The 55,029-nt window shown below is 38.6% G+C and overlaps 3 protein-coding genes across 6 annotated transcripts; all 3 read right to left on the bottom strand.

The window, feature by feature from the left end:
- Positions 1–10,797: 10,797 nt before the first annotated feature.
- tlr8a (toll-like receptor 8a) lies at positions 10,798–15,215 on the bottom strand. The gene is made up of 2 exons (XM_030124157.1): positions 15,115–15,215; positions 10,798–14,282 (listed from the first exon to the last, which is right to left on the bottom strand). The coding sequence occupies exons 1-2, from the start codon at positions 15,115–15,117 to the stop codon at positions 11,196–11,198; spliced, it is 3,090 nt and encodes a 1,029-aa protein (XP_029980017.1). The 5' UTR covers positions 15,118–15,215; the 3' UTR covers positions 10,798–11,195.
- A 288-nt stretch (positions 15,216–15,503) lies between these two features.
- On the bottom strand, positions 15,504–19,915 carry LOC115411887 (toll-like receptor 7). Its single transcript, XM_030124156.1, has 2 exons — positions 18,996–19,915; positions 15,504–18,675 (listed from the first exon to the last, which is right to left on the bottom strand). The coding sequence occupies exons 1-2, from the start codon at positions 19,008–19,010 to the stop codon at positions 15,529–15,531; spliced, it is 3,162 nt and encodes a 1,053-aa protein (XP_029980016.1). The 5' UTR covers positions 19,011–19,915; the 3' UTR covers positions 15,504–15,528.
- A 127-nt stretch (positions 19,916–20,042) lies between these two features.
- On the bottom strand, positions 20,043–50,203 carry LOC115411886 (FERM and PDZ domain-containing protein 4-like). 4 transcript variants are annotated; one of them, XM_030124152.1, is made up of 17 exons: positions 50,105–50,203; positions 35,182–35,298; positions 31,005–31,165; positions 30,663–30,765; positions 29,959–30,004; positions 28,945–29,049; positions 28,418–28,525; positions 27,965–28,096; positions 27,575–27,694; positions 27,227–27,363; positions 26,777–26,903; positions 26,445–26,534; positions 26,179–26,361; positions 25,880–26,012; positions 24,829–25,806; positions 22,775–23,977; positions 20,043–21,786 (listed from the first exon to the last, which is right to left on the bottom strand). In XM_030124152.1, exons 1-17 carry the CDS (start codon positions 50,167–50,169, stop codon positions 20,564–20,566), a joined length of 5,031 nt encoding a protein of 1,676 aa, XP_029980012.1. In that variant the 5' UTR covers positions 50,170–50,203; the 3' UTR covers positions 20,043–20,563. The 4 variants fall into 4 exon arrangements, with proteins under 4 accessions (XP_029980012.1, XP_029980013.1, XP_029980014.1 ...); XM_030124153.1 differs by lacking the exon at positions 50,105–50,203 and adding an exon at positions 46,893–47,150; XM_030124154.1 differs by lacking the exon at positions 50,105–50,203 and adding an exon at positions 43,016–43,497.
- Positions 50,204–55,029: the final 4,826 nt, after the last annotated feature.

The raw sequence follows: 55,029 nt of genomic DNA, 5'->3' as shown, positions 1-55,029 counted from the left end.
AATTGTCCACTTCTAGATAAGTCTAATAGAAATCTCTGTGAGTGGAATTTTACCAAAAGGCCAGAGATAATTCCTGTTTTGTCTCTTTTCCGTCACCAGAGGTCCTCGTCTGACTGCATATCTTTTGGGTTAAGCGCTGAAAGCTACTCAAAAACCTGAATGCAAGATTATAATCTTTTGGAAAGACAGGTGATTATGAATTGGTTAGTTGCCTTTTTTCAGTTTTTGATAAATAAAATGAAGCTCTGGAAAAAAAGTCGAACCATTAGTATGAGATCCAGGCTTCACTATCTGTTAAATATTTTTCATACCATTTTGTCTTTAAAATTAGGTGAGGCTTATATGAATGTACCCTCCAGGCACCAATTTTTAACCACCTTCTGCAATATGTATTTTTCTTTTTGAATAAATCATCACCTGTATGCGGAAACATCTTCAGTCACTTCGAGCGCCTTGCGTTAAGCAAGGCTTTTACTATAAAAGGAGAAAGATGGCTGTTAAAGAGTTATTTTGAAAGTGATGTGTGTACACAACCACATCCTGCCCTGCGTTGGAGTGATATGAGCAATGAAAGCACTAGGTTTAGATGTTAAAATGGGCCACGGCTCATCAAAGATGTACTGATGCACTTACATGTGGTGATTTGTTTAAATACATTCAAGTACTCTTAGACTCCAACTTAAAATGGGTGCCTCATGCAATAAGCTAAGACAGTGCAGCAGTGCAGGAAGGGAGCTGCGACTTCCCTTTGCAATAATAGATGGGACCTTGAGAAATCATTTTGACTGGGTGTGCACAACGGTATCAATCATGCCCAGCCTTTGGTATTAAATGTGACAGTTTCTCAGAACAGAGGATTGCACAAGTTATTAAAATGTTAAGTTGATTTTCTGAAGGCATAAGATCTTTATAAGAATAAGCAGCAGGCACTTTCTCTTCTATATTTTTCTACATGCAACGTTCATATATTATTTCACATCTGATTTTTTAACTTTCATATTTGAAGTTAATGGCTCTGTCCTTTTTGTGACCTAAAATAAACCTCCAGCTCCTCTAATTCACACACATAAGATCTTATAAACCCAGGTGTACCTTCTGAAACATCTGCTGCTCACAGATTACACAATGACAGGCTGCTGCTGCTAAGTGAGGTTGAAGCCAGTGCAACAACAGAGACACACCTTGGGGATTCAGGCTGTCTGCAAGATCACACAGATATTTACTCCTCAACATGATGGGTGTGATGGGGCTCTGGCCTCAGACGGACACGTCCTGCTTGTCTCTCATTAATAATACAGCATAGTGGTGTCGTGCTGTGTGGAAGACTTGATGTGGAAGTTTCAGACCTCTCATGGGAGTCGATGTGTAGCTCAATATTATTTATTAACAGGGTTGTCTGTGGCTCTTATATTGACCAATCTACTGCCGAAGTGTTAATGTTGCCTCGAAGAAGTAACACTGACCGGCTGTCTTCTTATAGTAATAGAGATAAGCTTTTGTCTGCCTCATGACTGTACTAAATATAGACATATAAGTCTACAACACACACATCCTAATAATTATCAGTCCCTGGTAACTCATTCTCCTTGGTCAGTTAATGTTCTGTTTACAATAGGGAAATATCCATGTTAACATAATACTTAAACAAGGGTACTAAATGTTTTTTTTCGAATTTCTTCAATTTTGTGGCCAGTGAACAGGGAACTTCCCCTGTACACTTCCTGCCACGCAGCTACATCTAATCCATGTTGTTTTTATAAAGCTTCTCATATTAACCTCTTTAAATTAGGCTGTGGTATCAAATTTCCCCCTAACCAGTAGCACATTTTTGTCCTACTAGTATCCTGACAGCTCCATTTTCTCTGTTTTAGTTAAGTTGATGCACATGCAAACAATTTGTAGTTATTCCTATACTATTACTAATACTAGTTCCTGGCATCTATGACAAATGTGTATTTGTCATTTGTGCTGCTATGTACATATACCAGAAGACTACAATGCAGATTTATAATGCATTTGGCTTTACTCTTTGAAGCTTGTCGGGGTTGAATTTGTCACTTAACCATTTAAAGTGGCATGACCTTAAAGGTCAGAGTTTACACCAGTCCTTTATTCTTCTTGCCAGGGACAGCTCATGTTTGTTGTAATTACAAAACTATGCAACCCAGAAGAAAACCTACCTCACATCAGTCCAATTTTCACAGAAACTGCATGCCTAACAGGATAAGACATGCAGCAGTATCACTTGTAACTCTATCTGTGCACAATTGTTTTAAAGCGCCTACACTATTGTTGGTATTATAGGCTGTTGTTAGTATATCAAAAATGACTTTGCTTTTATTACAGACTTGTATGATAATCAGCAAAAGTCTGTGAAAATGAAAACAACCAGATTTCATTTCCTGTTTTTAAACAGAACAGGCTATGCAGCCACTGCTGCAGGAAAAGAGTACGAGAGGGATTTAAAACAGGCTCCAACAGTATGGCTTTCTAAACTGCAATGATTAGGCTGTTTTGAGTCTTGCGCTGTATATTATTACACTATACTGTTCAGTTCCATATTTAGCCTCTTAGTACTATATGTATATACGTCTGCGGTAATAAATGACAGATCAAAATGAACATTTCTGTGTTGTTAGTCAAACTTCATACTGTGCAGACTGAATTTCTTATCTTAGCATTTATGTCATTTTATTTTCAGCGCTCGGTTTTGTTTGTAGTTGCAAGACATGCACAACTGAGGCTTGTATGCTGCGCCTACAGGTTCCTCTGTAGCCGTGCACAGCATGAAGTGGAAACAGCCTGCAACAAAGGAAGGCAGAAAATGTCACAAATAGCAGAAGTCGGAAGTTACAGTTCAGAAACTTTGAACCAGGCTTTGTCTTGTTGGCTTCCACAGACCTGATTTGAGTGGTACACACACAGAGCTCTTAAAGTGCTTATCCACATTAATTAGAGGGAGATTAAAACATTTTAGGACCAAATCTGAATGCCATAGCTTTAGAAACCTTATTTCACAACAAGAATTTTAGACTACTGCCAGCATGAGTCCAGGACACGTTAGATGAAAAAAGTAATTTGTGAGCTTTAATAACATTACAACAAACATAAACATGGCTGCAAGCTAGGATAAACATATAAATCCCTGTGTTTAGCCAATATACTGCCCAGACTAGAACTCTGGGAGCAGTGATAGCTAAGCACATTCCTCAGACTGTTTTCATCAAGCAGTCTGAATCCAGGACCAGAGCCTCCTGCATTCAGTGCACTTTACTGCAACAAAAATATACATTAGGATCACATAGTATAGAAATCAACTGCAATGCATCCACATAAAGCAGATACATTAAAACTAGATATCTCAGCCTCAATACTTCTCAAATATAGGAATAGAAGTTACTATAACTCAGAGGAACAGCTTTTAGTACAGATAAGCACGTTGTCTTGTCAAAGTTCACTTTGTTACTGGCTGTATAATAGGAACTAAACATGTTCCTTTATGGACCTAAACTGTTTTCAAACAAGAAATGCATTGTAAATAGCATTGGGAAATATTTTTAACACTCTGCCTATTCGTGTATAACTTCAAGAAAGTTAATTTTACAGCAGAGGTTTTCCTGTGCTGTATGATGTTGCAGTTCTCAAAACCACTTCCTGTTACACACCTTGAAAACTACTGGGCTCAGACAACAAGTTCCTGTTACAAGCACATGACAATGAGATGTATAACACTGAGTTACAGTTCTCTCTCTCTCTCTCTCTCTCTCAAAAAAAAAAAAAAAAAAAAATAATAATAATAATAATAAATACCACTACAAGTAATCATCCTCATCGTCGTCATCACTATAGTGCAGTACCAAACAACCTCACACACGTATGTTCAGAACAATAAAAGGCTGTACATTGTAGGAGTTCATTTTCATCATCTAAGAGGAATGCTGGTGTGCAGATAAAGCAGTAATGAAAACCATAGGTTAAGTAACACTCCTCTGACTACATAAGTGGGAGGAACAGAGAAGTTGACACATTCAGGAGCTCTGAGGATTTGTCAAGAAATGTAGACCGCTTCGTTGTAATGATATATGCAAACCAAAAGGACTTAACTGGAGAGCAGCATCATTAGTGTGGCTTTAGCTGTTTGTGTCTAATAATGTCAGTCTTACATAGTTGGTGTATTTTGTGTGTTTGTGTGTTGTGGGTTTATAGGACAAAATAAGAGACTACTACAACTTTCACTTAAGCCTTAATCTCTGCACAGGCAAAAGAAAGACACTTGTTTCCCTTCAGCAAAAACCAACTTTGGAATTTTTCAATCTAAACTTGACTTGATAAGTGTTGGTCAAAGATACAGCAAAAAAAAATCACTCGATGGCCAATGTTTTTAAAATACTGAAGTAAAATTTGGACCATGTGATTTTGTAACAATTAAAGGTCACATTTCTGATAATCAGGACAGCTCACATTTCTCTACATTTTCCTGCTCAGTGAACTAACTTCCAGTTCTTACATCCCATGATCACTGCCACTCTCTCTTCCCTCTAAAATCTTCAGCACGGTGATGTCGAGGTGTTGTGTCGTCTCACTTCGCACTTACTTTTTTCACTTCCTTTATGTCTGTCACACATGATCATGTTATCTGTGTAGCTCTAGCCCTTACCTCATTCTCATTATGTTCTTTAGTGTTAATGAACTAACACATCTAACACCTTTTTTCTTTACAGTGAGTCTTCATGCGGTACATATTATGGTGCTGGGGGCAACAGGGGAGCGGGGCATTAGCATTGAGAGGGCATTAGAGCTGCCAGGCTCACAGCTGGTGAGCTACTGAGCTCACCACAGTGATTCTCTTGCGGCTGAAAGGTTGCCTGCACATGTCACATTGAATCACACTGAACTGCATCTTCGTCAGTACACTCAGGACACATCTGCCTAGCTAATGAGATTGCAAAAATCTACCCCAGCAAGCTAAAGAAGCTGCAAGCCCTTTATCTTTATGCAACCAAATTTGAACTTTTCTTACTTCCTCATATGATTGCCAAACTGTTTGCCTTTACAGTTTTGAGTGCAGGGCAGGATACTTTTCTGTGAGTAGATATTTAAGCACTAAAGTTTTGCATTTTATACATAGCTGTGTGTGAGGAAGCCTTGAATTATAACATTTAGACACTTATTTGGATCCCATTCAGGCCCTACTTATAGATCATGTTAGATTGGTTTGTTTTCCTTGATTGTATTTGTTAAGCACGTTTCGTCCTGTACTTACTGTGAATGTAATAACTACAAGGTACATTTTCTACTACTCTACTAAGTAGTAGGAGTGTGCTTTTCATGATTGTGTCTAGGTTAATAATAGCCCTCAGAGAATAGTAAAAAAAAACTGGTCAAGCAACTCCACATTTTTGTGTTTGCTGTTTTTAGCTCAGTCAGTAGGTAAACACAAATCAATCTTACTGACTACTTAGTTTTGTCTAGATGAGTTTTTCAGTATATGGACACTGAAAAATAATTGTGCATGTGTTCAGTTTTGGACACTGAAAGAAGTGTCAGACACTTTCTTAAGTGTAACACCAATTTTGAGGGGGTATTTTTGTCACACATAGCAACCATTGTGGTGTGTGACTGGATTGGCCTGCTCACACCCTCTGTTTTTGTGTCTACCTATCACACAATAGCAGTACTGCTTTTTCCCACCATGGATATAATAATGGAAACAAAGATGAATTGTCTTTTCCTTGGTGAACTCTGAATGGTGGACATAAAGACTCTGAACCTCCCCACATACAGACCAGTGAACCTTTTCTTTCCCGTCGTTGGCTTGTAATCATAGTTTACTGATTACAAGTGACAAAAATAAATACATCTCATATTAAGCAATAAAATACTTTAATGATATAAAGCTATATCTTTCTTTCTTTCTTTCTTTCTTTTTTTCTTTCTTTCTTTCTTTCTTTCTTTCTTTCTTTCTTTCTTTCTTTCTTTCTTTCTGTCTTTCTTTTTCTTTCTTCATTTCTTTCTTTCTTTCTTTATTTACGTATGTTTATTTATTTTTCTTATTTTACTACAAACATGGTTAAACATACATAACACAAACAGCAGGATCAGGGACTCACAACTTACATAGGAAAAATAATAAATTAACACATCAATAGATATGCATTCTCACACAGTCTAATATATAAGTTACACCTGCTTAAGCAGATATAAAGCAATATTTGACATCAAAACACACATAGCAGAGATTAAGGAAAACATCAGATATGTACTTTTGATATTAACATATTACTCTCCTCTAGAATAACTGTATGAATGTTTATGGACAATAAGCCTGTAGAAAAAACACAGACGTATCAAATGTGTAAATTTAGTGGATTTTTTCCAAATGGATTCCTACATTTAAATTTATGATATTAACAGTGGTGGATTTTGCTGATTCTACAATTAAAACCACACATAAAAGAGCTGCGGAACATTGCATGTAGTCAGTGAAACTTTTCTTTTCCCACACTGAATAATAAAAGTGGAAACCATAATCTGTCATAAACAAACCGTTACTAAAATTAGCTGTGTTCCTTTTTACCAGTAAAGACTTGACTAGAATGACGTTTCAACCATGTTTAAGTTATTTTCTTCCTTTTCTTTTATGTAATGAATAGCACAGGCCTCAGCAGGTTTGGTGTTAGAATGATATATTCACATTAAAGCACATTGGAGCAGAACACATTTCGCAAGATGAGTGCTTTGCGGCTTGCTTAAACCCTTTAAATGTAATCCCTGTCTTAACAGAGAAACATGTTTAGACAGGTTAGAAGTTTTAACATTTCTTCCCAGAGGCTAAGTTTCATGCATCCTCTTGACTTGCACACTACGTGGAGAGCACAGCAGCAAAAATTATCTACCTCAGAGTAGAGTTCCTCTATACTTAACATATCTGCTACATCCTCTTTGTACACCCTCTCACCACTTATTTTTAGAATGAAACATCACTGTTTTTAACGTGTACGAGGTTTTACAGTTGAAATACATGTCTAATCCACATCACATCTGCATAAAATTACATGTGGTGCCTTTACTTTTACACCTCCACACATCACTAATCACTTATATTTGCACTAATTTAAGCATTCTTGCCACATGGAGCTCATTATGCCATAGCTGTTTTGATCAGCTCTGCATTCTGATCATGAAAAAAAAATGTGTAGAAAGCTGTCTGCTGCCATGGAAACAGAGAAAGCAAGATGTGACAGGCATTCAGGTTTTCAGCTGAACACGCTGAAAAAGCAGAGACACATAGATGGGTTTTACCTCGCTGCTGCCTGCAGCTGTGTGATCCTGTCACACCCCTCCTTGCGTAATAATAATAACACGCAGGAACAAGTCTTGTTTTGCTATGTAGGGTTTCCTGTTAAACAATGTGAGGGAATGGTGTCACATAAATTTGTTAGCTCCATTATGGGCTGATGTCACATGTGGTCATATTAGCAAAGCAGAATAGTTGACCAAAATCAGACAAATCAAAGAAATTATTCATGGAACTGTCTTCATACAGCATTAGGATGTGATTTAAGAACTGTGTATCACTATAATTTCACAGATTATTCCAAAACCAGGTAAAAAATAATAGCAGCATACAGCATCAGGACATGATTTAAGAAGTGTGTATCACTATAATTTCACCGATTATTCTGAAACCTTGTAAAAAAAGATAGTAAAAGACAACTATAAAAAGTGATATTTGTGGCTTTTAATATTCTAAGTCCTCTTCAGCTGTCCTCTTCAGTGTAGTTTCATTTTCAAAGCACATTACGTAGACAGCCATGAGCAGTCTAAGGGGCATCTGTGTTCTTCATAGCAGGCTGCAGTCTGTCCAAGTCACAGCCGGCCCAGAGGGTCCCCGTCACAACACTGGCAGGTGGCCTCTTAGTGCCTCAGGCCAAGTTCATCACAATCAGCCTTTAGTGTCAGTTCAGCGTCATTTGCATCGCTTTTCATGGACAGTGATCAGGTCTTGAATGAGGGTTGACATCATAGTTATGCAGACAGTAGACATGGGTAAACACTGTTTGGTTAATACTGACAGTTAGCTAAAGCTTCTAATGCTACTAACCAATAGGAATAGGAGGATATTTTAAAAATATTCCTCATTAGATTTCTTGACTGAAATACCAAACACTTTGAGCTGCACTGAAAGGAATTTGTCTGTCCAAGAAGCTAAGTACGTCATAATAGCTTCACAAAGTGCGGAGACAAACGGGCTGTGGTGGTGTCCTGTGTCATGTAGTACTGGGCTAACATGTTCTCTAAAGCACACATTGTTAAAGGACACTGACGAACTGTGTTGAGACCAAGCTGTACATAATGATGGGACAGCGGCTGAAACAACAGATGTTTCAGTTTTGGGGATTTTTGTTCTCTAAAAACGACAAATGAAAACTAAACAGGCCCTTTTTTCCCATACTAAAATTACTTTAGATAAACTGCAGTCTCATGGGAAGACAAATGTGAATTGGTGCCAGTCCCTCAGCAGAGCCTATTGTTTTTGTTTCAGCACAGCTGTTCTGGTCTATACTGTACAGTTGTAAAAGACATACTGCAGTTACGTAATCCCCTCCCCCCACATGACAGTTCTTTTGTCTGCGATATTAATTCTGAATGGGATTCTCTTAAAACCTTGCATTCTATGATCAAAGCCTGAGAAAGTAGAAACTGAGCTCATTTAGTTACAGTCAGCTTCTGAATAACTGGCTCAACCAGTAGCAATTTAAGGTACAAATTGAAGACATCCTAGTCCTGTAGCTTTAAACCTAGAAGCTACAGCTGAAGGCTCAGTAAGAAACAGGGTGTGTTCCTGCTTTGAGTTGACAACTTCCACAGATGTAATAAATTAAGTCATCAGTACAAGCCCCTTAGAGATTCCCCCCCCCCCCCCCCTTTTTCATCAAATTGGGGATAATTTACCTCATTTAAAGACTGACAAGGCAGTTGATCCCTGTAATTATTTGTCACCATCTTCATATAGTGGTTAAGTTATGCCCAAACATGTGAACCAGTCAGCTGTAAGAATTGTTCAGCCATCTTAAGTTAGCGTAGCAGGGGCTGCAAATTGATCCCTTAAATGTCTACCTTCTATACACAAGACCATGAACCAAGACTGAGAATTTACATTTTTTATTTGCATATTTCACATGTGCATTCCAGATTTGCTTTTACAAAAGAAAGAAACAGCTCACTTGACATGAGTTGCCAAATTATGAGAAATCATAGGTGTTGGTCCCTCAGTTCTTACAAGACACTCCTACTCTTCAGCGCCGTGATGCACCACAGCAATAGATGACCAGAAAACCATGCCATTGTGAAGCCATGCATCCCTTACTATACTGAGGACAATCTAGGCAAGTGGGTGTTGGTACAGCTGTCATTTAGCCAGTAGTAGAGGAGCTTGGAATGCATAATTCAGAAAAGGTGGAAGGCTCGCAGAAGGTGTGGTGCATAGGAGGCCTGGTCTTCATGATGCAGCCTTCTCCTGTTCGATGGCTGCAAAAAAAGCAAAATATAAATTAACATTTTTTTTGGAGGGGGTAAGAATGCACTTTAAACAGGTGCCAGAGGAGCTGAATTGGTGCAAAGGCCTAGTACGTACTTTCTTTTGTTGGCAGTGTGTTCTTCTCCTGGGTCTCAGTCTTCTTCAGGGAACTCGGATCAAATTTTGTGATCTCCTCCAGGTTGGGTTTGTCAGACATGTTTGTAGGTGTTCTGTGAGGGGGAGGAGGAAAACAAAAAAAAAAAAAAAAAAAAAAAAAAGAAAAAAAAAGTCCTTCAGTCAAGTTAGATTAAAAACACACCTGATAGGTAGGTTGATAATAGTGCGTTTTAGATTGAGGTCACAGAAATGCTTTGTGTAGGAGAAGACATGTGAACAGCGGAAGAACCACCGCCCCTTAGAGCAGTTATCTGCAGCAGGTTATGAGGAAACCACAACCTACAGGTGCTGCATGTTCACTTAAACACATTAAATGCACCTAGAAAGTCATCAAGCGACATTATATTCACCATCTCAGTCCAAGGACTACAAAACAGGTTATTCTGAAAGTTTACTCCTGTAAGTAAATGCGTTTTATCAGTTTATTGGTTCTTAACGCATCGTGCACACCGGATAATGGCGCATATCGACCCAAAAAAGGAAACGAAAGCCTTTTAGCTCAACTACATTGCAGCACAAATCATAAAAACATAGGGAAAAGCACTCACCGGGGGTTTTGACCACAGAGATGCAGACACACAGCTGGTTGGCGCAGGAGCAGAGTGGCGTTCACTGACTCAATCACGCACTAAATACTGCGCAGTATGCAAATGAGCCCCTGACGTCACGCCCAGATTTCACAAATAAATACATAAAGACTGATATAAAATCACTGTTTCAAACCGAGTCCTACGTTAACCCAAGTGACCGAATTAATTTCTATAATATAATAATAAAGTTTGGTCAGGAATTGCCAGGTACATTACATTTAGGTGAATGAAAAGTTAATTTTCTCTTCCCTTTTAGCACACATTCATCATCTAAATGGTTCCGTGCATTTAGATATCGAACAAAATGTACAAATGGATTTATTGAAAGGAAGATTAACGAGATGTAGCGCATAGTGTTTGATTTAGAATCCATGGTGACACCTTGTGGACAAACAAGACAACAGCAGCTACTCGACTGTTTTATAAAATAAAATAAAATAAAATATGTAGATGGAGCACGGAGGTATTGCCTTTCCCACAAAAGCTGCCAGATTCAACTCAAAATTATTTTCCGTGAGGAACTTTATTAGTGCAGTTCAATAATTAACAAATACAACACATTGAACAAAAAAAACGACAGATAATTGCAATACATAACCTCATACAAGTTAAATGCAATCTAGGATTGGAAAAAAAAAAGACCTGAATAAATACCGACAGTGCAGCAATGACAAATTAAAAGCAACAAGGGTAATAGTGCCAAATAAGATACAGCCTTATGTGTGCTATGATCTAGATTATATGTAGTGAAGATGGAAAATAATTTAAATAGAGTTTATTCATTTATTATAGTTTTTACAGAAATTACAAGACATGCAATGAGTTTTTTAAAAAAGTGGATAAAAGTCTTGATCGAGGCCTGAAGAACTGTGTGAGTTCATGCATTTCCAAGACAGTCGACTGTGATTTCATCTACTGGTGAAATAATTTAAATAGGTCTTGTTATACATGGCCTCATTGTCTACTCTGACTACACTTCTTAGGTTTTGCCAAAACCAGGGCTCGGCTGCTGCAGTTTTTGGCCACTCCACAACACTTTTCCCACACAACCTCCTCCTCAAGCGCAGGAAGTGAGAGTGCTGCAGCACATCCTCGAGCATTAACAGTACGATTACATCCATGTTCTCATCTAGCAGTCTTTGATGGGCCAAATACATGGCTAGCTTGAAAACCCCTGTCTTAACATAACCCTCTGTTAAGACAAACAGTGTCTTTCGACTGTATCGGATGCTCTGAGTAAGGTTGTCCACCAGTGGTACTCCGGGAGGCCAATCCCTCTCCTCCAGACACAAAGGGAGATGCTTCTCTCCTTCCTCTTCTAGTTTCACCCGCAGGTTCCCCATCACCCACTCAGAAACATGTGGGTCTGTGGTGTCATAAGTCACAAAAACGTCGTAAACACTGTCAGGTGAGGTGAAAGATTGGTATCCGTTCAGTTTAGCTTTCCAATAGTGCAGGACATAGGACGCATCCCAATAAAACAAATGAGCAATTGTTGTGACAATCATGGAAATAATGATGAAGGAACTTGTAAGAATGTAGATCAAAAATGCCTGACTGTCATTTACACACTGTTCTATGTCAAAGAAGATTAGTACTTGAGGTTTGTGGTTTGCAGGTGTGTCACATTTCACGTCAGTAGTCAATCTAGGGATCTTTATCGGGCTTCTTTCAATCCATAGAATGAAATTTAATGAATCACATGTACACTGAAAAGGGTTTTTCTGCAGGTACAAAGTTTGGATGTGATTCTCAGGTGTTGATGAGAAGGTTGATTGATTGACAATAGTCAGTTTGTTGTTACTAAGACTGAGAGTCTTAAGGCTGTTTGCACCTTTTAAAAATCCATTGTCCAAGTGGAAAATGTGATTATGACTCAAGTCAAGCAAAGTCAAACTATGGGCAAAATTTTCTTTAATCATTATATCAGATAAATAATTGTAACTTAGGTCTAATATTTGAAGGTGATGAAAATATTTCAGCTTCTCCCATAAAAACTCAACAAGTCTGTTATGACTTATTCTTAGTTTGGTGAGGTTACGTGGCAAATGATCATATACTTTTGCTGGAATCCTTGCAATGTTGTTGTAAGATATATCTAAAATTGTCAGATTAGTAAGATTAGTGAAAAGAGCCCAGTATGTTCTATCGTCTTTCTTCCAAAGAGTGCCGAGATAATTTCTTTGAAATTGTAGCTCTGCTAGTGATTTACTGCTCATATGTTTTGATGTTAATGTGGAAATGCCATTATAACTCATATTTAGTACTCTCAGAACAGGCAGATTTTGTGTGAAATTTAAATTATGTGTTACCCCATATGCTTTAAAGTAATGAGCATTGTGACTGAGGTCTAGTACCTGTAGTTTCTGTAGTTCTTGAAAGGCATGGTTATAGACCAGGTCAATTTTATTGTATGATAAATCCAGGTAGGTCAGATTAGGCAATGCTGTGAATTCTGTTCCATTAAGTGCTACTGAAAATCCATTTCCTGAGAGGTTAAGACATGCAATATCTTCAGAGACCTTCAGTTGCTCTGGACTGATGAAAAAAAGGTTATTTGAGCTCAGAATTAGCACTCGTCCAGAGTCAAAACACTCTTTCCTAACAAGACTGTGCGATATCTCAAATGCAAAGTCTTTTGGATGCGATTTAATGAGAGGTGAAATTGAAAGGTCCCTTGACCTCTCGCTATAACCATTATTTGGATGTGGAGGATCTTTTACTGAAATGGGATACAGTCTGTTTTCTGCAAGGTAAATCATTTTCAGATGGTGAAAATTGCTGAATATGTTGGGAGTAAACTGAATAATGAAGTTTGTTCCTAAATTCAATGCAGATAGATTTTTGAGCCCATATAGTGGCTTGAGTGTATGTGGCCCAATTGTTTGGAAAACCAAAGCTTGCAAATGTAATGTTCTAAGTGACACAAGACTTGAAAAGTCACTCGAAAGATTTAACGTTAGAGGGTAGGACTTCAGTGCAAAGTTGAATGAGAGATCCAATTTCTCCAGTTTGTGTAGGTTTTTTAAAAATGTTGCTTCCCCGGTTATTGCTTGTTGTAAGAAATTAAATGCGAGAAACAGTTCTTTGAGGTTGCTCAGCTTCTCAAACCAGGAGGATTTTAGATGGTCTAGTGAATTTCCTCCTAGATTCAGGGATTGAAGCTTTGTTAGACTGTAAAATGCATTAGGATGGATATGAAGAGATTTGTTTTTGCAAGGGACACAAGGAAATGGAGCATTTTGACATCTTGGACAGTTCCCTTGTATTTTCAAGGTCTTTAAATTATGTAGTCCAATTAAATCATCCTCAGATATGTACTCTATTCTATTAGAAGCCAGATTTAACATAAGAAGTGACTGGGGTAGATTTTTGGGAACACAGGTTAAGTTATTAAAGGACAAATCCAGTTTCTGCAGCTTGGTCATGTGTCCAAAACTGTCATTCATAATTTGAACAGTTTTGTTACATCGATTCCAGCTGAAGCAGTTTTTCGATAACCACAGGCTTGTCACATTTGTTAGGCCAGAAAGAATGCTTTGATCCAAATACAGAAACTTGTTGTTGTTAAGCTCGAGGTTTCTCAAACTGACTGGCAGATTGTCAGGGACTTTTGTTAGACAATTGCCACTCAATTTCAGTGTATGCAATTTTGTCAGATTCTTGAACGTCTGAGAATCGATGGTCACCAGTCTGTTTTTGTTTGCCTCATTGAGATTGAGCACCGTAAGATTCCGCAGTTCAGAAAAACAAGTCTTTGAAATATTCTTGATGTCATTCAGCGATAAGTCGAGCACAGTTACATTGCGAGTTATCCCATCAGGTACATGTTTCAGGAGACGTTTGCTACAGTCAAACACAATCTTAGAGGCATTATTGGCTGAGACGTCACAGGGGAACTTTCGTTTCATCCACAAAGGTGTACATGCAGTAGGCTGGATCTCATGATTGCAACACAGGCAGAACAGCACCAGGCACATCCAGCCTCTGACAGTCTGTAAATAAACAATAAAAACACACACTGAAGAGACTTAAACATGAATTGCAGTTTGTTATAAAGATGGGGTTTTCTATCCAGCAGAGGGCGGTAGTCTCTCAGTTGTGTGACAAACTAGAAATAAAGCTTGATATTTTATCATAAACATGAAGCTATAAATACTTTTCTCATTCAATTTACTTTAATTCCTCATTAAATAGGGCAAAAATAAACCCTGGTATTTAATGCACTTTATCTTGTGTTACTTTGATTTAGCTCTTTATTGTAATGCTCATATTCACCCAGTGGGGCACATGACAGAAAACAGTCAAGATATTTCGTAAATTGCCTGATATGCTTTTATCATATCTTCCAGTTGTGGACTTTCAGTAAAAAATACAACAAAATCTATGGTTAAAACAATGATTTGGAACAAAAGGAGGTATCTATAGAAATTACTGATAGTAAAATTACTGCATAGTAGGATAATATGTAATGGGTGGTATGGTACTAGTAGTAAAGATAAAGGATAAGATTGACACTTAGTTTGAGTTGGAGTTGAATTTACTGTAGAACACACCATTATTATTACTACAGTTTTCAGCAAACATTATAAGCACTCAAACATTTTTTGGGTAAATACATGTACAAAATATAGCATTAGGACATGCATTATGTCATGTTGTAAAGTTTTAAGCACAGAACCACATAATTAAGTAAAAGACAATAATTAAAGAATACATAGAAACATCAAAGCAGCATAAATGTCAGACATAATCTGTAAATTAATAAAACCTGCACTTCCCACTATGTATAAAAGTAAACCTCAAGAACACATCTGCAAAACTCACCATTTTGCATGTACTCTTTTGAATTTGTCTTCAGATAAAGTTGGAATTGATGTAGTCCTGGCACCTTTTTTCGGCAGTTGAGGTGCTGTTCACAAAACAAGTAATACTGTGGCACACAAGAACCTCATGATTTGAAGAAGTACACCAGTTTCAGTTCCGAGTTTCATATTATGTTGACAATTTCTATGTAACCTCAATTCAAAGATGACAAAAAAAGCAAGTCAGTCACTTTGTATGTTTGGTAGTAAACAGGGAAGTAATACAGGCGCGGTTGTTCAATGTTGTTCCAGTAATTTTACTATATTTAAATGGTAACATATTTACACATTTTCTGCACAAAGCTTCATTTAGAACAATGTAAAATCCAAGAGGGAAGTAAGTACTACATTGTCTCAAAAACAATTTACAGTAAATTTACAATATCTCTTTGAAGAGGTTGTTGTACTGTTTGTGACTTTCAGTGGCTAACACATTTTTTAGGCTGAACCAGAAGTATGGCTGGGCTTGAGGGTTTGATGGCCACTGTAAAACGGAGCGACTATACAGTCTTTTTCTTAATCTGAGGTACTTTGAATTACATGGTACTTTCTCCAAGAAGATCAGCACTATAACGTCATCTTTTTCATCCATCAGCCTTTGATGGGCCATGTAGAAAGCTATCTTGAAGTTTCCACTTTGAATGTATTTATTGGTAAGAATAAATACAGTCCTCTTGCTCTTGTTGATGCTCTGGGAGAGGTTATCAATCAGGGGACACCCGGGGATCCAGTCACGTTCCTCCAAACACAGCGAGAGACGACGCTCGCCGTGGTCCTCCAGGTGAACGCACATTTCTTTCATGACCCACTCTGATACTGCAGGATCTGTCTTGTCGTATATCACAAAAGCATCGAAGAGGGAACTCTGGGAGTGTAGGCGGCCATAGTTTTTGAGTTTGGCTCTACAGAAGTGGTAGATGTACCAGATGTCCCATAGGAAGAGATGGCTAGAGATCGAGAGGGTGACAAAGCTGACAATAATTGAAGTCATGAGGGTGCAGAGGATGAGTGACAGGTAGCGGTGCTGACAAGCCAACAAGTTAGCTGAGATAACAAGATCACCTCTCTTTGCTTCAGGATAGGCACATCTAACATCTGTTCCCAGTTTGGGGATGGTCACTGTGGTCCTGTTAAGCCACTGGATGAATAACGTGGCATTGCAGTTGCACTGAAATCTATTATTGTGCAAAAGCAATTTATGCATTTTATTAACAACATCATCAGGGAAACTAGACTCTTCTATGTATTCTATGACATTATAGCTAAGATCCAGATATGTTAAACTGTAGGCGCCTTTGAGGAAATCTGGTGTTAATTTGAAGATTTTATTATTATGTAAAATGAGCTTCTTGAGAGATCTGGTACAGTTTGACAGCATATGCGGAACAGTAGTTAAATAGTTTCCGGTTAGATCTAAAACCTGCAAAGAAAGCAGAAGTTTTAGTTCCCCCCATCTAAAAGATTTTAGTGTGTTACCTCTGATGTAGAGCTCAGACAGTTTATCAGGTAAACCGCTGTACACCTCTCTTGGAATATCTTTAAGGTTGTTATGAGAGATGTCAAGGACAGTCAGATTTCTTAATTTTTTGAAATAATTGACATACCTGGTATCCCCGTCTCTCCACAGCATATCTAATCGGTTATCTCTGAACTCTAACCTCTGAAGAGATTCACTCTCCAGCTCTGTGTTAGTAGAGGTGGAGATCTTGTTGTTGTTCATCAGCAGTATCTTGAGATGTTTTAAATTCTTAGTGAAATTAAGCATGTGTGTCAAGCCCTCTGATTCAAAGTAGTGGTTGTTATTACTTATATCCAAAATAACCAGATTTTTCAGCTCTTGGAAGGCAGTGGGATAGAGTAGGTCCAGGCGATTTGAGGAAAAATCTAGGTATTTTAAGTTTGTCAGATAGGTGAATTCAGAGCCATTCAGACTTTGGCTCATTGCATTCCCAGACAGATTGAGACATCTGAGCTCTTTAAGATTTAAAAATCTTGAATGTAAGAAGAAAATGTTGTTTCTGCTCACATCTAGGGTTTTGCCAAACTGACTGCATTTCTTTTTGACAAAAGACGTAACAGTTCCCAGTTCTTTATCTTTGTATTTGCAGCTGCGAGCGTATTCGTCATATCTGAAGTAATGAATCTCTCTGACTTCTCTACTTTTGTATTGCTCAGCGGTAGGCATAGGAGACCAGTACAAGGGCTCACCTCCAGATAAACCAACAGTGTCTTCCCCATCAGAGGGGGAAGATATTTTGTTGTCTGACAGGCTAATTATTTTGAAGCTTTTCAATTCCATCAGAATACTAAGATTTGTGATTTTAATAAAATTTGTTCCCAAATCTACAACTTCTAGTTTTGGTAAAAATTTCAAAGGTTCAATGCTCTCTGGCTGTAGCTGCTGAAACACATAGCCCTTCAACCTGAGAATTTTAAGTGAAGTGAGGTTTGAGAACTGCTTGCTCAGTTTCAGTGTTTGAGGGTATATCTGAAGCTCATAGTTAAATGAAAGGTCCAGTTCTTCCAGTTTACCAAGGAACTGTGGAAAAGCAGCATCCACTATTGCTCTTGCTAAGAAGTTAGATGACAGATCGAGTATTCTTAGCTCTGTCGTGTTGATAAACCATTGAGGTGCCACAAATTTCAGAGAGTTGCTGTGGATCCGCAGGATTTTTAGTTTTGCCAGCATTTTAAAAGCTGTGTCAGCAATTTGAAGCGGTGAGTTATTTGGGCATGGATTACATGGATAAGGGGCGTTATAACACCGAGGACAGTTTCCACTAATATCCAGAATCTCAAGATTTGTTAAGTTTTTGAAATCCTCCTCTGTGACTTCTCTAATGTTATTGTTGTACAGATACAACTCCTTTAGACTTGTGGGTAACTCATGTGGAATGTTGGATAAGTTATTTGACTTAAGAGACAACAGTGTTAAATTGATAAGCTGTGAAAATGCACCGTTCTCTATATCATAGGAGTTATTGCATGGGTTACGAAAATAGCAGTTTTGACCAAGGTAAAGGATCTCAATATTTCGGATGCCGGAAAGATTTGCTTTAGAAAGTTTATAAATGTGATTGACTTCCAAGCTCAGTAAGATCAGGTTTGATGGCAGGTCTTCGGGGATGCTGTCGAGCTGATTTCCATCTAGATACAGTGCCCGCAGATTCTTCAGGCTTGAGAAGGTATGTTCCTCTATTGTCACACTCTTGACACAAACGTGGTCCTTGGGGCCGATTTTGACAGGCACACAGTTGCACCTCATGTCAATCTCCGTCAGGTTATCCAGACCATGAAAGGAGGTGGAGTTTAGTGTAGGAATATGGTTAATGGTAAGAGTCAGGTTGGTAGTTTCACTTGGGATGCCAAGGGGAACATATTTGAGGTTCCTCTTAGTGCAGTCCACTCTCACCACGCTACCATTCTCATCCTCAACAACATCACACGGCAGGGTTTTGGGGTACACAATTCTTGCCGTTGATATGTAGAGACAACACCACAGGCCCAACAGTGACACATACATCTGTTCAGAAACACAGTTGGTTGTCTGAGTATATGTACGTGTTGGAAAGAAGTAACACAGGTACATTATATTGCATAAAAACACATAATGTATTTATCAAACATTCAGAAGGACAATAAATACTAAGAATTCAGAACTATGTAATAAAGCCAACATCATAGAATGTGTAGGAAATGTTCACAATATAATACAATTAGGAACAATTATGAGATAGTCATTTATTTTACATTTAAAACTCAAATCCTATCTCCATCACAGAAGTTAAAAAAAGTAGGTATATAGTTTGTTAATATTTATGAACCAACTAAACAGATACTCACCAGCTGGAAGAACATATTCACATGAGAGATGCGGAAGAGGTTGTCAGGTTGGATTGAGCACACAAGAGAAATGTAACATTGATGATAAGTTGTTCGATATTGTGCTGGGCAAAGTAGTGAAAGTAACAGATGGCTACATTAGCCCGTCGTGTGTATTATTAACCAGCTTCACTTCCCATTTGTCACGAACCACACACATTCAAATCCTCTACCCTTTACAAAGCCTGGTCTGATAGCCACTGTATGTGATAATAAGTGATTGGCGAACAGGTGCTAGGATTACAGGAATCCTTTAAGATGATAGAAAATGTCCGGTTGTGTTCATGGTTCAGTAAAGCAACACAACTTGGGGAGGCCTGGGCGACCATCGGTGTAGCATGTACTTTCATTTCTGATTGGCCTGTAGGGGGAAATGAAACTTAGGACTAAGGTTTAGGTTTACCATTTTTCACAGTGCACACTGTATTCATCTTAAAGCACAGGCTTTTTTTAGTCTGTGGTTATGGGTGGCTGATTCTTGTTTTCAGTCATATTTTGTTCAGACAGTACTTTGCAGTACTGCATATTTCAGACTATTTGAGAGTACAAAACTTATATAAAAGTACTTGATAAGCCCTTTTAACCTTGCTTTTTCACTCTGTAAACATCATGCAGTACCTGATTGGCCATTTTCACATCAAAATCATGTATTCTTCAGGCCTTTAAGTAAAATGAGCCATCATCATTACTGCAAAAACCCTAACCTGCACTCAGGCTTAACTAAATGGTATAATCATGAATTATTGATCATAGCTCTAAAACTAAACATGGGTCTGGCTACATTTCTGTATAAATAATGGAAACCTGTGCAGTCTAAAATAGTAATTCAGTGATTTTCTGTTATTTTGTATTTAATGCTTCAGAGAGCAGCTGTAAAGAGAATTAATGATGAAGAATTTGCATGTGCCCCTGTACAGTAAATAAAAAATCCCGGTACTACATTAGAGGCTGGAAATAAGCAAATAGGTTTGGGTGAAATGCAAATAGACAAGAAATCATTTGTGATAACACTTTTTAAAAGTTTTTTAATGATGCCAACAAAAAATAACAGGAAAGTACTTAGTGTTCATGTTTAAAGTATTCATTAAAGTAAGGTGAATCCAGCAACTTAAAAAGTCATAGGCATTAATTTTATTTGATCACATCTTGTTCTGTGCAATGATTTGTCAAGTGCTATAAGTGTATGCATTTTTACCAACATAATATATATTTTTACAATTTATAAACAAGGTATTAATAAGGTTGTAATGATCTACTAAGATCCTAATATAATTAATAAATCATTAAAATAATCCCTTTTATGTAATAGTAGATAATATACTTCAGAGTGGAGGGTCATATGCTTCTTCACAGAGGCCTTAATATAATCTATTTAAAACTTTAATGATTGATATAATTTCATTTTTACTTTACATAATAAAATATTGTATACACAAGGCAAGATTTTTTTCACAGCAGTTCACATTGGTTGTTCAACCTATGTCTCTTATGTATGGCTTTAAAATCAATAATTAGGACAAAATAACAGTTTATTTGTTGAGAAGTGTTTTCAGTGAGTGAGTTAGTGTGTTTATAACAGCAGACATGGTGGCAGAGTGATGTATCAATGCATTCACACTTTGGTCAGTTGGAGAGGCTCCTGACGCCGCTTCAGCAGCTTTTAGCAGACACACATAGTTCATGACGACCTCATCCACCTTGGCTACCACATCACGTCTCTCGGTGTCAGTGCTCAGGCCTTCCACCAGTGACATACAGGCTTGTGTTAAGCAGCACAGTGTGTGGAAGCTGTGCGTCAGAGTGAGCAGTAATTCCTCTGGGCTGCTGTATTCTACGGCCATCTGACTGCAGGCACGACTCAGCACTGTGGCCTGCATGAAAAGCAGCTGGGAGATCGTCTCCATGTCAGCCTCGCAGACCTCCGGCTTCTCTCTTCGGGACGAACGGCCGACACTGGAACGCACCAAACTGATCATATCTAAGGCATCCTTTCTTGCGAGTGCAAACCCTGTGTGAAGGCTGTAGGTTTTCCCCTTCATTGAATTTACACGAGCTAGCCTTGCTTTAAGGCTCATGTCGTTCGTAGCAGTGGCCATGTTACCCTGTTCACGTTTACAGTGTCCTTTCAGGATTGATGTTTCTTCATTACTGAGGTGGAACAGACCATGTGAGCCCTTGTCTTTGTCTTCATCACTATCAGTGTTTACTTTTCTTAGTGGGAAGCAGTGACTGAGTGGCCCATGGCACTTCCACGTACCTGTATCCATTCTTGGTCCTGTTGACTCTGGTAGCAAAAGGGAAGCTCCTCTCATCAACCTTTTACTGGATGAATTAGAGGCAGCTGAACTGTGGGTGAAGCTCTTGGGTAATGTTTTGGCTGAGAATAACCTCTGGACATTTGGGGGATCTTGAGACTGGAAATTCTGACCACCACTCTTCCCTGTCAGTGTGGCTTTGGTCTTCTCCAGCAGTGCTTCAAAGCTCTTGGTACCTGGCATCATAGTGCTCCAGCTCCTCCTGAGCGTCCGAACCCTGCGTGGCTTCCTGAGGCTGCCTGTTTTAGGGTCACATGTAGATCCGCTTGAGGGGAAAGCCGGGGCATGTGGGTCGGGCTCGGGGCTGGCCTGTGTTAGCCCGCTGGGCTCTGTGCTACTTCTTAATGATGACGGTGACATGGTTGTGGTGGTGTTACTCTTCTCAGTACAGAGAGTTAAAGATGACTCTTCCGCAACCTTCTTCAGCTGTGCGCAAGCTACACTAGGGGCAGCAGAAAGACAAAGAGAACTGTTAAGCATCTAACTGAGAACATCACAGTGATTTAAAAACATGCTCACAATATCATTTACATTAAGTAATCTGTTTAATACTAATCATAAGAATGCAGTAATGGGAAAACAGATACATGACTCTTTTTTTTTTCCTAAAAGCAGTTAAAATGTAAATTACTTCAGCTGAATACACAGTTAAATAAATGTAAGGAAATAAAAGGCTTATATTATAAGAACATAATTTTAATTTCAGCTTATCTATAGTGGTATGTAGCCAGGGGAAATAGATTTGGTTTAAAATGTTGATAATTTTTTTCTGCTACAACTAATGAATTAAAAGTGAATCTGATTTTGTATATGACACTTACGTCATTAAAATGGTTGCTATAACAAGTGAAATGCGTCCATTTTAACTTGAATAATAAAATAATATTTTATTTTATTGAGTACTAGGGCACATAAACACATATATGGTGGGCTGGTAGATTTGAAATTTTGACTCTTTAATAATTGTGATATTTCCCTGCAGTTACTGTGTCATCTTTTTTACTTTCATCTAGATCAGTGTTTCTCAACCTTTTTTGAACAGATGCCCACTAATGGCATCAGGAGCCTTCTGCCACACCCCCACCCCCGAAAAAAAATTGCAACCACAATGGACCTGTTTGCAGAGGATGTGGTGGTGGGTTAAATAGCTCAGTAGGTAAAGCCCCCCTCACATCATCATTGGCCACCTGACGCCTAAGACTGGGGCGGAGTATGTGAGTGAGTATGTGCCTCAGTTACACAAGAGAGGGGGCCAGGGATGTATAATGTTGTAATGTACAACAGCGACTAATACCCCCCATTTGTGCCTGAGTGCCCCCCCCCACCTCCAGCTTTCTCATTCCAAATGCCCCCCGAAGATGTCCCAATGCCCCGTTGAGAAACACTAATCTAGATTTAAGCGAGAACCCTCCTGTTTAGTTTTACCTGTGGTTTCTTTTATCTTGGGCATTCGGTGACTGCCATCCCGAGTATTTCCAAACCCTGGTTCAGCGCTAGTAGCTGCATGGATCTTTCTCAGCAGGGTGGGGTCCATGGGATGGCCTATCTTGCCCTGACCTCCAGGCCGGTAACCCTTCTCCTCACCAGTTACATAGCCCAGGCCCTTGAGTGAGGACTCAGACAGTACATGCATAGTGTCTGTGGTACAAAGAGGAGAATCCATGGGAGTGACACAGCTGCTGCTGCCTGTGCTACAACCAGCATCTATAGAGGAACACTGTGAGCTCTGAAGGGAGTGGACACCCTCGCTCTGTATCGACGACATGCGCTTATTTATGTGGTATTCATACAACCGTGTGACGTCTTGTTCTGATGATGGGACTTTAATTTGCTGCTGTTCGTTCTCCTGCGTAGTAGCACTCTCTTCAGGGAAGGGCCCATTGGATGGGGAGCGGAGATGGGCATTTATCTGCTGGCTTCTTTCGACTGACTCCTGATTCTCTCCTTTTATTGTCAGCCTCTCTGCGTGGGAAGCCTGTGAGTCATTCACACATTCTGCAGCGAGATTCTCTGCCATTTTGTTTCCAGGCGCTTGCTGCCATTTTTGATGCTTGTCTTTATAGTGAGTTCGCCCCAGATCAAGTTGATTCATGTAATAGGAATCTCTTATAGTAAAAGCATTGTACTTCCCAACAAGATGAGGGGGCTCTTCTCTGGCTGAGTCGTGGGAAGTTGTGTGGGATCTATCAGAGGAGTCGCAGGAGTCTCCTTGGTGTCTGTTCTCTAGCTCCCTCTGTTTTCCTCTCTGCCTGCTCATTACTGGCCCCATGTGCATCTTAGTGAAATATTCACTCACTGATTTTATTTCCATTGTCTCTGGCTCCATTTCACCACCATCTGAGTGAAAAATCTGTGAGGAGGCAACCGCAGATGATTTGGCCTCCTCTTCCTGATGCTCCTGGGGGTTGTACTGCAGGACTCCGGCTCCACCATCACTAGATGCAATGACCTCTATCTTTTCCTCATTCACGGCATGATATCCTTCTGTCATGGCTACATGCATCCTCAGGTGGTTCTCCGAGTGTCTCTGAGCGGATGCCAGCTCAGAGCTCTCTGTCATCTCAGAGGAGTTTGTCTCATTGCCAGAATCTGAGGACTCAGGACTAAATGCTCGAGATATTTCTACACCTGTGTATCACAGAAAGACAAAAAGCTCATTAAAAACTTCATCTGAGATGTGGAAAAATAAAACACTTATGGAATGATGACAGTAATGATGAAAAATAAGGCGAATAATAACTTTGATATAATGAAGAAACAACAAAAAAATTCATGTCTACTCATAGCATCTATAAAATAGTAAAAACTAGACATGCAATATAAGTCACGATTTCACCAGTAATTCATTTGGATAGTAACCTGACAGAGCGTTCATAGAGTATTTGTTAGATTTCAACAGCTTCTTTGTTTAGATCCAAGTATTGAGCCTTTTCACTTTTTCACTGCTTTGCAGATAATCCACAGGACATCTGTGGATTTTTTCACCTTTTCATGCATGAATTATGAGAAGAATCATCCATCTCTTTTAAGCTCTTTTTTATTCAAATTTGTGCAGGAATTGAAACTGAAACTTTTTTTTATCATTATCAAAGTCTGTGTTAAATTTCTCACTTAGTTTTTGACACAGTTAAAATTTTCACAAATACTCTCTAAAGTCTGTCAGCAGACTATTCAAAGAAAGTGTTACTGCAAACCGTAGATGGTTTGTTTTAAGATGTCTGACACTGTAAAGTCTGAAATGAGCGAAAATTAAAAAAAGCAAAATGTTTCACCGAACAAGAACAGAACAGACAAAAAACAATGATAAGGTGGTATGATATGCTGCTTATATGCATTAAATGAATGAAGAAATACTCACACAAATGGAAACATAGAACAAAATGGGCTTTATTGAAAAACAACAACAACAATAAATCAAAAGTGAATGGCTTCAACAGGTGCATGTTAATGAATGAATGTTACAATAGTGTAAGGAGAACCTGTGCTACTCTCAGACTGTGCAGGACTCTGTTCCTCGGACGCGGCGAGGGCCTCGAGTGCCTGTAAGGTGGACACCACTGCATCGTCCAGAGGCTCACCCTGGGCCTCGGCTCCATGGGTGGGCACTGAATCTATGAGAGACACTGGGATATCATTGCAGGCTCCCTTGGCCCTAGTCCCGCCCCCCTGGTGTTCCTCCTCATCAGAGCTGTCCCTGAAGCCGGGCGGAGGAGCAGCAATGGCCAGGTTAAGTGAGTGCAGAAGTACATCATTGTCCTCCTCATCATTACCCTCTGGCGGTGGAGGAAGGGAGGTCAAGTCAATGATGTCATCACTAGACCCTGAGAGCGAGAGTAACATAGGCTTGTCAATGTCACTCATCACCATGTCCTCCTCGCAGCTGATGTCATCCTCATCCTCTGCATCATCCGTCGTCTCGGCGTAACAGATATCGTGCAACAGCGGCTCCTCAATGCACTCAGCAGGACCGAAGATTTTGGTGGAGTACGGATATCCGTCTCCATCTTCTAAGGCATCCATCATCTTATATTCCTCCTCAAGACGTCTGTACATCGGGCTGTGATTGTCTAGAATCTCTGGGCTCTCTTCCATCAGTCTCTGGTAGCCAAGATTTTGAGGGTTTACACTATCTAAGGGGGGGTCTCCAAATATGAAAGAGACTTTTGCACTCCTGGAGGACTCCTGGGGTTTGGGCCTTGGGACATTGAGGTAAGTTTGGGAACAAGGGATTCTGCAACATTCTGCTCTCTCTGCCATGTGAATGGGGTGCTGAGGCTGGTGGATCTCAGTAATGTAGACTTGTTGGCCTTCACATCTACCATGGTCTAGGTATTCGCACTCCTGGTCAGAATATTCTTGACTGCACCTCTGATTGTTTCTGTCTTCACATCCCTTATGAGGTGTGCTGTATGTACACTCAATGGCCTGGTAGTTCTGCTTTACTCTTGCTGCATGGCCTGCAAAGAGGAAGCAAAATGTGAAACAGGTCTGTTTTTACACATGCACTTATACTCTATTGTTCTCACATACTTGTTTCCACCGTGTCTGTTTTTTTGGCCACATTGAAGATCGAGCGCCGTGAGTCCACCAGCAGTCTGTAGTAGCCAGCAGTCAAACAGGCCAGATTCATTGCATCAACAGACTCCATTAAGAGAGTGATGGGCTGTGAAACAGGCAGATAAGCAGATGACAATGAGCACAAAATAAATGGCAGAGCAGGACTGCAGAATGGGATTATAATGACTGGCTGAAAAGGCTTTCGGTTGTTTGATTAAAACCACCAAAAATATTCACAACACCATGCATTTATTTGAAAGGGGTTTATTAACCTTTACATCCAGAACATGTAGCTCCACTCTAACTCTGTTCTCGTCCTCTGTGTACATTTCAATGCGGTTCACATGACTGAAATCAGCCAACAGAGCCACAAGGTTCGTTTTGGTGTTAATCACATGACTGATGCCATATTTGGGTCCGACAAGCAAAGTCACTTCTGTGTGCTTCTCGCCTTGCTGTAAAAGTAAAATCAATGAAAATATTATTTTCTCCTGTAACATTAGGTGACAGTGTAAGATTGTAAAATAGTTTCACTCACAATTAGTATGGATTTAAACACCCGCCCTCCGTACAGTCTCAAGTCACTGAGATACTTCAGATAATGAACCTTTGCCTGCAAGGTAGTCAGCTGGAATAAAAAAGACAAATAAGTGATGCTTTATAATTACATAGAGGTATTCATAGCAAAGGCATAAATAGCAACATCATGTAAAAAAAACCCCACAGCAAAAATGTTTTGAAACATTCCACTAGGTGGTAGTCAGGAGTCTTTGCAGAAGTGCTGCAAGGCAAAGAGAGTGCTGGAAAGCCAGATGTACTGTAGATAGAGAGAAGATGAAGAGGGAAGAAAGAAGAGGTGGCACATGCTACCTTTTTTCCAGGAGGCATCAGATTCTGGTTGCTTTTGAGGATGTGAGTGAGGGCTTTTTTGATGTTTTTCTCTTTCATGCTCGACAGCACCGCAGGAGGCAGGAACAACCCCAGACCCCACTCTTTCCTACAGACACATAATTCATAAAGATTAGAGAAGGTCACTCAATCACAATAGAAAACAGTCAAGCCATAATTCTTGAACTGGAATCAATTTACTTTACCCTGGGGTGGTGCATTGATTAACTGACATGGTTCAACCAGATATCATTAACTAAGCAGCAAGGACGAATCTTCTGTCAATGCTGCAAAACAATACCGATGAGATCATTCTAATCTTGTTGTTGACATTGTAGTATCTTCTGAAGCAAAAGTAACAACCTAACTGTACCAGTAGGAGATAGGTTGATTCCAGCCTGCATCATGCAGTGTGAAATACTGTATACTTACTCAATATACTTCAAGGAAACTTTCTGGGACTGCTTGGTATTGATGGTTAGAATATACATTTGCAGGGCAGCTAGACGGAGGGCCGTGTCGTATTTCAGCTCTGACCCAAATCTCTCCAACACCACATCATTACAGCTCTGAGAAGCCAGGGAGGGAGAGGTTACACTTACGTCACTGTTCTTATCATGCAATGCAAAACAACAACACACACCTACAGCAGCCATTTGGTAGCCATTTATAGATAAATCCTAGCTGTGGGATTTTTTATGATCAACATACTGCAAACACAATAAAAACACAAATTACTCCTTGCCACCATATATGTTATTTGCATGTGCTGATATTCACCTGAACATAGAGGTACTCGAATGCTACAGCATCTCTTTTTAGCAGGTCCACGGGATCCTTTGGGACAAAGGTGATGCGGAAAAAGCACTTCATTTTGTGTGACCCTGGCCTCTGTGTCACCTGGGCACATGACAGAAATAAACAGGATCCCATCAGTCAAATAATTCTGTCTGCAAAATCTATAACCACAAAAATCTACACATTTCTAAATCTTTTTTCCCCTCCAAATCAATGCACACAGTGTGTTGCATACAACATTATTTTTTATGTTAGACTTGAATAGGATTAATATACCAACTAGAGAGTAGACACCTACATATTTCAACATATGTTAACAAGAGAAGTGATATCCTTCCTCCTTATGCCCTTATTTGTACAGAGCTATCTCACCTGAGTTAGCATCTCCTGTTCATGCAGGAGCATGAGTTTGCTGGCAGATCCCTCGGCTCTTTGCTCCAGCATTAAAGAGAAGTGCTCAATGCTCTTAATGGACAGCTTTTCTTGCAGGGTCAAGATGACGTCCTTTCATATAGACATGGTCAACGTTAATACAGGTTGAGAAACATGCAGCTGTTGAAGCCCCCTCATGTCACAAACATTAATCTTTTACAATCTAAATGGATGATAATAACCCACAAGGACATGACCACTACCCTGTTGAAAATTTCAACTGAAATATGGAGATGATAAAGACTTTACGCTATGTTAGATTAGATAAGATACAGTCTTGAAAGTCAAAATGGGCTGTGCAACTGTGAAATATATTAACATTCAACATTTGAAGTGCGCATCAATTTAGATTACAGAGCAGCATTTCATGGTGTGGTTCTCCTCAGCACATACCTTAATGGATGTGTTGCTGTCAAATTTAAATGACTTAGTCTGCCCGTTCTCCAGGTACACCTTCAGAACATTTGGCATAAAAAGAAGGGAGTTGTCCTTCACTGTTTCCTGGGGGTAAAACAAGAATTGAAGAATTGTTTATAGAATGCATCGGAGTGGACTGTAACTTCATATTTAACAGGCAGATAGGAGACCGATAACAGTTTATTCATTACTTTTTGCAAAAAACAAAATATATACACATATCAAAACACTCACCAACACTTGGTGGTTCCAGCACTTTGTAGTTACTTGCTTAAAAACATCTCTGTGCTGCATATCTTAGCAATTTGGAAACTTTGAGAATGTTTCTCTTTTTTACCGACATGTCTCTATTTCATCCAAGTGATGGGTGAGTGCAGTGAAACATAAGAAGATAATTCTGATATTCTTAGTCTGCTCTGTGCTAGTTTTTCATGTTCTGGTCTCCTGCCATTATCTGAGAAGTTTGATGTATAGAAGATGAATCAGTGTCCAAAGTGACTTACTGGGACCTGTCCATTGATGATGACCTCTTCAGCAAAGCGTACTTTAACAGGATTAGACTTTAATTTGGCCTTTTTGGCTGCACTGATGAATGCCGATTTAGGTGACTTTTGGAAAGAAAGGAGGAAAAAAAACAGATTTAAATGATCATTGGTTATTTCAGAGATGAGCTCCACATTCAAGGACATGTTCCCTTCTTGAAACATGACAACCTCTCATTTCTTCAGTCTGTGCTGATGCAATTAAAGGTAGCTTGGGTAAGGACATAAAAGGGAGGACACCTTCACTGCTTGTGTGTCATTGAAGCTGCATAGAAATGCCTGGTAAATGGAAGTAATTACAGGCCGGATTATAAGAGCTTCTCAAACTGATGTTTTTCTGCAAATCTTAACCTTATTCATGTGTAGCCATTTGTAACGTTGATGATTTAAGAAAAAGACTTTGAGTCATGTTGAGCCTCTAACACCTTGAACCTGAACAAACAATCATTTGAGACACATTTTTTAATGCTGTTTATCTAAACAACTTTACATTTTCATTGCACACAGACAATTATGAATGAATTTCATCTGTGGTTTTCTGAACAAACAGATTTTTTTTCCCCCCTGTGAGCATTTTTGTGGTGTTTCGGCCTCTTTTTGAAAGGAATTCAAGCATCAACTCCATTTGCACTGACTTTATGTGAACTGTAAACAAAGGCCAAATATATGCTCCTGGCACTGTGCTCACCCCCATCTGGTGCTCTGTGACTTAAGTAAATGTTGATGTGGCAGGTTCATTTGAGGTCTGGTGATGATCTAATGCCACAACATGAGAGGACTTGGAAAGATGGCTGCAATCGGACTCTTTTTGTTAGCCAGGCACTTACAGATACAGCATCATTGATACAGTGCCAGCACAACATATGGCATGATTAATGACATGCTTTCATGGAGTCAACAAATAATAAGCTCCAAACATGCAAACAGCCTATTGGAAGGTGGTTAATTTCATTCTTAGAAGATGGAAAAACTTACTGGATACGGCTGAACTACAGTCAACAATATGGACTCCTTGCAGCTCCTGCAGGACACAACATTTTTAAAAGTGTATTAATAAAGATTATGCATGGCATGAATACAACAAATAACTGCACTACTATCCTAATATAATACTTTTCAGAGTTTATGGTGGACAGCAGTAGGAGTAACATTGTGTCCACAGAGCAGGTTTTTGCTGCAGTGGGTCCATTTGCAGCCGGAGCTGAGTACGCTGATCACATGGGCACTTTACCCTGTACTCATTTAGTATTTACAGACTGTAGCCTAGGTCATATGAGGACCAAACACTTATAGCCAGACCCCAAGCTGTGTCAGTTACGTCAGTCTAATGAGATACATGAAAAGATGTCAGTTCCTGCATCCAGATCATTACAATGAATGCAGCAGGTGGCTACAAAAACAAACATATCTCTCCAATTAATACATTTAATTCTGCAGACTTTGCAGGGAAATGGGTCTCAATGCTCTGCGTATATATGGATATACATTTGAAGACTCTTTTAGCAATCTGTGGGTCTTCTACAATATATCAGTAAAATAAGAGAATAGACACAAATTGTCTATTTAAACTGTTAAGAAGAAGAGACAGAAGTAAAAACTAAAACATGATGTAGAGTTAGAATATACAAGTATCATTAACTTTTCAGACAAATGGTATTTCGTGTACAGCGCTGTCGTACCTGACAAGGTCAATAACCCGCTCCCTGGGTGCTGAACTGACTGCCTCATCATTAATCATGATGATCTCGTCCCCTGGGATTAGCTTGCCTTCTGATGGACCTCCTGCCATCACACCAAACAGCAGTTAGATTGTTCACACTGCACACAGTCAAACCATTTTTCTTGATTTTCTTGTTTTCCTGTGTTGTGGCTCATGACAGTAATGAATGTTTACTCATTGAGCGCAGTTAAAATCAATGAATCATCAACGTAAACTACAGCCAAAATGGGTTTCCCTCTCTTTCTTGTTTCTGATGACACAGTGTTGTATTAAATCTTACTATGGAGCTGAGTCACTTTACCTGGTGTGACTGAGCGGACCACTACAGGTTTCTCACTGCCTGCCACAAAGCCAAAGCCCAGCACTGGATCTCGTCTCATCTCCACCTTACGGGGTGCAGGTGGCACAAACTTATCCCCATCCAATCGAACCTCCTCCAGAGAGCTGCTCTGGGAGACGTGGCTGTGGAAATGATCAAAGAACAGACATTTCCTGTGTATGTGTATGCAGTATAGTGTTTTAGCCGTAAAACATCATGTCCACTGGTGAATCACCAAGGAAATCTCCTGACTTTGAGAGTTGCTACCTCTACAACTACAGGAATTCTACCTTCAATTGTTGGCTGGTCTGCAGTTTGAACCCTACTTGACCCTTTACTTACCCTTGTGAGATACCCTGACAATGCATTTTTCTTTGTCCTTGGACACTGTTATTATTCCTTTGGCTTCTACAGAGGAAAAGATGTGTACATCTTGTGTGGTTTTCACATACTCTGTGATGAGAGTTTTTACAGTGTCTCTCGCTTCTCCCTGGCTGCAAAGGAAGCAGCAGCTCCGTATGGTGCCAGCAATGTTGGTTAATTAGGGCCGTGGGCAGACAGTGTGTAATTTGACAGTTATTCTTGACACATGTACTATTTGCCACTAAATACTAACAATCAATCGTTCATGGCACAAAGACAAAGCGAGATCTGTCAATTGCAAATCCCAATACTACACAAACAACAAGGGCAACAAAATGTCCAAAGCAAAGTGACTGTCGACTGGTATTTTTGAGGAGAATTTACCACTAATTTCTCCATGGCTAAAAACAAGGGAAAAATCAGCTGTGATACGCCATCAGTATTTCAAACCCAGCTGTTCCCCAGTTAAATAAAGAATTCAAAAGGGCACGTCTGTTTATATCAGTATTTTTAATTGCTGTTCATTTTTCTTTAGAGTAGGGGGAAGAGCACTGGTGGAAGTTGGAACAGTTTGCTGCTAAATTAATATGGCCTTGTCTTCCAGATTCAGTATAGTCTGTGTGACAGCTTTCTATAGGAGCTGTAATAATCTGTAGTAGAGAAACATTTGAGTGCTGGAATTTCTCTTCTTTTGAGCATTTTATATAAGTACAACTACTTCTTAACACCAAGGATGTTTTAACATGTAACTACCTTGTTTTTCTTTGTGTTTTTGTAATGAAAAGGAAAAGCTATCGATGATTATACAACATTTGTAGATTAATTACAAAATAACATGATAGCTGAATTGAAAGCCTTGTCTATTTTAACAAAAAAAAAAAAAAAATTGCAAATACACTTAGATGGTATAAAGATGCCAACATAGGCAGGAAATATGTTTACTGTTGTTAAACAATTGTATAATAATAGTGCCAGTGAATCAATGTAAATGAAGTATGTGATAATCTAATACTGTATGTGCTGCTGCTCAATAATATGTGTACTTTTGTACAAATTTTACATTTAATTTGTTAGCTTGGTAGCATGTGAATTGATGCTAATAATAGTAATAATAATAATAATAATAATAAATAAATAGATAGATAGATAGATAGATAGATAGATAGATAGATAGATAGATAGATAGATAGATAGATAGATAGATAGATAGATAGATAGATAGATAGATAGATAGATAGATAGATAGATAGATAGATAAATAAAAACACCACATTTCACTCTAGTAAATGTCCCTAATGGATAGTCATTATAATGTAATAATATATACATGGAGTCAGTTAATTCCACCAATATTATGTCAAATCACTAACAATGGCTGTTAAATGTGGTTACCAAAAAAACTGCAGGTAAAATGTGTGACTCATATGACGTAGGTTAAAGCTCCGTATCTGCAGTCTAATTCTTTGTCACACTACCTTAATATCATCGGCTGCAAACCAAACACTAACACAGTCACACATCAGGGAACAAACACCAATTCATTTAATGTGCTGACTCTGTCTCACTAAAAGTTACAGGAACGCTGTCGTCATTTATTTGCGAAAAAGTTGTCCATAATACATGATGACAAAGAAAGGTCCAGTGTCACATTTTGACAGTTTTTACCATTTTTCGTATGTGTATGGATTAATTTGTCTAAACCCCTATATTATTTTATGCATCATGTAAATGAAACAACAGTATTTTATTATAACCAACCAGCCTATATTTACTCCAATGCTGCACTTTATTCTGCTCATACAATTAGTCAGAGTGCTACTGTTATTTAGCTGAGCTGTTTTTGTCAATATAATGTAGTTGATTTAAAGAACACAATATTTTATTTTCAACATTGCTGTCCAAGTGTAACTGTGAAAGAACTGCAAAAGTGTGAAGGAATGATTGTGAGTAAATGCAGAACAAAGCATTTTGTCATTTTGAGGCGGCTCATAATAACAGTTCGCTGTGCAGTGATTATAATTTCTCAAAGTGCATTCAGTTTGGATTTATGTTTTAGTTTTCTTTCTCGAATGACAAACTCAACAGATTGTGCACAAATCAAAACCATATGGACCTGTGCATTCAGGAAGAATACTGTCTCCTCCCCAGCTTGGCCACCTGCTAAACATGGCTAGAGTCCCATTGTGCAGACAGCCATGCATCTAATGGTCCCTAATCATACTCATTAGCTGCTAGTGTAGCTCCACAACAATCTATACAGCAATCACAAGCTCTGTGAACTATAGGGCCGAATGCTGGCCTGACTGTTAATGTACAAAGAGTATTTTGTACAGAGTAAGAGCACGTTTTGGACAAAGAGGACAAAGCTCATTACCCAAAGCATTATCTTGTTACCTTGTTCTGAAAGGCAACTCATAATTTGCCAGAGCTGAGCAGGTTATATTTGTCTTGCCTGGAACTTAACCTTTTTAAAATTATACAATTACAGCCAGCATTTGTATGCCCCTCGTCTCGCTTTCTCAGGTAACTGTGTGCCAGCTGTGAATTTGCAAGACCTCCAAAGTGGAAATCAGTCTATTTCTGTTTAATGTTGTGATTGATCTGCAGATGCCAATTAAATAACCAATTGCAGCAGAAGTCACTAACAAGTCTGTCTGTTCACATTCTTTTATAATGAGTTACTTGATGTTGGAGTCACTTTTCATTATCCCAATAATATTGATCCACACTTTCGAAAACCATAACATCACAGCAGTGCATGTACCTTACAATATTAAACGCATTGAGTCACAGTGTAAATATTAAATGTCTTCTGCTTTATTCATGTGTCCCTGTCACGCACCCTAAACATGTGTTCCATTAAAAACAGTCATTTAGTAGCAGCACCCTGGAGCCTTGACAAAATCAGATGGCTACTGACAATCACAGAAAAAGACATTTGATTATTCATGAGCCTTCCTCAAATTTAGAAAGCGAAAGACGGCGCCAAAACAGCCTCCGTGATCTGCCTCATCCAGACACGCTCTGCATCCAGCACTTTCACTGCTCCTTACTTCTTATGTAACTCCTCTGACATCACGCTTCTCGTGCTATAACCCATGTGTGACAAGTGCTCACCTCCTATTCAGTATAACATTTAAATATGTGAAAAAATGCAAGCAGAGATATTTATCTGGTTAGTGAAATCAGTAAATAAAATACGCAGCATCTTAGGTCATAGTTATGTCACATGTGTAACAGTATTTACATCTATTAGAAAGTCCTGTCGCACATTTCACGTGTGAGAAAATAGAAATAAATAGATGCAACATGTAACAGAGTCATATTTCTTTTCTGAGCTGCACATGCAATCACATGCATACAAAAACAAACCAGTGCTGAGTTTTTATTTACCTGCTCTACTGATATCCAGAAGTGCCAGTTCTAATAGAGGATCAATTACATTGCACTATAACCCAGCATCCTCTGAAGAGCATGCAGATCAAAACAACTCCCTACACAGGTGAATTTCTTCATCAGTAGCAGCGTACACAGTCACTCTCTTAAGCCCTCTTCTGCATTTGGGAGACTGCATGAGGAGTATTGTGGGTGTGTGAGAGTGTGAGAGAGAGTGAGAGTAGGCAGGGGCAGAGTGTGCGCAGCAGTGGAGGCAACAGAGAATCAGTATTCTGAATGCACAGATGGAGACAGTGTGGAGGCAGTGACGTGGCTGGAATAATCACAGGTTAGCAAAGCGTCTAAAACATCTGGGACTGAGACAGCTCCCCCTTGGTTTCTTTAAACACAGGGCACTTACTTGATGTAGCAGTCACGCCCCTCCCTATTGGTGCCCATGTCCCATCCATTGGGGGGTCCCTGTGAAGCACTCCAGGTCCCTGAAGGGGGCGGCCAGCCGGAGGATTTGGTCCTTTGGCTAGAGAGGCAGAAAATAGAGAGTCATCATGCTTAAACCAACTCTATAACACAGTGTGCAGTTGAATTAAAGCCTTCTTCCCTATTAAAAGCAGCCATATTAATCACTTAGAATCGGTGTCCAACTGTGAAAAGCAAAGGGTTTCCAAAATATGACTTGTCACAATGATGTGTTTGAAGCCTAATGGAAATAAATGAGCTGATATGAAACAAATCAAGTCAAAGTGATATGGCAATGTCTGATTCCAGTGTGATAAACAATGTTCTGTAGCCACAGTTCACTCAGTGAATACAAATCAAATTAATTACGTAAGCCAGACACACAGGCGGAGTTGTCATGCCTCACTCTTGTGCTTTGAGAGGCATGAAATTGGTTTTATTTCTAGATGTCAGCACATTCTTTACAATAGAAGCCCAGAGGAATTCTCTTATAAAATAGTTATTTGATTTTCTCAATACCAAAGCTATTTGATAAAGTTTATCAGAGGATACGAACAGCTCTCAGGAAGAATGTATTGTAGTCCATTGTAAGAAAGGCCGCGTCTGTCTAAATCTCAATTCTGCTGATTTTCTGATTTGACCAGCAAAATACAAACTGATGTTTGCCTTTTCCTTGTGCTACAAGTTGGTCAAGGGCAAGTTTTCATCAGTATTATAATTGGTTAAAATGTTTTCATCTGTCTTTTTGTCTGTCACCTCCCCTCTCCCTCTTCTTGTCTTCTCTTTATCTCTGTCTTTGTGTCTGCACACTGGTGATGCTATGAAAGCGGTGGCAGTAAGTTATGTCACTTCAAAGGCTTGTCTGCTGTGTAACAGGGCTCTTCACATTCATTATTCAAAGCCCCTCTTTCTCTCCCTCTAAATGTTTCCCCAGTTACTGTACCGCTGATAATAAATTGTGTTGCAGTGTGTGCTTGTATCTGTATGAGTTTGTGCATTAATATGGGTGTGCCCACAGCACACGTGCCTGTTTCATGAGGTCTAAATAAAATATTGCATCGTCAACACAATTTATAAGAGGAGAAAAATGATTACAACATATTTTAAAACCTTTTTCTGACATAGTGCAAATACTAAAGTTTGCCACAGGATAATGCAACTTGAGCTAAAGTACAGTATAGGGGGAAATATATCTAAGTGCAATCATTATAAATTCATAAAAGGACAACTAAAGCAAGCAGTAACTGAAAATAGCTTTTTTCTTTATGTGCACCATTGCAGTTTGGTCAAAGTAGGGCTCTGAGCGACAGGAAGCAATTTGATTTCTTTCCCAATACAGTACTGTGTTTGGGGAATATTACTGTTTCCACATGGATATGGATTTATTTGACCTACAGTACATTAGCTGGGACCCGGCCTCAATGATGTATATTTAGAAAACATCCCTGCAGCTCAACTCATGTTTGTGCAAATAACTGATTCTGTCTGACATGGCTGGATCCATGTTCCATGCTACATTGATGAGACCTACTTGTACCCTCCATTTCAACTTCTGACACAAACTGACCAACTGGGTTAGTAGTCATGACATAGGAAGTCTAAAAAGTCAATTGATAGTAGCATATTAAGGATATTTAATAACAATGATTCTGTTTCAAATTAAGCCTTTGAAAGGGAAATACATGACATTTCTGCAAAGCTTTACAAGATAATAGAGCACTCTGTACTTACAAGTTGAGATCGTGCACCTTCAAAATATGTTTCTGATCTGACAAAATCCATTGTCACAATTTCTCTGGATTAACAGCCCACTTGTAGATCCTGTGATCTTTGATTTCTTTTGTTTGCAGGCGTCAGGTGCATTATGCCATTGAGTCACAGCAGCCCAGCTTACAGAGTCGCTGAAAAGGTTCATCCACTGGTGGACAGTGAAACTGATCTTCCCCAGTTTGCATTAATAAATGATGCCCACACAGTCACATTGGACTAAGTAATCGAGTGCTAAGTGGGCAAGCCATGCTACACAATTCATGAACAGGTTACCCAAGAGTCAGAGGGAAGACAATTAAAACAAGGAGTTGGAAGCAAATGTAGGTCCCTGTAGGATTTTTTGAAAGACAAATAGCAGTAAAACTAACTGACACATTATGGACTTGTCTGTTGCATCCTGGATTTGTAGGTACTTTGAAACAATCTTTAGTGAACTTTAACAACAGCCCAACATATTTTTATGGAGTGGAAAATGGAAAAAAAAATAGAAAGTGACTACATCAGTCTGTGGCTCTGCTGCAATCATAATTAATATCAGGTCTTTACAGTTTAAATTGGGTGATTAAAACACATTTTAGAGACTTTAGCGTGATAATCTTTCTTAATATCTTTGTGAAGATGAACAGCAGTAATTTTCAACCATTTCCATTTATCACTAAGTGTAATTCAGAATATATTAGTTTAATCTTTCTGCGTTCTCCAAGAGATGGGGAAAAAGATCACTTTTCAGTACGTTATAAAAATTGCATGAACTATGTGATCCTTGCTTTATCACAGTGGTTCACTTTCACTTTCATCCCTTTGAATACAAGCTGTTTGTGAAGAGGCATTCTGGTGTGTTATGAAAGTTGAAAACCTGTTAATGTGGGGGGTAACTATGCATTATAGACAAGCCACATCTAAAAGGAACATTCTAACACAGACACTCAAGTAAGTCTGAATAATTTACATCAACAATCTCCATCAGGGATGGCCATGTGAAACCACACTCTGGCACCACATGCCTGCCATTACCCATATTGAGGATTAAAGAGTAATTCAAAGTATATTTTTCATGTGATATTGAAATGGTAATTTTCTGTGTTGGAAATGTACAAAGTTATTGCTTCCATGATGGTCACTTGGCCCTCCAGCAATTTTAGCTCACATTTATTGCCACTTTGATAATCCCTGCATTTCCGTATTCTTTCTAATAGCTTCTCCAGAATGCATTGGACCAGAGGCTAGAAAATATCACAAACAACTCCAGAGCACCAAATTTATCTCATTTTTACTTTTGCTGTTCCATCATCAGGTCAATATTGCTGTATTTTCTTCCAGTATCGTTACTTTGGTGAGAAAGGTTAAAGGTTAACTCACTTAAATTTAATTTAAATTTATTCTACATTTTACACACACAGTACATGGTAATAGCACTAACATTAGCACATAGCACACATTAGGAGCAGAAAGCTGCCATTGAAGAAAACTATTGTGTATTCTCATAGGATCTCTAATATTATCATGGTATTTGGTAGTTTTTCTCCGGTATGTAGACATGTATGATAACACAGTCACAAATACATTTAAATAATTAAAAATAAAATTATTTTATATAATTTTATGACATTCATGTTACTGATCAGTGCAGAGTTATTCTTACACAGATAAAATAAAAAGTGCATGTTTAATGGCTGAGGTGTAGTTTAACAAGAATGACTTCAAATACATGGTGAAGAGGCTGTGCTGGTGCTGCTCTCTCAGTTCTTCAGTTAAACAGAGACATTTATGCACACATAGACCGCTAATGTAATTCTGTTTGGATATGAAATCTGTGGAGAGAGCAGATGAGATGACCATCTCCTGGGAGAAGGCTGAGGGAATGGAGCAGAGAAGTGGCTCAGACAGAGAGGAACCTCTCTGATTAAAGACCTTTTTCCTCTGCTTCACTTAGTCTGCCTCCATCACATTGACCACAGAAAAAACACTGCCTTTTGTTTCAGGAAAAACATCTGCCCTTTGCTTGACTTCTTGGCTTAAACTCTTTGGTCAGTGGGACAGCATGAAAAAACACTGAGTCATTTACAGTGAAAGGCATCAGGTATTTCAAAGTTATTGCTGGCCATGTTTTTACGTATAATGCTCCGATTCATGCTCATGTCTATTTCCATTCCACTGGTTACACATTTTGCAGTTACATTCCTATTTAACTGACAGAGAAGAAAACACTACTGCTGTCAGACATACAGTAATGATTTGGCGATCACTCAGCAATCAGCTTAGATGACTAGAAATTGCTGTTTGTATTGTACAGTGATGCAATTTTTTTTTTTTTTACACAAAAAGCCTTCAGGATAAGAGTGTCTATTTCCCTCCATTATTCCAACTGAATATTGTATTTCAGTATTTGTCTTTAGAAGCACTGATATTGTTGCCATGGGCAACAGCACTGTCCTGAGCAGCTCTCTGGTGCCTCGATATAGAAAGGTTTTTGGTTTTGGTTAGTTAATCTCCTTTGGGTAGGAATAAAACAGCATCTGGGAAGCAGCCCACCCACCATGAACCTCCTGCTATTTTACAGAGAGTAAAAGAGTCTTAAAGACCCGTTGTACCTAGTTTACCTGTGAAGAAGAGAAACACTACAAGCTCATTGAACATCAACACAGTGAGTCATGTAAATACAGTATTCTGCACCATTAACAGTAGCGTAATTGTAGTAAATACAGAAATTATGCGAACATGATATATATGGTATATGAAGCATGTTTACCTTACCACCAGGTGCATATATCAAACCCTACTGTTGAAATTGATTAGCTATTTTTTTTTTATCATATCCAAGGTTCTGTGATCATTTGTGTCTTTGGATCTGGCAAGACAGAGAACTGCACAAAAACTACTGCACTGATCTACATGACACTTGATGAGAAGGCTAGTGCATGGGCTAAGAAGGAACCCATCGTATTCAGACATCGTATTAAAAGGGGTTGAGTCTGGATTTTCACATTTTAGCAATGAAGATGAGTTGACCTCCAGGCTACTTTAGAATTATGACCTTTGTTAAACCGTAAGTTAAACTAACCTTCTGTCAGTGTTGGACAATATGGAAGAAACCATAGGTCACAATTGGTGGTTTGATAATATTTTGGAAAAAGAAGAGTGGACTTCTGGCCTCTGCACTTGAGTGCCCTTCTAGTTGTTTCATTAATACATTGCATTTTCTACGGTCTACTTCGCTCCAATGTGTTCTATGTAAAACATTAACCAAATATGAACTTACCCTACAGGCACTGAACTACACTTGAATTCTCCTGCACCTCACTGCACTATTCTCTACTTTCATGCTAAAAGCTCTAAAGGACAGAACAAAAAAAAAAATGGTAGCCTGAGACCTCATCCAACAGCCAGCTGGCACTCATCTCTGACCCTGAGCCATTTCTGATCTACTCTCCCCTGAGAGCTTCTGTTTTGAACAGCTAAGTATGACAAATCTTTTGGATTATTTTGTACAATGATGAGCATTTAGGCTAATCAATTCGCATCCAGACCAGTGAATCCAGTTTTAAAAGTTTACAGGCAAAATCTGCTAAACAGCTTATATAATACGTTAAATCAATTATGAATGTCTTTTAAAAACACTCCCGGTCTTGTTTCTCTTCAGTGAGAAAATCTGCAAGGACATAGCAGCACTGCAAGAAAACACAGTGGTGCTTTATGCTTCAGCCATGACATGTGAGGAAGGTTACCCCTAATGAAGTTAATGGAAATATCACTGCTTTTGCAGTTTTGTCATGAACTTAAATATTGAACAAATTTCAGCAGATCTATCATCTGCATAAAGATGACTAAAGTAGTTCTATAAATATTATTTAGTTCACATTTTTTAATGTAGCAATCGTATACATAATAGTTGTGTCTTGTGTTAAGGCTGCAAATTCTAACAAATGCAACACCCATTAGCCAACCTTTCCCTTCCTAGTGGTGTTGGAACAATCAAGAGTGACCACTAAGAGTAGAAAAGCACCTTGCTAGAGCCAGTGTTTGTCTTGTCTGCTCTGGGTTACTGTGGAAACATGGCGGTGCAACAGAGTAGATTTGGTGAAAGAGAACCTGCTCCATATGCAGATCAGAGAAGTCTAAGGTAACAACAATGCCACTGTTATTTTGATTTTTTAAAAATTATATATATATATATATATATATATATATATATATATATATATATATATATATATATATATATATATATATATATATATATATATTCCTCTAAATCTTATACACTGCACCTTTAAGGCAGGTAGTGGTATTACCTATTGTCTTCTTTCTTGCTCCATACAAACCATAGGGGATACTGTGGAAGTAACTGCATTGTAGCCAAGTTTACATTACATGATAAAAAAAGCAACTTTGAACAAATATCTAAAATTTGATTTTCACAGAAGATGAAAACATCAAATGTGAAAGTCTGCTCAATTCATACAAAACAAACCATAAAGAAAATGAAAGGAAGAGTTTGCCTTTGTTTCTGACAGGAGACATGTCTGGGGGCGTTGCAAGGCAGAAGGAAGAAACAATGAGGGGGAATCATTCCCTTTGCTAGTGCATCTCTGAAATACATACAGTTTCTCTGTAAAACATTCCATCAACCTTTAGCAAAATAACATCCTGCTGACTTAAATTCCTGCTGGCAGCTGAGAGGGAGAAAAAACAAAAAAAGCCAGTGTAGCAGTGGTAACTTGTAATCAGGGATAGCATTGTGTGGCATTATTAACAGTGACAGCATGCAGTGATGTTGGTATTCCACTGGGAGCTGTATCATAGGAGCTGCCATGGAGGGATGCTAACAGGGAAACAACGGCCCTATCATCTGATGGTAATTCCTTGCTACCTACCTCCTTTTCTGCAGACATGTTAAAATAGATGCTGCAAATTGTGAACAGAAAAAAGGAATACTGCAGTGCTATAGTTCTTCCAGCATCATTAAAAATAGGAAATCACTGTTGTTTTTATTGTTGAATATCTTTTTTTCAGTCTATTTAAAAAAGAAAAGGCACTGCCTTCACAGTCTGTTGATGACTCATAAGTAAAATGAAAAACACTGAATGGATATTCTATCATATGTGACACATACAGTATCTGATTTAATATTTCCCATTCAGCCAAATCCCTTAGGAGGATTATTGTCCACTAGGGCACATCTACTCAATCTAGCAGGTCCATGTGTGCTTGAGGTGAGGTGTCAGCCCTGACAATGAGTGAATATGCCAGGATATTATTTGGCTGCTATTCCCACATATACTGTATTTCCCATCACTTCTTATACAAACAGCCCCTTATTTTCACTTTGTCTGACACTGAAAATCACAGCTGTAATGTAATGTATATTACATTTTGTTCTGTAACACAAGGTTTTAACTGCTTTTCATCAGCTGTAAGTGTTTATATTCATAAATTATCCCCCAATAAGCCATAGGTGAGTTTACTTCTGCTCATGTTTCTGTAATTTATTATGTGACACATCCAGTTCAGTCATTTAAATGTAAAGTACGTACAGTTTTCATCACGCACTTTAAAAATCTGACTTACAACTCCTAACCTGAGCACATTATCATTGCCTATGGCTGTTAAACTTAAGGGATTTAAATAATTAAAACCCCTGCCGCTTATTCTCCCATGTTTTAGAATATGTATGATTTCATGACATTACAATACACATAAACCCATTGTCTGCAGTATAAGCAATTTATGAACTTGAACAGTTTAGGTACACGAACTGCATCAGCTTCTGCATCCACCCCCACTCCCATTTACCTCACTTGCTCATTCATTTCACATCATACATGACTGCACAACTTGCTCTCTTAAGCAAATAGTAACTCAGCATTTTAATCATCCCACTTTCCACTCTACATGTGATTCCTGTGTCACTCTCGGAATGATGCCACATATATACATGCCAGCACTTAGTAAAGAATGGAAAGGCGCATACACAGAGAGGCACATACAGCAGGGTCTATTGGACTCACCCGGGCAGCTTTGGCATCTTCACGAAGCTGAAAACATCCATGTGTGCTGCAGGCTGCAGTCAAAGCTACAAATTTACCGTCTACTTCATTCCGGCATCATTGTCCCACACTGTCTTTGGCAGCGCAGAATGAATTATTCAGAAAAAAAAGTGGAGCTTCCACAAGTCAGGTGGAGAGATTAGTCCTGTTGTCTGGGCTTCTGCATGGCTGAGTGATTGCTGTGTCCTCGCCTCAGCAGCACAAATCCACAGCCCATGGAAAAGGATCTGGCAGCGCAGTTTCCCCCCGTTACATCCTTCAAAGCATGCCTCTGTTAGCTGTGTTAAGCCACCTTCATTTAATTTCCATCGCAGTGGAATGATGTGCAGGAGCCGCACAGTAACAACAGCTTTGGAGAGAAGCAGAGAGAGCCAGAGCGAGAGGCAGAGGGAGGGAGGGACAGTGGTGGTGATGCTGGGAGATGAAAGTGGAAGAGAGAGGAAGGAGGAATGTGACAGGATGTGTGTGTGTGTATGTGTGTGTGTGGAGGTATATGGTAGCAGAAGCCACAAGAATTACTACTAAAAGATGCAGCCTCTCCTCTGGAATTGCCCAGAGGCAGGTCTCACCTCAGCCATGCGGTGTGTTTTCAGAAAGCACGAGAACGTTGAGAAGGATAAGAGAGATGAATGGAGAGACAAACACTGGAAGATCTCTGCATTATACGAGAACAGAGGAGCAATGAGAGGAGCCGGAGGGACAGAGGGACCTAATGGTGTTCTCTCTCCAGCTGAGGTCTCCTCCTCACAGCAGCGCATTAGGATGCCCATACTGTACACTGCATTTATTTTGACCCTTCAAAACAGTTCAGCTGTGAAATGCTTGCTCTCGATGACGCAAGTCACGAGAGGCCTTCAAACAGTTTAGCAGTCGGCAACACACACGTAAATATAGACAGAGTTATGTAAAAAAATAAATAAATGTAGATTTGAATTCAAGACATGTCAGTTAAGATCGGGGGTTTGTGAACAACCTTTGTCCAAAGCAACAAAGGTAAGAGCTGCTAGTGTTTGAAGTAGTCACCTGTGTGTTAACAGACGCTTTAAGCATCTAATTGCCTCGGTGATATGATATTCCTTTAGATGTAAACAGATCTTTGCCTTCACCCTTATACATTCATTTAATTTCAGTAACATCACGTCACCCCATCTTCAGTTAAAGAATCACCGCACGTTCCAAAGAGAAAGAATTGTCCTCCATAAATCAACACCACAGATGATGTGTCTGTGATGAAAACCACTAACTTCCAATTTGCCCCTTTACTGAATAAAGAATCTGATTATTTATGTGTCTCTTACAGTTTCACTATAATAAATTATTTTTGCATTAATTTACTCTGTGGTGTGTGCACAGGCAGCTAGTAAAGCAACTGTAATATTTGATAAAATTTTAGACTATTTCAACATAACTGTTGAATAAGTTTCTTGATAATAGCCCAAATTATTACTAAGCCTTTGAATTTAGGTACAAAAGCATTTTTTACTTTACTATTTTACTTAATAATATGACCAAAATAATGATTTTTAATATGAATCTCTACAAAGGGCTGCACTAAAAATAAATAAAAAAATAAATACAAATATTGGTATGTTGTAGTTGAATTTAAACCTTCGATTTTTATCCGTTTCCACAGCCAAGTAGCAACCATCCTATATTAAAATGCCACAACTTGTAAGCCTCTGCAGGGTGAGTCAATGTGCCTTTGCTAAGAGTGATACATGCAATAAAAAATGTTGTCACTTCCACTCAGGGTCAGACTCGGATTGTTTGTTGCCATAGATAACATGCAACAAGATTGGTCTAAAAGTTGATATTTTCTGACAGATTTGCATTTTATTTTAAACCTCTGAATCCGAGCAGTGAATCATTACATTACTCAGATTCATTCTCACACACATCAGTTTATCTTATGAAACAGCTCTACAAGGGTCCAGGCAGCCATCATTACTTGGTGGAGTACACATTCAATGCATGAGGGATGCACTGAAGAGAACATGTCTGACAATTTGCTTTAAATGGGACCGGGGTGCTCTGTGGCAGGAGGATTGAGAGACTCAGCGTATTCTGGACAGTTGTGTTTGTCCATTTGGGCTTGCGGCCCAGAGGCCAACATGAGTGGCAGAGGATATTAGGGTCAGACAGGAGCGTGATCTAAGGAGACTATGGCTGAAGCTTTGACCGATAAAACCCTGCCACCCTGCTGATCCTTAACTCTCCTCTCTCTCTGAGTCCCTTTCAAAACAGCTGATTTCAGTCATTTCACATTTGGCCACTTAAAACCCAGCAGTGCTTAAATTTTGCAAGTCCTGCATTTGGCTCACGTTGCTTGCACTTAAAAGCTAAAATAAACAGAGCATAACCACTTTGCATAAAGTGCTAAGCATGCAACAAGGACACAAATAAGAAGCCAGAACAGTAGATTCATCAATAAATGTAAACCAAATGGAAAAATAATTACATCATCTTCTCATATAAATTCTTAACCTGCAGATTGCACAGAATTATAAGCCTTATGTGTGCCCTCTGATCCCAACTTAACACAGCTGACCTTTGACCTCAAATAAATCAGCTGCCAAAGCTACCCTCTGTCTACTCTTTTTAATCATTTCAGTTGGAGCCATGTATTTGTTAGTGTGTGTTTGACAATATTTATCTACCTATGAACCACCTCAGCATGGTAACTTTTCCAATCTGTTAGTGCGACACTAATTATGTGCGGTGGTTGATTTATTCAGTGAATTAAACAGCTTTTAGGAGGGAGTTTAAAGATCAGAACACTGTTGTACCATGAATATTCACTGGTGTGGCTAATTGGTATAAGAAGTGAAGTGTTACCTGGCTGGGTTATGCTACACTTTAAAAAGATTATGGATTTAGTTTGCCTGTTACACTACACCTGCTGATAAAGTTCACAGTAATACTGGGAGGCTGTAGATCATTCTGTCTAGTGTGAATAAAACAATAGAAATGCTGCCAAGAAGTGAGGTACCTGCAGGTACTGTGTGCCCAGTTAACATGCTATTAAGCATGCTCTCGTGGGTCATTAGCGGGTCATGTTTGGTACATTCATCCATCCATCCATCCATTCATCTTCTACATCCGCTTATCCTCTTCAGGGTTGCCTGGAACTGAAGCCTATCCCAGCATGCACTGGGCAAGTGGCTGGGTAAACCCTGGATATTTGCCACGTCATAAACCGTTCTCATTTGCTTAAAATATCTAACACTTTACTTTTCATTTGCTATGTATTATTCATATAAACTCAAACTATATGAAAACTTGGGATTTGTTAATCTGTTATTGCAGATTTCAGAATCTAACTGGACTGTCTAATGTTCACAAGTTTCATTAATCTATACAATCTACAGTCTTTCTGCATGGTAGTTGATATAACAATTTGAATGCTACTATTGCTCAGATGTGGAGATATTAAGAAAATAAATAGAAAAATAAAAATAAATAACTTGCAGAGACCATTTATCCTTAAAAAGGCTTCAAATCTCAAAGGAAAACAATGACAGTGCAACTTGAACGAATACAGTATCAGTGCTGTGACTCAGTTTGGTAACCAGTGACCTTCAGCCAGTGATCCGTTTCACAATGACAAACACAGTAAATCAATAATTTGTTTTCAGAAGCATTAATTGAGTCAGTCTTTGATGCTGTCTTCCGTCACAGAGACCAAAGACCTAAAATCAGCCACTTCTGTCCTCATCCATTAAAATGTTTAGCACGATAATTAGCGTGCTTTCATTCCTCTCTATTCAGTATGCAACAGTTGCAAAGAATCAGCTTGAACTGAGCACAAAACAATAGCAGTCTACAGCACACTACTCACTGTATGACAGTGAAGATTCCAAGTTCACTGTCGTCTGGGTCCATTGCTGATGACAAGTCTTTAATGCAGTACTTGTTTCAGTTTCTCCTGTCCAGGCCTTTCAAGCCTCTTTCACTGATGAATGCTCCTGTCCTTCCTCCTGACTCCAGAGTTTCTCCCTGCTTGATTTAGACTTTCCATAGGCAACTAAGCTTGTCTGACTAAGCCATTCAGTTATGATTACATACAGTGCCCCTCTCCTAGTGAGTGGCCGGTGCCCTGGGGGAGGAGACCGAGCTTGTCGCTTCTGCCTCAGTAATGAAATAACATCACATTACGGGCCAGTGCATCAGAAAACACAGAGGGATCAATGCTGAACAGCTGGACTCCAATGGGTTGCTGTGCTGGTTAAGGCTGCCTCAATGAACAAGGCTCTTGTGAAAAACATGTTCTGTTAGGGTGAATTCACCTGTGGTGTTTTCATATTCCAACTTGATTCCACTTGTCATATAAGGAGAACACCACTAAAACAAATATATGCATTTCCACATCGAGAAACAACCACCACAACCAAAAGCATCAGTGTTTTATCTGGATGGTATTACTTACACTTACATTTCTACATGCACAACAGTATCTGAAATGATATTCTGATTCTTGTATGTGGCATTTGGAAAAGGCATGTGTTTTATCATCCATGAGAGCTTAAAATAAAGCTTAAACCATAATCCAAACTCTATCACTAGCTGCCTGCCAACTGTCACCCTTAACAGAGCCAAACCTTAATCCTATATAAACCATGGAATTAGATTTTAACCTAAATCATATGCAGTTGCATCAGGTATTATTCTATTATCATTTTCAGTGTTTTCCCACACATATATTGTCAAATAATTCAGCAGGTGATCATTTACTTTTGTTTATTTACAGTAAATTTTATGCATTTAAATCCACATTTCTGTATTTTTAGAGCACTTTCCCCATAAAGCTGTTATAACATCATGATAGTTCACGCTGGATTATGCCATGCAAACTCCCTCATGCATGAATGGCATACACAGTCTTCCATTAGTTATGAACTAAGGCACGTGTCTTTGCCTCTGCAAGCAAATGGAACTGCTTGCATAACACATCCCATGCCATGTATACACAGCAGTCTATAACAACTAAAAATACAGCTTTGTGAATAGTTAAAACAAATGTTAAAATTATATACAATGAAGAGATGTACCCGTTTTAAGCAAAATATTTCTTGCTATATACGCATCATATTACTGTGCAAACTGCCCACCCTTCTTAACATCTAACTGTGCCATATGGCCACAGCAGAGCAGTGAGTGGGGTTAAAGCAGACAAAAGCAGACCTTTCTGTGAGATAAATACCGCACATGAATCTGTCCAATCATGTGGCCTAATACTCGCCCCTGGGCCACAGCATGCTGCATCCGTGGCCTGTTTTTCCGTGACATACAGGCCACACTGCTTAGAGTGAGGACAGATGATGTTCATAGTGCAATAACCCTTCACCGAGAACATGACTGAGAATCACATTTAGCATGTTGTCTCGGGGTCAGTGTGGTGATGATTTAAGATGTTGATGATAGGGAGTGTGTGTTCTGAGGCTGATTTAATGTGCTGTTCTCTGGCTGGATGGCTCACTTGTTCCCTTGGAACAATAGAAGGCTGTGTGCTTCCTTGCAAATTGGTCTGACAGCTTTTATGACAGCAAGACACAGTGCTAAATATCTGATTAATTAATAAAATGCACTTAAGGGTAGGCACATGAAACAACAATATCCCAGTGATATAACGGATAGCTAATAAAACCTCTAAAACAAACAAACAAAGCTGAAGTGGCTCATACGTCCGCAGGCAAATGGCTTGAAAATGTGAAGCCAGAATTCACTGGATGTTGATTCTTAGTCCATCAAAGCAGATTTGTGCTTCGCTCAATACCAGAGGAAGTGGTTTTTTCATTAGTTTATGGAGCAGAACAAACAGTAGATGCAGTCATTTGCATAAAATGATGAGAGTTGCTCCATGCAGAACAGGAAAACTCATATTAATATAATAAGAGTTACAGCTTGGCCTTCACTAAAAGTTACAGGTGTATTTGTAAAAGCAGTCGGCCACACTCATTCATATAATCTGATTTACACTATTTGGCTACAATACTGCAAATCAGGACAATTATTTATTTATTTATTTTTGCCATTACAGAAGAACACCAAATAGACCATTAATCATGATTAATTAAAGCCATTAACAGAGCTGGACAAAGCCTATGCTCTCATTTTACTGTTTAAGGTGTTCTTACTTTTGGATAAGGCATTAACATTAAAACATACAGTCTAATAAAACCATTTTCCAATTGCATGTTTTTTGGGTCAGAAAAATGGAACACTAACCAGCCCAACATGCCTAGACATCTTTCCTATTAAGCTGTTAAATATACTCATACAATGGACAGGAAGTACACAAAAGTCAATCTCTGTCAATGAGATTTCAGGATATCACATTCCTCAAATCAGATAGCCACTCTAACATCAACACACTACAGACGCTCCTCCCTGCTGCCCTGGGAGGATAGGATTCACAGCATCCAGCAATTATCTGTAATGTGGGAGAAAAATCAATGCGCCCATGGAAAGCTGCTAAGGTCACCAAGCCGACGCTGTCACTTGAATCAGAAGCACTGCGTTGCTGCAGGCTGCGCTCCAACCCTTTCAGGAAGCATCTGTGAGAACACGCATCACTTGAAAAACCAGGGATTTACGATAATTATTAGCTTCATGATATGGATGATTGGTTTTGAATGTGAAAATGACTTCAATCATCTATTAATAATAGACGGAAACAATAATTGTAAAAGCCAAACATTTCACAGTATGTTGCGTCACTACTACTCTCTACTACTCTCTTGAGCACGTCTTTTCAGCTGCAATTTCTAAAGTCAGACTAAAACACTTAATTATTAAAGCACACTTTTTGAACTGCACAAAGACAAGATCTACGCTGATATATCTACGTACAATAGAGTCTTTTTTTATTACAGCAATTTCTCTATGATACAATACCGACTGTTTGGGGAAGTTTCAACCTCAAATAATAATAATAATAATAATAATAATAATAATAATAATAATAATAATAATAATAATAATTTCTCATATTTCTGTTGTCAATTATTTTGGATCTTGTAGGAAAAAGAATACAAAAACACACAGACTAACCTCTGTTGTTCTTCATTTCTGTCCAGAGTGCTAACACACGTCTCATTATCGGCTGCTTCGTCCATTTCCAAGTCTTCTTTCCCTGACAGATACTCACAACTGGACCTACTGGAGGGCAAGCTCATAGTGTGCCCTCTTTGTGGGTGAGAACATCCCGGCAATACTGTAAAGGGAGGGCAGGCCTCCTTGAAACAATGATAGTCTGGTGTAAATTCTATTAACGGCAAGGGGATATTGAGAAGAATGAAAAATCAATACATTGTGGCCAGTAATGTTTGATGGATTAGACTGAGTGGAAATGTGAGATGGCATTGCCTTACCCTGATGCAAAGACTGCGTCTGTAAGTGGTTAATCAAGTACTTGTCTGACATCTCGATTGCATTTTCCCCCTCACCATTACTTTCATTTTTCCAGAGATATGCTATCAAATGCAAGAGTCGGTAATCTGAGCAATCATGGCAGTCACCAATCCGATACAGCTGCACTCTACTAAACAGATTGAATATTTTTGCCTTAATGTCTCAGTTTTCAAGAGGCAAGTGCTGTGTGCTTCCTTTCTGCTGAGCGTCTCCACATGAGGCATCCACGTAGGCGAGACATATGTTTACATCTTAAATGCTACACTCTCATGTAAATAATGGGGTATCTACTCAGTGGTGACTCATTGAAAATTTTACATCTTTGCTGTTTTAACCTCATAATTTAAGACTTAAATAATAAAAGAAGTATACAGAACAAGGATGCAATCAAGTCTCCTCCTTACATGGTTTTAAAAGGCCCATTATACACTATTTGAGTTTGAATGCAGCAATTTTTGCAGTTCACTAGTGCTTTCACATAATGGTTGATGATGGATGATAAAATTGTTGTCGTAAACAAAATGGCAATCCTAAGATTTCTAAAGGCGCCATTTCACTCTCTTCTGTTGATCCACTAGGACAGATTGTATCTTTTATGAGTATTATTAGATGTTCATAACAGAATAATGCCATAGGCTGCTTCTCCTAAATCTGCACACTAGTACAGACAAGTGACAGAAAGATGGAACTGCACTGAACCTGATTATGATGCATTGGTATTCCACAGCTCCTTCCTTTACATGTGTCCAGTATGTATCTGTTATAATAGCTGCAAATTTAACCTCAAGAAAAAAATAATTATTTTCACTTTTCTGTGTATAGGATTAGGACTTTAGGACTTGAAAGAAGGACACACTAATTTTGCAAGATAACCACTATTATTACATATAGAAGACTGAAGCCTCAGTACTTTTTATCTCCAAAGTAACTAATAGTTTACACTGTACAGGAGTTATGTTATATATTGTTACCTTCCTTATAATGTCTAAGTTACTGTATCTAAGCACACCATATTCAATGCCTTAGAAATATACTAACATTTGACAGCCTGATTTACACCAGATTTTATTATTTTGTTATAAATCTCTTTTTTTTTTTTTCGTTTAACTGATACAGAGGTTGTTGAGAAAGGCAATACCCAAGTGAATTCCCCAACTAGCTTCAAGAATCTTCCAGTGAAACAGTAGGTGTTTAAAAATTGTGATCTACTGACATCTAGTGGCTGCAGACTTCAACTCTCAGCCAGAATTTATCTTTTTAATGCCTTATATTAAAAGGAAACCTCCAATTTTTGCTTTGCCAGGGCCCAGTTTGTAATGGTAAATTTGTTTTACCTCAGATCTCTCCTCAAAAAATTTCACATGAGTGTTTTTCTAAAAGCAGAATGGTTATATTTCTCATTATTTCAGCAATTAGAGGGAAGAACTGTCTATCACAGTGCCATATCTGAGAAGTATGATTAAAAAAATCTTAAACTAACTCAGACTAAACTCCTCTTCACAGCATTTTGCAAAATCACCTTTGTGTGCCAAACATTTACGCTGACAAACGCTGTAAGGTTACTGGACATCGGCCCCCACGGCTTTACTTATTCCACTGAAAAATGACATAACGGGAAGTGTGATGAGAATCTGCTGGGACTCTTACTCTCAATCTCACCACCACCAAATAAGTGGATCAAACGCAAAGCCGACCGCTTATCACCACTTCCCCTGACTGTTTGCTGGACTCTGGTATCTGATGAAGCCTTATCGTGGCCATACAGTGCTGGTTCACATGTCATGTTATCACACAGGTCCCTTCCCCAGGGCTCCCACAGGAAGGGTCTGCTCCCAGGGCACTACATGACAAGTATCCCAACTGCCCGACGATGCAGGAAAAAAATGCAGTGTGATCAAAAAAGGACTCAGGAATGGTCTGCCCAAGTTTCTGTCAACTCTCTGTCTCACACAGTAAGACTCAACACTTGTGAGGGCGAAGATCAAAAGTATCATTGTCCAAAGTTTCATTAACTCTGAAAGTGCTCGCCAATGACACCCCAGTACATAATAAAAGGGTAGGATGAGGACTGAACTTTGAACACAAGTTCAGTCGCTAATCCATCACAAGTTTACTCATAGTGATGTATAGCAAAGTTCCCACCAAAAAGTAAAACCGAATTTAGTTCAGGGGCCACACACAGTCCAATTCGACCTCAAGGGAACTGGACCAGTACAATAATAGCATGAGAACCTTTAAATAATGACAACTCCAAATTGTTCTCTCTGTCTTAGTGTGAAAAATTGCTAAAGTAAAATGACTTTATGAAGATGTTTACATTTACAAACTATCCTTTCACAAAAAATGTGAACAACCTGATTGTTCTTGCGGAAAAATAACTGCAATTTTAACAATGTTTTGCCTATTACTAAATGTTTTGTGCCTTTGTAGATCCACTGTGATCTGCTGATTGTAATGCACATGTGCAACTGACAAACGGAGGCATAATATTGTTAAAATTGCACTTATTAAAATTATTTCAGGCTCATGGTTAGTCAGGTTATTCACATTTTTTTGGTAAAAGGATAGCTCGTATGTATGAACATTTTTGGAACTTAATTTTACTTTTATGTTCTAAACAAAGAAAAAAAAAACATGATTATTATTGGTTTTATTTTACTGGTCCAACCCATTTGGGATCAGATTGGACTGTATGTGACCCCTGAGTTGGACCCCCCCTGGTCTAGAGATAATAAAATGTCTTAATTTCTTATCTTAAACCACTTTTAAGCTGTTTGTGTTAAATAACCTGAAGCTAACCCAATATTAAAACTATTGACAATTATAAATAATGTTGAATTAGTCAGCATTATTTTCTTTTACTATTGAATTGTTCTTGCGTTGTACTGAATATATTTCAACAAGTTACTATATTATACAATATTTAACTTATTTAACTTAAGGGCATGTTTTGCAGTGTCACTTTCTTGCATATTTTGAGTAACACCTGGATGCTATGTTAACTCATAAAGACCCAGACATCCACCATCAACCAAATCCATCTACTGATCTAAACTGTTGATCCTCTAATCCTATTAATCCATGTAAATAATTGGTGTAAAATGCAGTTCGTCATCTTTTCATGGTCATCAGATATGACCCATTTGGACATTCAGAGGCTCTGTAATGAAACACTGTCATCTTCTACAGCATTGATTCACCAGTAAAATCCATGGAGTTGGATCAACGACAGTGGATGGACACACTTGGTTAATGTTCAGTTAATGCTATATTTTACTGAAAAAGTCACATTTTCTTCATCTTTTTCTGCTTTGATATAATAACATTTGAATTTACTCTGAGCTTTAATGAACATCTACATGATAAGTCAATTAAAAGTAGGAAAACAGATGATTTTCACCGGAAAGATGCAAAATTCAGAGGACAATATTATAATAAATGGTGATAAATCACTTCGGAAAAGGTTAAATAGACAGAAAAATTCATTTGGAAATTGCCACAAAAGCCACACTGGGTCCTTATGGGTTAATTCCCACCAGTGTTGGAAAACTTAGTTCAACAGGAACAGAAAATTTAACAGATTACAGATTACTAGTCACCTTATGTTACTTTACATTTGATTAAGCTACTTTTTTTGATAATTTTCCTAATGCAGTCTTTGAATTGGACAATAAAGCTGAAAACATATATTTCCAGTTGTTAGTGTAAACACTCATCAGTGATACTGTCAAAATGTTTCATGATTATATATTTAATTATTAATATAAGCTTGTTATTCTTTGTCAATCGTAAATTGACAGTCCACCTGACTTTAAGGATACTTATTCTTATTTTAAACTAAAACTGGATGTTATTGGAACAATTCCTGAGACATGAATTTAGTGATTTCCATAGTACCTCAGAAGTGCATGTCCCCACAGTCTTAACTAGAGGTTAAAGGTAAACTATGCAACATTTCTTGCTTTTATTTGTCGACTGAACTGTTCAAACTCTGCCCCTCCTCTCCATGCAATGAGGAACAAATAGAGGACAAATAGGTCAGGTAAGGCATCGACTGAGTGGGGAGACCAAGTGTCTTTAGCCAGGAAAAAGCCATGAATTTCAAAAATAAAATGTTATTTTCATGTTAAAAATCAAGGGTGTCAAAATCATTCTAGTTCAGAGGTTGCATACAACCTGATTGGAAGTGTGTCAGACTAGTGAAATACTATATAACAGCCTATTAATGATGACATCTTCAAATTTTTCTTTGTTTTAGTGAAATGTCTTAAGAGAAGTAAATGCAGTTTAAACAATATTCTGCCTGTTACTAAATGTTTTGTGTCTTTGTAGATCCACATGATCTGTGAATTGTAATGCACATGTGTAAATGATAACCTGAGACATAATATTGTTAAAATTGCACTTATCACACCACCACACACATCTATCAGAAGTGATGATGAGAAGGATTATTATTGTAGTGAGTCTAGTCATAGTCATTGTTTTTAGAGAATAGTTTTTTTTCTAAACATATCTAAGTGTTGTATTTTGATTTCAAACATGCTTTCTCTACCATTTACACT

The sequence above is a fragment of the Sphaeramia orbicularis genome, chromosome 21, assembly GCF_902148855.1.
Source record: "Sphaeramia orbicularis chromosome 21, fSphaOr1.1, whole genome shotgun sequence".
NCBI lineage: Eukaryota > Metazoa > Chordata > Actinopteri > Kurtiformes > Apogonidae > Sphaeramia > Sphaeramia orbicularis.
Note: the sequence above shows the minus strand (reverse complement) of the source record. Positions and strands in the feature narration are given on the sequence as shown.

What these genes read in the sequence shown, in the direction of transcription:
- LOC115411886 (XM_030124152.1), bottom strand. Translation starts at nt 50,169, where the DNA reads ATGGACGAAGCAGCCGATAATGAGACGTGTGTTAGCACTCTGGACAGA. An exon ending in AGAAATGAAGAACAACAGAG is followed by an intron (nt 35,299 to 50,104) that starts GTTAGTCTGTGT and finishes CTGCCTCTCTAG; the next exon opens with CCAAAGGACCAAATCCTCCG. An exon ending in ACAGTCTGAGAGTAGCACAG is followed by an intron (nt 23,978 to 24,828) that starts GTTCTCCTTACA and finishes TGTGATACACAG; the next exon opens with GTGTAGAAATATCTCGAGCA.